The 69,468-nt window shown below is 55.7% G+C and overlaps 1 protein-coding gene and 2 long non-coding RNA genes across 5 annotated transcripts; 1 reads left to right on the top strand and 2 right to left on the bottom strand.

Annotated features, from left to right (window-relative positions):
* Positions 1 to 5,723: 5,723 nt before the first annotated feature.
* On the bottom strand, positions 5,724 to 8,117 carry LOC134808923 (uncharacterized). The gene is made up of 2 exons (XR_010153180.1): positions 7,906 to 8,117; positions 5,724 to 7,153 (listed from the first exon to the last, which is right to left on the bottom strand). It is a non-coding gene; the product is annotated as an uncharacterized LOC134808923 (long non-coding RNA).
* A 32,645-nt stretch (positions 8,118 to 40,762) lies between these two features.
* CBX4 (chromobox 4) lies at positions 40,763 to 47,056 on the top strand. 3 transcript variants are annotated; one of them, XM_001149752.5, is made up of 5 exons: positions 40,763 to 41,021; positions 41,150 to 41,193; positions 42,306 to 42,371; positions 44,497 to 44,563; positions 44,811 to 47,056. In XM_001149752.5, exons 1-5 carry the CDS (start codon positions 40,953 to 40,955, stop codon positions 46,251 to 46,253), a joined length of 1,689 nt encoding a protein of 562 aa, XP_001149752.3. In that variant the 5' UTR covers positions 40,763 to 40,952; the 3' UTR covers positions 46,254 to 47,056. The 3 variants fall into 3 exon arrangements, with proteins under 3 accessions (XP_001149752.3, XP_009431714.2, XP_063656064.1); XM_009433439.5 differs by lacking the exon at positions 42,306 to 42,371 and having other exon boundaries at positions 40,782 to 41,021; XM_063799994.1 differs by lacking the exons at positions 40,763 to 41,021; positions 41,150 to 41,193; positions 42,306 to 42,371 and adding an exon at positions 42,378 to 44,231.
* Positions 47,057 to 52,750: 5,694 nt separating this feature from the next.
* On the bottom strand, positions 52,751 to 57,058 carry LOC129137547 (uncharacterized). Its single transcript, XR_008540198.1, has 3 exons — positions 56,758 to 57,058; positions 56,380 to 56,501; positions 52,751 to 55,577 (listed from the first exon to the last, which is right to left on the bottom strand). It is a non-coding gene; the product is annotated as an uncharacterized LOC129137547 (long non-coding RNA).
* Between the last annotated feature and the right edge of the window lie 12,410 nt (positions 57,059 to 69,468).

The following is a 69,468-nucleotide window of genomic DNA, read 5'->3' as shown; positions in this document are numbered from 1 at the left end:
AGTGGAGAAGGGGTTTCACCATATTGGCCAGGCTAGTCTCGAACTCTTGGCCTCAGGTGATCCACCTGCCTTGGCCTCCCAAACTGCTGGGATTACAGACGTGAGCCACCATGCCTGGCCAATGGCTGGCTAATTTTAAAAATTATTTGTAGAGATGGGATCGCATTATGTTGCCCAAGCTTGTCTTGAACTCCTGGGCTCAAGTAATCATTCTGCCTTGGCCTCCCGAAGTGCTGGGATTACAAGTGTGAGCCACTGTGGCTGGCCTAAATATGCTACAATTATATACTTATAAAGATGTGCATTCAGAAATTACTTCCAATTTCTTAATTTTTTTGTTTTGCTTTGGTTTCACCACCATAGACAGTGCCGAAAAAGCATTCTTTTTTTTTTTTTTTTTTTTTTTTGAGGTGGAGTCTCACTCTGTTGACCAGGCTGGAGTGCAGTGGGGCCATATCAGCTCATTGTAACCTCCGCCTCCTGGGCTCAAGTGATCCTCCTGCCTCAGCCTCCTGAGTAGCTGGGATTACAGGTGTGTGACACCATGCCCAGCTAATTTTGTATTTTTAGTAGAAACAGGGTTTCACCATGTTGGCCTAGCTGGTCTCGAACTCCTGACCTCAGGTGATCCACCTGCCTCAGCCTCCCAAAATGCTGGGATTACAGGCGTGAGCCACCGCACCCAGCTGGAAAAGCAATTCTTTTACATCTATTTTCATACCCCGTTGTTTTTGTTTCTAAAGAAGAGGTTCCCCAGAGTGGAATCACTGGGTCAAAGCTTATGTGTATTATTTTCATTTTAGTAGATATTGCCAGAGTACTTTCCCAGGAAGTAATTGCATTCACATTTCCACCAAGCATGTCCATGTCTATTTCCCCCAGGTTTTTTGCCTCAGTGAATCTTAGAGCTTTTATTAAATTTTAGCAACCTAAAGGGCGAACAATGTATCACTTCATGGCCTTAATTTGCATTTTCCTTTTGATGAGGCTAAACATTGTTTCATGTTTGCTCACTAGAACCAATGTTGGTCATCGTATCTGTATCTTTAAATAATGTTATATTTTACGAGGGTTTGCATATATTTTAAGTACAATTGACTATGTGAATTTCCTTTTCTATGAATTGCTTGTTTATACTTATGCCTATTTTTCTGTTGAGCTGTTTATCTGTTTCTTATCAAATTTGTGGGCTTTTTGAATATTGAGAAAATTAAACATGATACACACATATACATGCCTCACACATCATGTATATACCCAAATATGTGCATCTTTCTCTCACACACACACCCATACAATAGAGAGAACGACATGTTCCCGGGCACAGTCCAGCGGGAAGATCAGGGCCTGGAGGGGTAGGTGTGGAGCAGAGGGCAGGCAGAGGGCTGTGGGTGCACAGCACAGCTGATCCAGACCTTGGAAAGGGTTGGACCCCACTTGGCCTGCTATGACGTTCTCTTCCACTTCTGACATCCATATGAGGAAACGCAGGGGCCCCTGCACCCCATGCCCCGGAATCCCTGGCCAGCACTCCTGGTCTCCACCCTCCCCACCCATGAAACGGCTGTACCAGCAGGGGGCAAATGGAGCCAGGCCTTGCTCCCACGTCCTGCTGCAGTAGCTTCCAGGAGCCTCAGTGCAGGTGCCTCCCACCTGATGTGTCTTTGGGGTGTTTTGAATGAGCAGCTTTTGGCGTGTGGAAGAGAAATTGATTTCTCCTCCTGCTTCTGAGGCTCCACTCCTAAGGCCTTGATTACAGGAGGCCCTGGGGCTGGGGAGCGCTGGTGTCAGCCTGGCAGGTGCAGGTGATGTCAGCTCCCAGGCAATGACGTTGGGGTGGGTATGGGCACCATTCTGTGCCTGGATTCACTCTGTCATTTAACCCCTGTGTTCACAGAGTTCCCCACGCCCAGCACCCCTCACTTTTCATGCCTTTGTCAGCATCAGGATGTGTCAGCCATCAGGAGACCTTCCCCATCCTCCTCCCCACCGACCATCATCAAACCCACTCTCCTTCCCTCTTATGCCCTCACAGGAGGAACCTCTCCCCACAAGCTCAGGGTCAATTCCACTCCGGAACCACGTATGCAGCTCCCGTAGCCACTGTAGGAGGTGCTGGTGATGGAGCAATGAGCCCAGCCCTGGCCCCGGGAGAGCATTATGTCCTCAGTTTCTCTTCTCTGGCTGCATCTTCAGCCTTCCTTCCACCAGGTCCTTCCCACTGGCTTCCAAACTTACTTCCATATGGCCCCTCTTAAAAAATAAAACAGAACTTGCATTCCAGACAAGATGATCTAGGCTCATTTCTTCCTGCTCCTCCCCTCTCAAAGTACAACCATAAGCCCTGGAAATAACACAAGAGACAACCCAAGGAGAACGCAGAGGTGGATGGAAGACAGTCGACAGGTGAGAGCCCCCGGACTGGAGGAGCCCCAGTGAGGCAGAGCGCCACGGCCCTCCACCTCGTGGAGGAAGGGAACTCAGGCCCAGCAAAAACAGACAAGCCAGATAGGGTCCTCTGTGTCCCCAGATTAAACAGGAGTCCCGTCCACAACATGTGGTAAGCTACTGGCACCAGCAAAGGAACAAGCAGGGGCCCCATCACCCCGCTACTGAGACTTGGCCAGAGAAACCTCCCCTCCCCCACCAAGAGATGCCAGGGGCAGGGGTCACCTGCAGGAGGAACCTTTGTCTTCTTTGTCCCTGTGGGCTGCGGCTCCCTTCACCCACCTAGAAGCACCCACAGACACTCCTTCTGCCGCCTTAAGCAGAACCAGCAGGAACCAGTAGCAGCCCCAATGGCACCAGATTAACCACACCGACCAAACTAACACCAAAAAGGTTCTGCTAATTAGGTTGTCATGGAAACCACAGCCCGTAACAGTAGGGCAGGACCGGCATGCTAAACCTAAGCAGAGTGGCTGCCTACTAAAATAAAAGATTTATTTTATTTTATTTTATTTATTATTATTATTTTAGAGACAGTGTCTCGCTCTGTGGCCCAGGCTGGAGTGCAGTGGCACGATCACAGCTCACTACAGCCTCGACCTCCTGGGCTCAAGTGATCCTCCCAGCTCAGACTCCTGAGTAGCTGGGACTACAGATATATGCCACCACGCCTGGCTAATTTTTTAAATTTTTTGTAGAGACGGGAGTCTCACTATGTTGCTCAGACTAGTCTTGAACTCCTGGGCTCAAGCAATCCTTCTGCCTCAGCCTCCCAAAGCGCTCAGATTACAAGTGTGAGCCACCGCGCTGGCCAAAAGATTTGATGAGAGCCCAGAGCCTCCTAATGTAACAGCTTAAATGTCCAGGACACAATAAAAAAAAAACTCACCCATCATACCAAGGCCTGAAAAGGCCACAGGTTGAATGAGAAAAGACAACCAACCAGTGCCAACACCGGGATAAATCAGATGTAGGAAAAATCTGGCCAGGACTTCAGAGCAGCGTAAAAATGCTTTAGCAAGCAATTTTAAGTTATCTTGAAACATGAAAAAATAGAAAATCTCAGCAAATAGTTATCAACAAGAACAGGATATAAATTACAGCACTGAAAAATACAATAACAGAAATGAACAGTCTCCATGGTAGAATGGGATCATAGAGGACAGAATTAGCAAACTTCAGAACAGATGGATAGAATTTACCCAAACTGAACAACAGAAAGTATACTGGTGTGGGGAGAAAAAGAACAGTACCTCAGGCATCTGCGGAACGATAGAACAAAAGATCCAACATACATATTATTGGAGTTACCCAGAAATAGGGGAGAAAAAGAAAGAAGCTGAGCCCGGGCGTGGTGGCTCACGCCTGTAATCCCAGCACTTTGGGAGGCTGAGGCGGGTGGATCACCTGAGGTCAGGAGTTCTAAACCAGCCTGGCCAACATGATGAAACCCCGTCTCTACTAAAAATACAAAAATTAGCCAGGCGAGGTGGCATGTGCCTGTAATCCCAGCTACTCGGACGCTAAGGCAGGAGAATCACTTGAAACCAGGAGGCAGAGCTTGCAGTGAGCTGAGATGGCGCCACTGCACTCCAGCATGGGCGACAGAGCGAGAATCTGACTCAAAAAAAAAAAAAAAAAAAAATGAGGCTGAAAGAGTATTAAAAGAACGAGTGGCTTAAAACTTCTGACATTTGCCAAATGACAAATCTACACATTCAAGAAGCTGAGCAAGTCCCAAATAGTTACCCAAAGAAATCCATGCTGAGACACCTGATAATTAAACTTCTGAAAACTAAAGAAAAAAAAATATGTTGAAAGCTGCCAGAACAAAATGATACATTCCCTGTAGAGGAACACCAACTCAAACCATAGATTCCTCATCAGAAACCACGGAGACCAGGTGAAGGTGAGTGTTTGCAAGTGCTGCAAAGAAAGAATTGCCAACAGCGAATCATGTCTGGCAAAACCATCCTTCAGGAGTGAAGGGGAAATAAAGATATTCTCAGATTTTAAAGTGGCTTAAAAATATTTCAGTGGCAATTACAAGTTCTCTTGAAACAAATGAAAAAATAGAAAATCTATTTTTTTTCTGAACGAATTTGTTGCTAGCAGACCTGCCCTTAAAGAACAGCTAAAGGAAGTTTTTCACACAGAAAGAAAATGATTTTTAAAATAAAATGGGCTGGGCGTGGTGGCTCATGCCTGTAATCCTAGCACTTTGGGATGCTGAGGTGGCTGGATCACCTGAGGTCAGGAGTTCAAGACCAGCCTGGCCAACATGGTGAAACCCTGTCTCTACTAAAAATACAAAAATTAGCCGGGCATGGTGGCACATGCCTGTAATGCCAGCTACTCGGGAAGCTGAGTCAGGAGAAGTGCTGGAACCCGGGAGGCGGAGGCTGCAGCGAGCCGAGATCACGCCACTGCACTCCAGCCTGGGCGACAGAGAGAGACTCTATTTCAAATAATAATAATAATAATAATAAATAAAATAAAATAAAATAAAATGGAATCTTGGAGCATTAAGAAGGAAAAAATAATGGAAAGAACAAGTGTATGGGAATCTACAATAGATGATCCTTCTCATGAGCTTTATAAATCAAATTTAATGATTGAAGCAAAAATTCTAACACTGTCTGATATTCAAGACAATGATATTTAAAAAGGTGTGGCGGGGGGGCGCAGTGGCTCTCGCCTGTAATCCCAGCACTTTGGGAGGCTGAAGCATGAGGATCCTTTGAGCCCAGGTGTTAAAGACCAGCCCAGGCAACATAGTGAGACCCCATCTCTACAATAAATAAATAAATACATAGGCCAGGTGTGATGACATGTGCCTGTAGTCCTGGTTACTCAGGCAGCTGAGGCGGGAAGATCACTTAAGAACAGGAGGTTGAGGCTGCGGTGAGCCGTGATTGTGCCACTGCACTCCAGCCTGGGCAACAAAGTGAGACCCTGTCTCAAAAATAACATAAAATGAAAATAAAAGGGGGACAGGTTAAAGAACCTACATGGAAGTAAGGCTTCCACATTCACTGCAGGTGGTAAAATGTTACCTGTGTACCTTGTAATAACCAGAGCGATCACTAGGGAAGTGATACAAAGAAACGCCCTCTAGATGACTATAAATCAACCAAGATGGAACCTCAATCCTAATGTTCAAGGAATCCACAGAAAAGCAAGAAAATATACACAGAGAAAACAAATCCTTAAATGGCAGACCTAAGTCCTAATATATTGATAATTTACTTTAAAGGTAAATGAAATACACCAAGTAAAAAGCAAGAGGTTGGCAGTCTATTTTTTGAAAAACAACCTAACCATACACTGTTTACAAGAAACTCGCTTCAAATTCAATGGTGACATTTCACCAAAGAGAATATACAGATGGCAAGTGAGCACATGAAAAGCTGTCCAACCCCATGAGCCATGGGGGGAATGCAAATTAGAACCACAGTGAGATACCACCAACACCTATCAGAAATTAAAAATAGTGGCAACGCCAAATGCTGGTGGGGATGCAGAGAAATAGGATCACTCAGAAAATGCTACTGGGGGCCAGGCGTGGTGGCTCACGCCTGTAATCCCAGCACTCTGGGAGGCCAAGGCGGGTGGATCACCTGAGGTCAGGAGTTCGAAACCAGCCTGGCCAACATGGTGAAACCCTATCTCTACAAAAATTAGCTGGGCATGATGGCGGGTGCCTATAATCCCAGCTACTCGGGAGGCTGAGGCAGGAGAGTTGCTTGAACTGAGGAGGTACAAGTTGCAGTGAGCCGAGATCGTGCCATTGCACTCCAGCCTCGGCGACAGAGCAAAACTCCGTCTCGAAAAAAAAAAAAAGAAAAGAACAAGAAAAAGAAACTGCTACTGGTCCTGTCACATGGTGCAGCCCCTCTGGAAAACAATTTGGCAGTTTCTTATAAAACTAAACACACAACTGCCATAAGACCCGGCAACTGTGCTCTTGGCCATTTATCTCAGAGAAATGGAAGCTTTGGTTCGCATCAAAACCTATACACAAGGCTGGGCGTGGTGGATTACGCCTATAGTCCCAACACCCTGGAGGCCGAGGTGGGAGGATTACTTAGTCAGGAGTTTGCGATCAGCCCAGGCAACATAGCAAGACCCTGTCTCTATAAAAAAACTTTAAAAATTAGCAGGGCGTGGTGGTGCACACTTGTAGTCCCAGCTACTCAGAAGGCTGAGTGGGGAGGATCACTTGAGCCTGGGAGTTTGAGGCTACAGTGAGCTGTGATTGTGCCACTGCACTCCAACCTGGGCGACAGAGCAACACCCTGTCTCTAAAAAATAAAAATAAAAAACAAAAGAACCTGTATACAAGTGTTCATAGCAGCTTATGCATAATAGCCAAAAACCAGAAACACCTGGTTGACCTTCAGTGGGTGAATGCTAAAGATGCTGTCGTGCCTCCACGTCACGGATCGGGAAAAGGAACCCCGGACTGGGCCACACAAGACCTTGCAGGAATCTCCAGGGAATGATTTTGAGGGAAAAAGCCACTCCCAGAAGGTTACAAGGTGTATGATTCCGTTCACATAAGATTCTTGAAATAACAGACTTGGAGACTTGGAGGCAGATTAGGAAGAGGAAGGAGGTCGGTCCAGTTGCAAAAGAGTGATCCAGGGCGTCCTTGGGGTGCCGCAGCGTTCAGCGTCGTGACTGCGGTGGTGGATACAGGAAGCTACACAGGTCACAGAAAGGAAATACACACAAATGGGTACAAGCAGAAGGGAAACGTCAGTAAGATGGGTTCACCGGATCAATATCCACGTCTTGGTTGTAACATTGTACTCTAGTCTTACAAGACACCACCATGGGTGGGACTCTGGGTAGGGGACATAGATCCTTCTGTATTATTTCTTACAACAACAACATGTAAATAAACAATTATCTCAACATTAAAATGTTAATTTAAAAAATAAACAAAACCTACTCAGCACTTCGGGAGGGAGGCCGAGGTGAGCAGATTGGTTGAGCCCAAGAGTTTGACACCAGCCGAAGCAACAAAGTGAGACCCAGTCTCGAAAAGAGAGAAGAGAGGAGAGGGAAGGGGATGGGAAAGGAGGGGAAAGCAGGGGAGGGGAGGGAGGGGAGGGGAAAGCAGGGGAGAGGAGGGAGACAAAGAGACGAGAGGGGAGGGGACAGGAGGGGAGGGGAAGGGAGGAGAGGGGAGGGGAGGGATTAGCTGGGTATGGTGGCATGTGCCTGTGGTCCCAGCTACTCGGGAGGCTGAGGTGGGAGGATCGCTTGAGCCTGGGAGGTCAAGCCTGCAGTGAGCCGTGATCATGCCACTGCACTACAGCCTGAGTGACACAGCAAGACTGTCTCAAATAAATAAATAAATAAAATCTAGTTCAAGCTTTCAAGCTGGTGTTTAAAAAAAGAAAAGAAAGAAACCGAACCAAACCAAAACTGCCTCCTGACTGCCCTCACCTCCAGTTCTGCTGCCTGTGTGTGTGTGTGTCCGTCCATCTGTCTGTCCCACCAGCCGCTGCTGCAGAAAGCTCCTGCCCTGTGTTTTCGAAGGCAGCTGTGCTGTGGTGGGGCTGGAATCAAAAGCCAGAGGCAGATGGGCACGTTTTCATCCTCCCTGCATCTTCCAGGGTGTGGACTTCGGCAAAGACTTCACATAGAAGTCCCCAAATCTGAGGAGGTTTTAGAAATATGAATCTGAGATTCCACCCAGGCCTGTTGAAGAACGGCTCCCTGCAAGCAGCATCCCGGTGTTTCTATTCGAACCAGACACCAGGTGTTAAGCCAGCCAGCCACATACCCATTTTGGGGGGTTCCCAACCGTAACCCTCCGAGCGTCTGTTTCTCCCCCTGTGAAATGGGAGAAAATGCAGTAAAGGAAGGCCCGGGTGTGAAAGGGGCTCACAAGGTGAAAAGCGGGGATCACCGAGGCCGGTGGGGTTCCGCCTTGAACCCCACTCCTCCTCCGGGCTCCTGGTCCCCCTGGGCTCTCTCTGCCTCCTCCCCAGTGGCTTCAGTCTCGGTTGGTGTGGGGACTGTCCATGCCCCAACCCCTCTTTCCTTCCAGTGGGCGGCCTTCCCTGGGTACACGTTAGGCCCCGCTCCAGCTGGTGGTGGGACTGGTGAGCTTGGAGGAAGGAGCCCCCTGACTCAGCCCCTCCGTCTGCGAGATGAGGCACCTGCACAGAGCACACAGCTTCTGCGAGTATATGAAACAGGTGCCTGCCCCGGGCTGGCCCAGCAGGCAGAATCTGCGGGGCCTAGTGCAAAAGGAGAGTGTGGGGCCCCTTGTTCAAAATGTGTGGAGGGCGTCAGGACAGCAACAGCAGAGAATGGAACCGAGGCAAGGCCTGCACCAGGCCCGAGGGGTGGAGGCTGCGGGGGCCCAGCTCACCAGCTTGCGGGAAGCCTGACTCCTTCAGGGGTGAGCTACCCACCAAGCCCCTTCCCGAAGACCCCGCGCGTCCTCCAAGCAGGCGTGTCTCCAGACCCAGGCTGCCATCGTAAGCTGCACTTGTCTGAGCCTGCATGTCCCTCCTTCTTCAGCCTGAGTGCGACAAAGGGGAGCTGCTTCTGAGCACACCTTCAACCCCATCAGTCTGCAAGGAGACTTCTAGAAACATGCAGTCCAGGAAGCAAGGCCTCCTCCCGATCCTACCCAGATCCCTCTTGCTGCAGTGGGGCCTCTACTCTGTCCACCGTGGCAGATGGGCACATTCTCTTCCCTCCCGTAGCGCCTTGGGTCTGAGCCCTTCCCGGCCTCCCCAGCTCAGCCTGAATCCACCTCCCACCCACTGCTCAGGCCCAAAGCAACGGGGCTGCCCCCAGAGCCCTCCCGTCCTGGCCTCTCACGCCTGGCTCTGGGCTGCTGCAGTGCTGGCTTGGCTGGTATCCTGCTCCTCACTTACCCCGAGAACCCCTTTCCCAGCAGAGCAGCCAACGAGGTCTGGCTCTGAGCACTTAGCAAACCCGTCCTGGTGGAACACAGCTTAATTCAGGGCCCTGGATTAAAAACCCCAGGCTGCTGCAGCCAGTCCAAGATGTGTGGCCCCAGATGACAGGGCCCAGTCTCCTGTGTCCCAGGTTGGCCCCTGGCTGGAGCTGAACTTTGTGGCTACTCTGTCTCCCAGGGTAATGAAGGCCCTTCCTGCCCTGGGCCCCCAAGGCTGAGACTCCCTGGGGTCCCCAGGCCTGTGCCCAAGGGGAGAGGGTGGGACGGGCAGGGGCTCACGGAGTTGACCCCTCCACCTGCCTCTTCAGGAGTTGCTGGGGAAGGAGGAGGCTTGGCCTCCAGATGCCACCAGGCCCTTGGGAGGGGCCCACCCAGTCAGTGCTTCTCCCGAGACCTCCAACCTCAGGAAAGGGACAGGCACCTCCCTGAAGGAGGGGGGCGAGGGAGGGAAAAAGGAGGGGAAGTGGGAGGAGGAAGGGCAGGTGGAGGAGGTCTAGGGGTCACCTCTCTGCCACCTTTCCCAGGGTGAGCCACGTGATGGGGTCTCAGAAACCAGCGCTTCAGGGGAAGTGTCAGGAGCAGGCTTTCTGCCTTGGAATCTCCAAGTGCCTATTTGAATGCAAAGTCCCAGACCTTTCTGACCCACTCAGTATCTACCTCTCTGCCAGGGATCTGTGGGTACATCTATGTCTAAGAACCTTGCTGAGGCCAGGCGTGGTGGCTCATGCCTGTAAGCTCAGCACTTTGGGAGGCCAAGGCAGGAAGATCACTTGAGGTCAGGAGTTCCAGACCAGCCTGGCCAACATGGTGAAAACCTATCTCTACTAAAAATACAAAGAAATATTACAGGTGTCCTGGTGCACATCTGTAATCCCAGCTACTCCGGAGGCTGAGGCAGGAGAATCGCTTGAACCCAGGAAGCAGAGGTTGTGGTGAGCTGAGATCACGCCACTGCACTCCAGCCTGGGTGACAGAGTGAGACTCCATCTCAAAAAACAAACAAACAAACAAAAAAACCTTGCTGAGGACCAGAGGGAAAAGGATGGCGGGGGGTGGGGTGGTCTGGGAGAGGCAGGAGAGCTGGGAGACTGAGCAACCAATTCCAGAGCCTTCCAAAGGCCCCGAGGCGGGAGAGCTGGGAGACTGAGCAACCAATTCCAGAGCCTTCCAAAGGCCCCGCCCCATTCCCAAGCCAGCACTTAATCCTCCACCCCTGCTACTTAACCTCTCCCACCAGGGACTGGGGCACTTTAACTCCTTTTAAATAAGCCCTGAGGGCTCAGAAGACACCATTGCCAGCAATTCAAAAGCTCAGAACCCCAAGGGCAGTCAGGGGCTTTTCATCAGCTGCGGTGGGGTCCAGAGGCCCAGGCCTGTTATCCTGGGGAGGGGCCTCTAGGGAGGGGGCATCCCAGGGAGGGGGCTCTCTGGGGAGGGTGCGTGGTCACAGCCTCTCGGGCCACACTTGCTGTCCTGGCTTAGCATCCTTCTGATTCTCTTCCATCCAAGCAAAGGGGACCCCAGTGAGGCAGATCTGGAACCCAAACCTCTTCCTGGCTCAGAAATCCTGGACAGTTGTTCAGCCTGAAGCTCCTCTTCCTTTTCTGCAAAATGGGGTCGCAGCTCTCGTGAGAGTGAAACGGACAATGACCACAAAACACCAGGCCTGGTGCCTGACAGGTAGGAGGGACACAGGGCTCAAGCCAGGAGTCACTGGATACCTATCCACGGCTGAGGAAGGAAAGGTGTGAGCCGGGACTCAGCCCTCCAGGTGTGAGCTGGCCGCCCGGATCCAGCGGCCTCCCAGGATCTGAAGCCACTCAGCACCAGAGGGGAGCATCACCAGGCAAAACACAGGCCGGTTACATCTGAATGTCAGACACACAGCAAATCGTCTTTTAGTATAAGTCCGTCCCAGATTTACATGGGAGGGTGTTATCTGAAATTCAGATTTACGTGGGTGTTTTATATTTTTATTTGCAAAATCTAGAAATCTTCACTGAAAGATGCCAAGCAACTGGAGTTTGAGTTGGGGTTTTGGTTTTTCTCTTTTTTCTTTTCTTTTCTCTTTCTTTCTTTCTTTCTTTTTTTTTTTTTTTTGAGACAGAGTCTCACTCTGTTGCCCAGGTTGCAGTGCAATGGCATGAACACAGCTCACTGCAGCCTCAGTCTCCTGGGCTCAAGTGATCCTCCTGCCTCAGCCTCCCATGGAGCTGGGACCACAGGTGCATGCCACCACATCCGGCTAATATTTTTTATTTTTTGTAGAGACGGGGGTCTCACTTTGTTGCCCAGGCTGGTCTTAAACTCCCAGGCTCAAGTCATTCTCCCATCTCATCCTCCCAAAGTGCTGACATTACAGGTGCGAGCCACTGCACCACGGCTTTTGTTTTTTCAAATCTCCTGATGAGAGGAGTCAAAAAATAAAAATACAAAGTTAAGTGAAAAGCAGGATATCATTATTTGTTTTTTGTTTTGTTTTTGAGAAGAAGTCTCCCTCTGTCACCCAGGCTGGAGTACAGTGGCACCATCTCGGCTCACTGCAACCTCCGCCTCCCTGGCTCAAGTGATTCTCCCACCTCAGCCTTCCTAGTAGCTGGGACCACAGACACATGCCACCATGCATGGCTAATTTTTTTGTATTTTTTAGTAGAGACAGGGTTTCACCATGTTGCCCAGGCTGGTCTCGAACTCCTGAGCTCAAGTGATCCATCTGCCTTGGCCTCCCAAAGTGCTAGGATTACAGGTGTGAGCCACTGCGAGTGGCCTAATGATAATGTTTTTAAAATTTAATGTATTTAATGTATTCACATAGAGAGAACGACCCGGATATAGACACCAACCAAGCCTGAGATAGAGACAGAAGAAAGATTGGAAGGAAATCCCCAAAGGTTAACAGTGTCTATCTCTGTGTCATAAGATTATAGGCAGTTGGCCTTTCTCTCTCTTCCTTCTTTTTTCTCTCTCTTTCTTTTCTTTTCTTTCTTTCTTTCTTCTTTCTTTCTCTTTCTTCTTTCTTTCTCTTTTTTCTTTCTCTTTCTTTTTTCCTTCCTTCCTTCCCCTCTCTCTCTCCCTTCCTTTTTGAATTTTCCAGTAAATATGTATTTCTTTATGACAAAAAATATATTTAAAACCAATCACTAGGGGCCTGGTGCAGTGGCTCACGCCTGTAATCCCAGCACTTTGGGAGGCCAAGGTGGGTGAATCAATTGAGCTCAGGACTTTAAGCAGCCTGGGCAACATGGTGAAACCCTGTCTCTACGGAAAAAAATACAAAAATTAGCCAGGCATAGTGACGTGTGTGTGTAGTCACAGCTGCTCAGTGGGAGGATCACTTGAGCCTGGGAGGTGGAGGCTACAGTGAGCCGAGATCATGCCACAGCACTCCAACCCGGGTGACAGAGCAAGAACTTGTCTAAAAATAAAAAAATCAAAAAAAAAAAATCAAAACAATCACTAACGTGGCGAGTCTTGTTAAAATGTGGTTGCACTGTTCAGGAGTGGCCGAGTGAAACGAGGAAAGCCTCAGGCCTCGCCTCCTGTCCTTGCAGGACCCCAGGAGGGCAGCTTCCCCAGCTGCACCCATGGGTTATCCTTTCTCTGGTGCCTCTGAGGCACTGGCTTCAATAGCGCCTCAGGACTGAGCCCAGGTGGTGGTGACTTCAGGATCTTGGGAACAGGCAGGGGGCCCCCACTGTGCTTCCGGACCCAGTCCCACCCAGGTTATGCTTTTGAGTTCCTGCACTTGGTTTTGTTTTTATAGTTTTCAGTTTCCTCCTCACTGTCAACTGTTGCTACTCCCTGCTATCTGCATGCCTGTCCCTAACAGCCATGCTCACTTCTACATCTCCCTTCTCATCCTCCGTGAACCAACAAAAAGGCTGTGTGGTTCTTAAGATTGTGCGTGGGGCCGGGAGAAGGGGCTCACTCCTGTAATCCCAGCACTTTGGGAGGCCGGAGTGGATGAGTCACCTGAGGTCAGGAGTTTGAGACCAGCCTGACCAACATGGAGAAACCCCGTCTGCACTAAAAATACACAAATTAAGCCAGGCACGGTGACTCACACATGTAATCCCAGCACTTTGGGAGGCCGAGGTGGGCGGATCACGAGGTCAGGAGATCGAGACCATCCTGGCTAACACAGTGAAACCCCGTCTCTACTAAAAATACGAAAAATTAGCCGGGTGTGGTGGCGGGCGCCTGTAGTCCCAGCTACTCGGGAGGCTGAGGCAGGAGAATGCCGTGAACCTGGGAGGTGGAGCTTGAAGTGAGCCGAGATCACGCCACTGCACTCCAGCCTGGGTGACAGAGCAAGACTCTGTCTCAAAACAAACAAACAAAACCCGACACACCCCATCATGGAACTGGAGGCCTGGGACTTGAATGAAGGTCACAGGACAAAAGGACTGGAGGTGACCAAGGTTAAAAGACGTATCAGTGAGGGCTCAGGTGCAGAAAACAGAAGGCACTTTGGCTCCTTGTGGCAGAAATGAAATAAGAAGCTCAGAAAAATCACTGGAAAAGCTGGAGAAGCAGGCTGCACCTCGAGCCTCCAAAACGGTTCCCAGGATGCCACCAAACTGGCCCGCCAAAATGCCATGCCTCTGCCACATCAGGACGGTGGAGCATCTGGGGACCATTAGCTCCAGAGCACCCGGTAGACCCACGGGTCAGCAAGCGGCCAGGACCTACCACCCCTGCTGGATTCATCCTGGCCAAAAAATAGACAGCCTTCCCCCTTCCTCTCAGCACCCACGGAGCCAGCAGCTGGCCCCTGGAACATGGCCCAGCACGTCCACCACCAAGCCTGCCGAGGAGACGTTGGGACCCTCTGCATCACTTCCCATTTCCCAGTCAAGGAAGTCTGAGAAATGCACCTTCCAGCCTTCTCCGCGGGGGGTGAGGGGGAAGGAGAGCCGTCAAGTGCCAGCCCATCCATCCCACAGGACAGAGACAGAATCAGACCACTCACCTGTTAGAAAACCTCCTTCAAGAGGCACTCGCACGGGGGACTCACGGTGGGGATGGTCTGAGGCTGGCTCTAGAACCTGCTTGCTGTGTGGTCTTGGCCACGTCACTTTAGACTTGAGTCTTACATGAGATAATTGCAGTGCTTTGTAAAACTGTAAAGTGGGGAAGCCCCTGCTGCTCCAGCAGTCACTCAATGCAAGCATCCTTTCCTTCCCTCTGCAGTGGGCATGGAAGCTGGTTTTCACCCATGGCCTAACCAGGTTCCAGAGGGACAGGTGAGCCAACTCAGAGAGTAGACCCAGGCCCCAGGGAGATGCCACCCACAGATGGAATTGTCCTGGGTTGTAAAATTTGCAGGAATTTTGACAGCCAGTACTCTTCCTGTTGGCAGCTTGAAATTGGCCATGGTGGAAATAGTCAAATCATAGGAACTGCATAATGATACAGATCAGGGCTATTTGTCCCCATGCCCCAGAGCTGACTATTAAACATTTACCAGCTTGCCATTGGTTAAGGCAATAGGATGGGTGAAATTTCTGGAAGGCTGTGACTTGGTGGCTGTCCCCACTAGCTGTACATGAGGATCGCCTGGGGAGCACCAATCACATCCCAAAAGCGCAGACTCCCCCCCCGCCCAGGCGAATTGACGAGAAGCTGGAGGAAGCAGAGGGATCAGGGCAGTAGCTATAGAGGGTGGAGGGATCACAGGAAGAGACCTGCCAGCACATGTTTGCTTGTGAGCGGAAAGTCCTTTGCCTGGGAGTCGCAGAGAGAAGAGGCAAGGGTGACGTCCCTGGGTGAGCCAGGAGAGAGGAGCTCCAGAGGCCACAGCAGGAGGAGGGAGGAGGCAGGGCAGAGCAAGGCAGGCTAGCAGGGAAGGTGCAGGAGTCGTCACCAGGACACGTATCGTTTTCTCTCTCTCTCTTTTTTTTTTTTTCTTGAGACGAGTCTTGCTCTGTTGCCCAGGCTAGAGTCCAACGGCGCAATCTCGGCTCACTGCAACCTCCACCTCCTAGGTTCAAGCGATTCTCCTGGCACAGCCTCCTGAGTAGCTGGGATTACAGGCACCCACCACCATGCCTGGCTAATTTTTGTATTTTTAGTGGAGACGGGGTTTCACCATGTTGGTCAGGATGGTCTCGAACTCCTGACCTCAGGTGATCCACCTGCCTCAGCCTACCAAAGTGCTGGGATTACAGGCGTGAGCCACCATGCCCGGCCGACACCTGTGGTTTTCAAAGAGGGGACAGTTTCAGCTGGAAGGGCTTGGGGGGCTGTTGCATTCAGGTTGGTGTCCGCTGTACCATCCTCTGAGCTCCCTTGCATCAGGATCCTCAAAGAAGAAATTCGTCTAATAGAACTTGTGACAGTTAGCGCCAGGCAGAGAAGCTCCACCCCCAGCTCAAGTCAAACAATGGGGGCGTTGTGCAGGAGGTCTTCCTGACTTTATTATTTTTGGAAAAAAAAAAAAAACTGTACATGGTGATTGTAAACTCAATTTATTTTTTATTTTATTTTATTTTTTGAGATGAAGTTTTCGCTCTTGTTGCCTAGGCTGGAGTGCGGTGGCATAATCTCGGCTCACTGCAACCTCCGCCTCCTGGGTTCAAGGGATTCTCCTGCCTCAGCCTCCCAAGTAGCTGGGATTACAGGGACACGCCACCATGCCTGGCTAATTTTTTTTTTTTTTTTTTTTTTTTTTGCATTTTTAGTAGAGACAGGGTTTCACCATATTGGTCAGGCTCGTCTCAAACTCCTGACCTCAACTGATCCGCCCACCTCGGCCTCCCAAAGTGCTGGAATTACAGGTGTGAGCCACCGCACCCTGACAATAAACTAAATTTAAAATCACAAAAGAGGCCAGGCACAGTGGCTCATGCCTGTAATTCCAGCAATTTGGGAGGCCGAGGCGGGCAGATCACCTGAGGTCGGGAGTTCGAGACCAGCCTGGCCAACATGGTAAAACCTCATTTCTACTAAAAATACAAACATTAGCCAGGCATGGTGGCACGTGCCTGTAATCCAGCTAGTTGGGAGGCTGAGGCACGAGAATCGCTTGAACCTGGGAGGCGGAGTTTGCAGTGAGCCGAGATCACACCGCTGCACTCCAGCCTGGACGATACAGCAAGACTCTGTCTCGAATCAATAAATAAAATAAAATAAACCACAAAAGAGCAAAGGAAGAAAATAAAACTCATCAGACGCCACTGCCCAGAGGTGATGACAATGGAGTGAGCATGCCTCCACGCACCTCTCTGCAAACTCACACCTTACAGAGTGTGATGGACCACCCTCCCCGGCATGCTCAGCTCAGACCTCTCTGTTGGCATCCTGGGACTCCAAACAGGCAGGGAGAGGAGAAGGGGAATTGGGCCACTTCAGCCCAACTGAACAAAAAGCAGGCTCTCAGCCCCTGGACACGGGCCAGGCCAAGCCCTTGTCCTGAGCCACTGCTTTGTGCCCCCGGTGGCCGCTTGCAGGTCTTCACCAGGAACAGGGTTAGGATGGGGCAGCCTCAGTCTCTGCAGGGTCTGCCCTGGCTGGCCGAGCCTCCCTGCTGAGCAGCCATTGCTCCCTAATCTCCAGCTGACCCTGCGTGCAGCCCCAGCCTCCCCTAGGAACACTGCGCAATGACCTTGTCTTTGGCTTTTCTGAAAAGACCACAGCCAGGGTGAGCACCCCCTCAGACCCCCTTCCCCTCCTAGCACTCCAGAGCAAGGCACCTGATCTGCCCTCCTTCCTGCCAGGCTCTGCACCTTTCCAAGGCAGACGCCCCCGCATCCAAACTCCTCGCACCCCCGGTTCCCCGTCATCTTCAATTCTTTTTATTCCAACTCTTGTCTCTTCTGTCCTGAAATACATCCACCTCTGCTTGACCCCTGCCGCCCTCCCGCCCAGCCCCTCACTCACCTCTCCTCTCTGACAGCCTGCGTGACATGGCCAAGCGTCAGTCTTGCTGCCTGTGCATATGTGTGTGCATGTGTGTATTCGTGTGTGTGCCCATGTGCATGCACGTGTGTTTGCTGGTGTGTGTGTATTTATATGGGCATGTGTGTGTGTGTGTGTGTGTGTGTGTGTGCATGAATCCGACCCCAACCCTCCATAACTTCCTGTCTGCTCTTTTCTGTCTATGAAACTTCTCTGTCCAAGTTCCCCTCCTCAGTCCCTGGGGCCCATCTCCGACCCACCCTTGGGTCTCCCTGACCCTCCCCCCGTCTTTAAGCCTGTGATGGCTGTGGCCTCTGGGACCGTCTCCCTGGCCTCCATCCATCTCTTCCATGGCTGCCCTTCCTCAGATATTCCCCCGGGAACTGCCCCTGACCTCCTGCACCTCCTTCCTCTGCTTTTTGCAGAGAGTGACCCAATCTATAGCTCCAGCACATTCCAGACTCCTAACAACAGCACCAAGCAGTAACAGGAAGTCCAAGGGCTTACTGTCCTCCCCAAACTCAGCCTCCTCAGGCTCTGGAGGTGGGCCATGTAAGGCCCCCTATACAGAGAGGAGCCTGAGATCCAAGACCACCCCCCACTGTGGCCAGGACTCCAGTGCAGGTGGCTTCTAACCACCCCGTTCACAGCCTTCCCCTCTGGCCACGGCTGGCTGCCCACAGAGCATCCTCCTGGCTGTCCAGGCCACTGCAACCCCACCTGGTGACCTTTCTGCTCAGCCAGCATCGCCTCCTTCTGCCGGGCACGCTGTGCTCCCTGGCTGGCTCCCAGAGTCTGTGGCCACTCGCCACGCCATCACATCGACTCAGGTGTTGATGCTGCTGCAATCGCCTGCTCCTGTCTGCCTGCTCCTGTGCACCCCAGCCCCTGCTGCTGCCTAATCTCCCGAAAACGCTGGCAAGAGTCGAGCGCTGATTGCATCACTTGTCAAGTGTGGGTTTCAGCTCGGCTGTGGTCCACGTCGGGCGAGCTCCAATAAATCCTTTGGAATTCTGAAGACCATTATCCCCGAAAATGTGGTGTGCTCACCGATCCTGGCTGCACAGCTGGATTTCAGGAACAGCCTGCTGAGGCTTGAAGGTGCCCCAAGAGCAGGGTCAGCTGGGGGGATTCTCTTATTGCTCACAGGGCCGAGCCCAGGGGAGGGGGCTGTATGAGTTCCTGGGGCTGCTGTCACAAATAACCAACACGAGGTGGTTTCAACAATGGAAGTTTATTGTCTTGGGCTCCTGGAGGCCAGAGTCCAAAATCCAGGTGGCAGTAGGGCCAGGCTCGCCTTGAGGATCTGGGGTCAAATCTTTCCTGCCTCTTCGGCTTCCGGTGGCTGCCGGCAACCCGTGGTACACCTTAGCTGTGGCTGCCTCCCTCCCATCTCAGCCTTCATCTTCATTTGGCCTTTTGGCCTTCCTCCTTCTCTGTCCAAGTTTTTCTCTTTTTGTAAGGACACTAGTTTTGGCCAGGCGTGGTGGCTCACATCGGTAATCCCAGCACTTTGGGAGGCCGAGGCAGGTGGATCACCTGAGGTCAGGAGTTCGAGACCAGCCTGGCCAACATGGTGAAACCCTGTCTCTACTTAAAACACAAAAATTAGCTGAGTGTGGTGGCATGTGCCTGTAGTCCCAGCTACTCGGGAGGCTGAGGCACGAGAATTGCTTGAACCTGGGAGATGGGGGTTGCAGTAAGCTGGCATCGCGCCACTGCACTCCAGCCTGGGTGACAGAGTAAGACTCGGTCTCAAAAAAAAAAAAAAAAAAGACATCAGTTTTATTGAATTAAGGGCCCACCCTAATCCCATATGACCTAATCTCAATTTGATTTTACATCTGCAAAGACCCTATTTCTAAACAAGGTCACATTCTGAGGTCCTGGGTGGACATGAATGTGGGGGCAGGGGGCACTCTATTCAACCTCCCGGCGCCATCCCAGCAACAAAATGACAAGGCTTGCAGAAGCAGCCTGGAAAAGCCCCAGCAAAGCCAAGGGATGGGAGGAGCGGGACGCTGAGGCCAGGGAATGGGACTTGCTAAACACGACTGAAGGGAGGAGGAAGAGAAGGAAGAGAGGGACAGAGGGATGCAGACAAGAGGAGGAATGGCTGGGGTGGGTGGACACCCTGGAGCAGAGTCTGTGGCTGGTGGCAGGAGGTCAGAGCCACCAGGACAGCCCTGAAGATGGCATGACCCCCACCAGCCCGTCTCCACTGCAGAGGGATTTCGCATTCCAATCCCAGGCCTCTGCTGCAGCACGGAAGGCCCCACTCGGAGCCCCGGCCCTTCACATCTCACCGAGCAGCTGACGGCACCGAGGCCGCCCCGGCTGGGCCACCAGCCCCGCGAGAAGTACATGCGCAGACCCGTCCTCAAGGACAAAGCCCCGTAATTACCCTCAGCTGCCAGAGCATGGTATCCACTTAAACGATAAACAGGCTCAGGCGGGAGGCCGCCCCGCCCGCTGCTCTGGTGGCAGGCCACAGACACCTCAGAGGGGCAGCCGCGGTCCCGCTGACATCAGCGGCTTCACTGCCTGTAACCAAAGCGTGGACGGGCACAAGGGAAGAAGCAGCCTCCCCCAGAGGAAACCCAAGCCCCAGCCATGCCTGCCAGCCAGCCAGCCTCCAGGCCAGCCAGCCTCCAGGCCAGTGCTAAACTGCCGTCTCCTGGGATGGGAGCCTTTGCAGTGGCCCTGGACAAGCAGAGGACACATTATTGATGTGACCTTCCAGATCCAGGGACCCAAAACCACGGCCCCTCCAGGTGCCTGCAAAGGCCGCCTCCCATCCCGCCTCTGACCTCCTTTTCTAAGTCCACCTGGGGAGGCCTCCCCGGGAGGCAGGCTGGAGACCACGCTGTCTGTACTTTTTTGGGCCCAGATGAAGCCCCCTTGCCAGGTCTGGTGCCAGGCTTGCCACACTGGGCACATAAATGACCACATGACCACTGATACCAGGTCCAGCCACCGATGCTGCCTCAGGCCCCTATGACTGTGAGGGACATACCATAAAGCTCTAACCGGTCAGAGCCCAGAGGAATTTGCTCCACCTGGGATTTGAAAGTCACCCCATCCTGTCCCAGACGCTTACTGTCCACTGTGGGGGCCACGAGCCACGCGTGCCTATGCGGCCCTTGGAATTCAGCGAGTCCCGGCAGAGAGGGGCTGTTAAGTACAAGATCCACACTGGATTTCCAAGACTTAGAACAACAATAATGACAATGTAAATATTTCATTGTATAATTTTTATACTTTTTTTTTTTTTTGAGACCGAGTCTCCCTCTGTTACCCAGGCTGGAGTGCAGTGGCGCGATCTTGGCTCACTGCAACCTCTGCCTCCTAGGTTCGAGCGATTCTCCTGCCTCAGCCTCCTGAGTATCTGGGATTACAGGCACCTGCCCCCATGCCCGGCTAATGCTGAGGTGGGAGGATGACTTGAGCCTAGGCGTCGAAGCTGCAGTGAGCTATCACACTATTGCACTCCAGCCTGGGAGAAAAGAGCAAGACTCTGCCTCAGAAAAGAAACGTGAGGGCTCCTGGGAAGAGCTAGGGTGCAGGTAAAGGGCTTCAAGCCCTACCTGGGATGTAGCTGAGCTCTGTACATGTCCTCCCCTCACTCCCTCCCCTGAAAGGGCAGGGGCACCACCTGAGCAGGCCAGGGCCCATAAGGAGGGTTGCAGGGAGGCTGCTCAGCTGCGATGGAGCTTCTCTGAGGGGAGCAGGGAAACAGGGAACAGACATGAGGCTGAAGAGGAAGTCCCAGGCAGGAGGCGGGTGCCAGGAGAAGGTCTCTGGTGCCCAGACAAGGGAACCGGGCAGCTTGAGAGGGAATGAGTGATAAGATGGGGCAGATTAGTGGAGGAAAGGTAGAGCTGTGGCACCCACCCCAATCCAGACACTCAGAGATGATGGCTGGACCCAGGGCAGGACTAGGAACAGCCACGGAGCTTTGTCCTTCCAGAAATTTCATGTGTGTTTAGCGGGGACTATGAGAGTTTTATTTATTTATTTATTTATTTATTTATTTTGAGGCGGAGTCTTGCTCTGTCACCCAGGCTGGAGTGCAGTGACCCCATCTAGGCTCACTGCAACCTCCATCTCCCAGGTTCAAGCGATTCTCCTGCTTCAGCCTCCCGAGTAGCTGGGATTACAGGTGCCCACCACCACACCTCGCTAATTTTTGTATTTTTAGTAGAGATAGGGTTTCACCAGGCTGGTCTCAAACTTCTGACCTCAAGTGATCCACCTGCCTTGGCCTCCCAAAGTGCCGGGATTACAGGTGTGAGCCACCGTGCCCGTTATGTTATGTTTTATTTTGTTTTAGAAACAGTCTCCTTATGTTGCCCAGGCTGGTCTCAAACTCCTAGGCTCAAGTGATCCTCCCACCTCGGCCTCCCAAAGTGCTGGGATTACAGGCGTAAGCCACTGTGCCCAGTGAACTGCAGGGATTTTAATGGCACCATGCTGGGTCCATTGAGTGATCTGCTTGTTTCCCCATTGTATCTTGCACGTTCAGGGGCATTTTGATGATGAGATGGTTAATTTCATGTGTCAGCTTGACAGGGCTAAAGGGTGCCCGGATCGCGGGGAAGCATTCTTTCTGATGAGTCTGCGAGGGTGTTTCCGAAAGTGGTTCCCACTTGGATTTGTAGACCGCACCTCACCAATGTAGGCAACATTAGCCAAGCCCCGAGGGCCTGAGTAGAACAGGAAGGCTGGGAGCAGGCTACTGCACCGGGTCTGCTTGACCTGGACCACCCACCTCCAGCTGCCCTCAGACACGAGAGCTCCTGCTTCTAGGGCCTTCAGACTCAGACTGAACATCATGGCTGGCTTCCCTGGTTCCCCACCTTGCAGATGGCTGCCCTGCAACCTCTCAGCCTCCATAGTGTGTGAGCGAATTCCCACGGGGGTCCCCTCTTACGAGCCTCCATGTGTCCTATCAGGACTGTTTTTCCGGAGAGCCCTGGGCGAGCCCCGGCAGAGGCCAACAGCAGCTCCTGGGAGAGGAGTCCCCATTCTGTGTGTCCTCCCCACATTCTCAGGGCCAGGTCAGGGCCATGTGAGGTGTTCTTTCTTCTATAGCATGGATAACAGTGACGATTTCACATTGAACGGAGATTAAATGAGGAAACATCACAGCACCTGGCCCATAGTAGGTGCTCAGGAAATAGTAAGAAAAGAATGTGAGGGTGGGCGCAGTGGCTTATGCCTGTAATCCCAGCACTTTGGGAGGCCGAGGCAGACAGATTACCTGAGGTCAGGAGTTCAAGACCAGTCTGGCCAACATGGCGAAACCCTGTCTCTACTAAAAATACAAAAATTAGCCAGGCGTGGTGTTAGGCACCTATAATCCCAGCTACTCAGGAGGCTGAGGCAGGAAAATTGCTTGAACCTGGGAGGTGGAAGTTGCAGTGAGCCAAGATCGAGCCACTGCACACCAGCTTGGGCGACAAACAGAGTGAGACTCTGTCTCAAAAGAAAGAAAAGGATGTGGGACTTTTATACCAGGATCCAGGCTGGGCAGGCAGCCGAGCCGCACAGGGACAGGAAGAAACGAGGCCTCAGGGGCAAGCCCTGGCTCCAACCCAACCTGGAGAGCTTCAAACAGCAGAGATGGATTCTCTCCTGGTTCTGAAGTCCAGAAGTCCTAAATCAAGGTGTCATCAGGGCTGTGCTACCTGCAGAGTCCCCAGGAGGGACTCCTGCCTGGCGTTTCTGGGCCTGTGGCTGCATCGCTCCATCCTCTGCCTCCGTCTTCCCTGGCTTCTGCTTCAGATGCCAGGAGAATGTCCCTGCGTGTCCTCCTGTCTTCAGTCTCTTCTACCATTGGATTCAGGACCCACTCCAATCCAGGGCGATCTCCTCTCAAGATCTGCACCTTAATTACATCTACAAAGACCCTTGTTCCAAATAAGTCACATTCTGACGTTCCAGGTAGACAAATATTTGGGGGAGGCAAGTATTCAATGCATTAGGATTCACCCTGTGGCTCCCCAAAATCCACACCGTCCCACTCTTTACAAATATCCACCCCTCATGCCCTCTTGCTCATTGCTCAACTCTCTGGGCCTCAGTTTCCTCTGCAAAGCTGAGGATAATTAGGACAACCTCATGCAGTGTTTGTGGGGATAAGATAGGAATGTGTTTACCAGGCGCTCAGCTCAGCCCAGTGTTTGGTGAACGAGCCGCCTTCAGGCAGTCCTCAGCCCACACTACCTGCACCAGCTTCCATCTTCTAAAACTGCAAACCCTGAGACTGGGCACAGTGGCTTACATCTGTAATTCCAGACCTTTGAGAGGCAGACGCAGGAGGATCGCTTGAGGCCAGGAGTTTGAGACCAGCCTGGGCAACATGGTGAGACCCGTCTCCAGAAAACATACACACACACACACACACACACACACACACACACACACACAGAGTAAATTCTGAGACAATGGGGACTTGTGTCTGTTTAATTCACTCCAAATCGCACTGCACTTCCCCCACCACCCCCGAGGACTCATCAGGGTCAGGGAATGGAAGAGAAGCCGGGGGAGCTGCTGTCCAGCTCGAAGTGAGAGGGCCCAGGGCACGTGCCCAGGGCTGGCAGCCCTGGGTTTGCGTCCGAGCTCTGCTGCCACTTTGCACAAAAGTCACAGCTTCAGTTTCCCCCTCTGAAGTGGGGGCATAAGACGCTCCTCTCAAAATGAGGTACAGGCTGTGTGATCACAACACGCTGCCATCCTGACCACATGGCCCAGGTGGGTTTCCAGCCGTCGACACACTCCAGCCGGTGGCTCCCCAGGAGCTGGATGGCACCCTGGTTCCTCTCTTGTGGTCCCCTTGACCCCTCACCTTGCTGCCCAGAGCTGCCCAGCCGAGCCTCCCAAGCTGTGTGTCCAAGGCTGGCACGGGGCTGGGCGTTAAAATCTCCTCTTCACATGCAGTGAGCCAAAGGCCCCAAGTACACAGCGCACACCCCCACATCCCGACTCTGCTTCTCAGAGAGGACCCTGCCCCCAGCAGTGTTTGTGCTCAGCTCCAATCCCGGTGCCTCCACCAAGCCCAGCCTTTCTATCTGCACTGAGGACTTCCTGGGAATAAACAGACCCAGCAGAGGGTCAACCCTGAACTAAGGACCAAAGCCTTCCAATGCCTGTACCCCAGGGTCACCATCAAGGCTGGCGGGGAGTGAGGGGCACCAATGGGTTAGCAGTGGCAGCACTGGGGCCCCAAGTCCCGAGGGCCCCAGGGCTCTGTGGCCCCAGATGTCCACCTCCTCCAGCTCTGGAACCTTTGGCTGGACTACACGTAACACCTACTGCCCCAGAGACGCGGCAGGGTGTGCAGCTCAGTCCAGCTGGCGGGGAGCAGAGCCAGGCCTTGGAGAGGATTTACCCCGACAGGCTCCAATCCATGAGCCTTGGTCCAGGATCCCCATCCGCTCTGCCAACAGGGCGGTGTGCTCAGGCATCCTGGCCTGGGCTTGGCTGCCCCGGGTGTTTCTCTGTCCTAATAGCGATAATAACAACAATAAAAATAACAGTAATAGCTTCCATGTGTTGTGCACTCACTCTCGCTGGATGCAGTGCTAAGTGCTTTGCCTATTAATCCAGTTAACCTCCGTGACCACCAACCACTTCATCATGAGCCTCGATTTCAGGATGGCACCCTGGTTCCTCTCTTGTGGTCCCCTTGACCCCTCACCTTGCTGCCCAGAGCTGCCCAGCCGAGCAGCTCTGGATGGAGAAACTGAGGCACAGGGGGGTGAAATCAGTTGCTCGAGGTCAAAGAGTGAATAAATGGCCCAGCCAGAACACAGAGCTATGCAACCTGGCTGCCGGCATCTCCGTCTTCGGCCTTCGAGTCTTTAAATTCACACTCCTTTGAGGGAGACATGTTGCTTCTACATTGCCTCGAAGAAGCTGACCTGTTGCAGGAGAACGCCCGCTGGGGAGGGCAGTGGCATGGTGGCTCTCTACCCCCAGTCCCTGCTGATCCCACAGCTCCTCCTCTAGTCCCAGGAATTGCCCTGTGGCCCCAGGGTCTGGGTCTGACCCCGTTATCTGGTCCCCCCACTTCCTTGCTTAAAACCTCCAAAGCTTTGCCATAACAATGAGACTCAAGTCCAAACTCCGAGTCACAGACACTCAGGCAAACTGCCTTCCTCCTTCTTCAGTCTGCCATCTGACCCCACTCCCCCAGCCCACGCTGCCCACTGCTCCTGCCTTCCTTCTGGTCCTCAAACACACTCAGGAGGTGCCTACCTCAGGGCCTTGGCACCTGCTGTCCCAGCTCCTCCCCAACCTAGAGATGACAAGCCACACACTCCTTCCTCAGTGAGCCTTCCCTGACCACTAAACCTAAAGCGTGCTTTCTGCAAACACACTTAAAAAACAAACTAAAAAAAGGACAATTCTTTCCCAGCAGCAAGAGGAGAGTCAGGGCCAGGGTTAGATCAGCCCCTCCTTGGGTTGAGCAGATATAGATGGTGGCAGCATAGACATGGTCAGTCCCTAAACAGCTGAGAGAATGGAGAGCAGGCAGCAGCATCAGGCAACCCCAAGGATAACGGGGCATGCGTCCTGGGCATGTGGCCCTCAGCCTTTGGACAATGCCTAGGGGCTTGGAGCTCTGGGCATGTGTGCAGCCCACAGGAAGGAACACTTTGTCCCAGGAGTATGAGCTAAAGATACTGTCCCAAAAGGCCAACGTCACCATCCTCAGGACTGGGCTGCACCTTTCGTCATGACCCTGTCGAACACGCTGTGGCCCCTGCCCTACTGACACCTGGTTCTTACCACCTGTGCCCTTGGCCTGGTCAGGCCTCCTGTCTCCTGGCCTTCTTTGGGGTTGGCTATCTATGGAGTTGAATTAATTCCCTCAGCCCTGCCTAATTAAACATCTCTCATTTGTTTACAGTAATCTAAATGCCTCCTCTGGGCTGGTCCTTGTATGAGATGCTAGTAAATGTTTAGCATTAACAATTGGCTCTCTGAAAAAAAGAAATGTATGCATGCATGTATATTTATTTGTTTGTTTATTTATTGTAAATATTACTGATAGGCAGGGCGCGGTGGCTCACACCTGTAATCCCAGCACTTTGGGAGGCCAAGGTGGGAGGATCACTTAAGGTCAGGAGTTTGAGACCAGCCTGGCCAATATGGTGAAACCCTGTCTCTACTAAAAATACAAAAAATTAGCCAGGCACGGTGGTGAGTGCCTGTAATCCCACCTAATGGGAGGCTGAGACAGGAGAATCGCTTGAACCCAGGAGGTGGAGGATGCCCTGAACAAAGATCGCACCACTGCACTCCAGCCTGGGCGACAGAGCGAGACTCCGTCTTTAAAAATTTTTTTTTCATAAATAAATAAATATTACAGATATAAAGGATGCATAGCACGCCATTCACAAATAATAAAATAGGCCAGTCACGGTGACTCACGGCTGTAATCCCATCACTTTGGGAGGCCGAGGCGGGCAGATCACCTGAGGTCAGGAGTTCAAGACCAGCCTGACCAACACGGAGAAACCCCGTCTCTACTAACAATACAAAATTAGCCAGGCATGGTGGCACATGCCGGTATTCCCAGCTACTCAGGAGGCTGAGACGGGAGAATCACTTGAACCTGGCAGGCAGAGGTTGCAGTGAGCTGAGATCACACCGTTGCACTCCAGCCTGGGCAGCAAGAGGGAAACTCCATCTCAAAAAAATAAAATAAAATAAAATAAACAAATAATAAAATAGAAGATACTCTTCATTGTAAGCTCCATATACTGATGGATTCACAGAAGGTTTTTGTTGCTTTTTTGCCAAACTCCGGGATCAGTTGCCAGCCCAGGCTTGCCTTTGATAAATGAGTGTGGTTCTGACTTGAATGGCTGTGGGTATTTTCATTTAAGTTAACCAGTAAAACGAAAGTGAAACAACGAAGGAATAGGTCAAACTTCTCGTTCATAATGATGTCAGGAACTTCTTTCATAAATCAGGGAATAGTTGTTATTACTACTTCCTCCGTTCCTGTGCTCTTAGGAACATAATGGGCTGGGTGTGGCGGCTCATGCCTGTAGTCCCACCACTTTGAGAGACCGAGGCCACCGGATCACTTGAGCCCAGGAGTTTGAGACCAGCCTGGACAACACAGCAAAAACCCGTCTGTACTAAAAAATACAAAAATATTAGCCAGGCATGGAAGTGCACGCCTGTAGTCCCAGCTAATTGGGAGGCTGAGGTGGGAGGATTGCTTGAGCCCGAGAGTTGCAGATCGCAGTGAGCCAAAATTGTGCCGCTGCCCTCCAGCCTGGGTGACACAGTGAGACCCTGTATAAAAAAAAAAAAAAGAAAAAAAGAAGAAGAAGAAGAAAAGAAGGAACAAAAGAACATAATGGCTACAAACAGGACACACTTTTTTGTTTGTTTTGTTTTGTTTTTTGAGATGGAGTCTCGCTCTTGTCACCCAGGCTGGAGTGCAGTGGTGCAATCTGGGCTCACTGCAACCTCCGCCTCCTGGGTTCAAGCAATTCTCCTGCCTCAGCCTCCTGAGTAGCTGGGATTACAGGCGCCCGCTACCACGCTACCACACCTGGCTAATTTTTGTATTTGTAGTAGAGACGGGGTTTCACCATGTTGACCAGGCTGGTCTCGAACTCCTGACCTCAAGTGATCTGCCCGCCTTGGCCTCCCAAAGTGCTGGGATTGCAGGCATGAGCCATCGTGCCCAGCCAACAGGACACACTTTGAAGTTTAATCTGCATGATTAACATTTTTTCATCACTTTCTTTTTTTTTTTCTATCACTTTCTAAAGTATAGACAATCAACAAAAGAAAAAATCAAGTCACGATTTGTCGTGTTTACCAATTTCTGTTGAGTAAAAGCTCCAGCCATAGCTGGCTTCAAGCTACCATTAGGACAGCGCTGAAGGCAGAATTGGGCCAAGATGTGCAGCAGCAGCCGCCCCTGCGTGGCGTTTTCCACCACACACAGGGGACACAAAGAACCCGGGAACATGTGAATCTGAGGAAATCATTAGGAAGGAGTCAGTAGTGAGCATTTATTATCATTGTTCTTTACATAATTTAATTGTAAATGTCAATCATTTAATTTGTAATCATGGCTGGGTTCAACAATGGGTTCACAAAATGTCTGAGAATGTGGCCAACGGCTCTTGCCAGCCCGTATGGGTGGACCAGCTTCATCTGGCTGTGTGAGCTCACTCGGTCCTCACACAAATCCTATTAATTCAACATTCATCTGACAGGTACGTGCTGGGCACTGTGCCAGATGCCAGGGACACGTCGGACAAGGGTGTGGACACGCCCCGACCCTTGCGGCTCTTATGTTCCAACAGGAGATGCAGGCTGGAAACACCATCAACATCCAGAGGATACTGTCTGTTAGGAGGTGAGGGTGCTATGTAAGCAGGAATAAGGAGATTGGGAGTGTTGGTGGGGACAGGGCTGGGACCGTAGTGATCAGGTGGTCAGGGCCAGCTCATTACAAAGATGACATTTGAGTAAAGACTTGAGTGAAAAAGAACCATGCAGTTATTGGAGAAAGAACATTCCAAGTGGTGGCTACAGTCAGTTCAAAGGCCCTGAGGCAACACCAAGTCAGTGTTTGAGGATTAGTGGAGGAGCCCGTGTGCCCAGAACAGAGTGTATAAGGGAGAGAGGGGTGGAAAAGAAAACCAGGAGGTCACGGGGACACATGAGGCAGGGCCTTGGATGTCAGAGGACTTCTTAGGGTGTTGAGCCTAGAAAGTCTCCTCTCCCCTTTGCAGATGAATACACTGGTGCTCGGAGTCACACCGGTGGCCGGCGGGAGAGCGGGGAGAAGCCTGGGTCCGTCTGGCTCTTACCACACCATGCTCCTGCTTCCACATGGCAGAGGGACAGTCAGTAGGTGTGCAGCGCCCCAGCTCCTACTTGTCTCAACAGTCCTAACTGGCCATGGCCAAGAGTTCTGTCAGGTCAGTCCCCGTGGATCTGGACCTCTGCCTGGGTGGCTCACGGGGCAAGCTGGGAGGAACAGAGACTCTACTAGGTATTAGGACCCAAGGCCCATAGAGGCTCCCACACGAAGCTGAAGACAAGGCTGTCTAGGACAAGTAGATGAGTCACATCTAGTCTGACACGCAAGTCACTGGGGTGCACCCCACTTGCAGGGGCATTCCTCCCACGTGAGTAAGTTGCTCAGCTGCTGGTGACCTGGGGAGGTGCAACCTTAATGGGGTGAAGAGGAAAAGGGGCTGGGTGTGGTGGCTCATGCCTATAATCCCAGCACTCTGGGAGGCCGAGGCGGGCAGATCACCTGAGGCCAGGAGTTCGAGACCAGCCCGGGCAACATGGTGAAACCCCTTCTCTACTAAAAATACAAAAAAAAAATTTAGCTGGGCATGTGGTGCACGCTTGTAATCCCAGCTACTCAGAAGGCAGAGGCAGGAGACTTGCTCGAACCTGGGAGGCGGAGGTTGCAGTGAGCCAAGACTATGCCACTGCACTCCAGCCTGAGTGACAGAGGGAGTCTCTGTCTCAAAAAAAGAAAAAAAAAAAAAAGGAAAAGAAAGGGTGCGTGTAGTGTAGCTGGGAGGAGGGTGACCGAGCATGCAAACACCACTACTGGGGCACCCCAGCAGGCTTGGGGACTGATGAGGCCTCAGCTCAGAAAGCCTGCTCCAGGCCCCTCCTCCTCGCCCCTCAGCCACGTGAGCCTGCTCATCCTGACTACAGCTGGACACCTGACCCTGGGGCCACCGCTAGTTTCCCCCAACAGGGATGACGAGGATTAACGGGACAGCTCTCAGCCTGGGAGGACTCTGGTTGCTGGAATGAGCTGGTCTGTTGGGGGAGGGGGCACTGGAAGCCAAAGGACCCAGAGGGAAGCAGAGACGAGACAGGAGCTGAATCACAGCCACGGAAAGCCAGCAGAGACCAGTGAGCTGCCAGAGGAGGGGACAGGGCCGGTCACATGGGACCTGCGCAGACCCATGGGGCCCTGAGATCAGAATGGCCCCAGGTGGGTGGCGTGGTCCAACACCTTGAAATTGTTAATAATTATTAATCAAGGAGCCCCACATTTTCATTTTGCCCTGTGAAGCGAAAGGCCCCACCAGCCTTGTCTGGGGCTCGCAGGGAATTGGGAAACTCTCAAGAGGGGGTCCCTCCAGGCAGAGTCCTCTGGATTAAAAAAGGGACAGGTTCTGGGGAGCTGGGATGTTCTTTGTGTCACCTCGAGTCATAAGCCGGGGTAGAAGTGAGGGAGGAAAGAAACCTTTCTTAGATTTCTTAGGTTTCAGACCCATGTGCCTTCGGGACGGGTGGGGATGCTGCTGGGTTCTGTCTTGGGAGCCCTTGCTCATTCTCCCAGATATCTCTGCCCAGCTAGGGTCCTGCCTGTGGGCCTCTGGGCCGTGCGAGGAGGCCAGAGCCTGGCTGTTTTGAAATAGACAATTATGGCCAGTTGGATCAGCCTGTTCAATACTCTATTGACAAGTTCACCTTGGCAACCTGGAGCCTGCCTCCTCTGTGAGTGATTCTACCTCCTGGTGTCCCTTTGGTCTTAAAGACATATCTCCACCCTCTCCCAGACTGTGCATGACCCCCGACGAAGGGACCAGGCCATGCATGCACCAGCAGAAGGTGCAGGGACTCCTCCCCGCCCAACTCTCAGCCCCACTGCCACTCTGCAGTGAGGGAGTCTCCTCCTCTGTGCCTCACCCTCAGTCCCAGGACCTCAGGACAAAGCTCATTTACCTGGGGCAGGGGTTGCAGAGGTAGATGATGTGTTTCATCCCTAGTCTGCTCTGGAGGGTGGGATATACAAACCCTCAGGTCCAGCGACACCTCTGCAGGATTGGAGGGTCTGAGCTGAGGGGAAATCACGGACGTGCCTCACCCCTAATCAGACTGCTAATGAGCGACATGAAAAATGACAGCAGTACAATCTATGTCGCCCTGGAGCAGCCTGCGCCAGCTCGGCAGGCTGCGTCCATCAACACTGACCTTTCCTTTCTGGAAAACCAGAGCTGCCCCAGAGCTGGGACTTGTCCTCCAGGACACACACAGGTGCCACAGCAGAACACAGTGTTTCTTGGTAATTCCTGCGACGTGCACATCAGAAGGCAGATGTGGCTCCCCTGGGTCAGGCTGAGAAGCAAGTGAGACATTGTCAGGGGCCAAGTTGCCCTTGGTCCAATGGCTTAACGCCTCTAGCATTGCGTCTGCACCCATCTGTCCGTCTGCCTGCCTGCCAGGGCCTATCTGGGGAAAGAAGGCAGAAGTCAGGCTTAGTGCAAATGAGAACGTATCTTTGCCCGTGGGTAACCAAGAAGAAGATGAAAAAGTGACATCAGCAGAGTGTGGGAGTGAGCTATCCTCAGATCGCTCCGTGTACATACAGCTGTGGCTGTTTTTCAAAATTCCAAGAAAGACTTCTCTCCCACATAGGCTTCTGTGGCAGTATTTTCTCTGGTTCTGTGCAGTAGTTATCGGCTTCTATGGTACTAACTCTTGGTCTCCAGGCTAAAAAGATAAACCCCAGTCATCCCCAATAGCTTCAAAAAGAGAAGGGTCCTTTCTCTGTGGCTGTTCATCCATAAGATCCTGCCATTTCGTTAGAATCAAAAGACTAGTTTCAAGCAAGGGGTTGGGGGTGGAGGACATGGGTCTATTTCTGAACCTTCCGATCTGAATGAGTCAAAGAATACAAAATCACCCCATTATCATCATTACTGTCAAATCATAGGGCAATCAACTCCCTGACACAGGCCAGATGGACATCCGGGAGAAATCCATAGTACTGGAGCTGGTTCAGAGCCCCACGGAATTAACTAGGAATAAAACCACGAGAGAAAGGTAGGCTTGTGTGTTTATTCCCCCTTTTCCCTGTTACTTTGACATGCTCTTTGTTTTAGTCAAATAAACAGAAGCCAGCATTCAATAGTGAGGAGAAGTGGCCCAAGGTTGTCCTCGTGTTCCAGGGCACAGGGGCAGGTGGACTCTGGGCCACCACGGCCATCAGTCTAGGGCCAACAGCTGATTTCACTGAAGGCGTCCACAAGGAAGCTGGTGGTCCTGACTTGTGAGGTCTCCTCAGAGGTGCCATTCTTGAAACTTCCCCCAGAAGTGGGACTGCACCCTCACTTTCATGGGCCCCTTCCTCCATAAAAAGTTATTTAAAATTACATTTTATAGGCTGGGCGCGGTGGCTCATGCCTGTAATACCAGCACTTTGGGAGGCTGCAGGAATCACCTGAGGTCAGGAGTTGGAGACCAGCCTGGCCAACATGGCGAAACCCCGTCTCTACTGAAAATACAAAAAAAAAAAATTAGCCAGGTGTGGTGGCGGATGCCTGTAATCCCAGCTACTTGGGAGGCTGAGGCAGGAGAATCACTTGAGCCTGGGAGGCGGAGGTTGCAATGAGCCAAGACTGCACCATTGCACTCCAGCCTGGGTGACAAGAATGAAAGTCCATGCCCAAAAAAATAAAATAAAATAAGTAGAATTACATTTTATAGCTTTGTTGGAATGAACACATTAATATTATATATTAAAATATTCTGGGTTTTGGCTGGGCGCAGTGGCTCACACCTGTAATCCTAGCACTTTGGGAGGCCAAGGTGGGCAGATCACTTGAGGTCAGGAGTTCGAGACCAGGCTGGCCAACATGGCAAAATCCTGTCTTTACTAAAAATACAAAAATCAGCTGGGCAGGGTGGCGCATGCCTGTAGTCCCAGCTACTTGGGGGCCTGAGGCAGGAGAATTGCTTGAACCCAAGAGGGGGAGGTTGCAGAGAGGAGAGATCATGTCACTGCACTCTAGCCTAGGCGACAGAGCGAGACTCCATCTCAAAAATAAATAAATAAAAATTAAAAAAAAATAGTCTGTTTTTTTGAGACAGGGTTTGGTCCTGTCACCAGGCTGGACATGCAGTGGCATGATTTCGGCTCCCTGCAACCTCCACCTCTTGGGCTCAAGAGATCCTTCCACCTCAGCCTCCCAAGCAGCTGGGACTACAGGTGTGCACCACCATGCCCAGCTAATTTTCATATTTTGTTTAGAGATGGGGGTTTCCTCATGTTGCCCAGGCTGGCCTTGAACTCAAGGATGAGTTCAACTCATGGATGAGCTCAAGCAATCAACCGGCTTCGGTGTCCCAAAGTGCTGGGATTAAAGGCATGAGCCACTGCGCCCAGCCAGTTTCTTCTGATTTTAAAATAAATTATATATACACACAATGGAATATTTTTCAGCCTTTAAAAGAATGGAAATTCCCCGGAGATATTGGCTTAAAGAAAAAGGATGGGTGGGCCGGGCATGGTGGCTCACGCGTGTAATCCCAGCACTTTGGGAGGCTGAGGCGGGCGGATCACCTGAGGTTGGGAGTTCGAGATCAGCCTGACCAACATGGAGAAACCCCATCTCTACTAAAAATTCAAAATTAGCTGGGCGTAGTGGCGCATGCCTGTAATCCCAGCTACCCAGGAGGCTGAGGCAGGAGAATCGTTTGAACCCGGGAGGCAGAAGTTTCAGTGAGCTGAGATCGCACCATTGCACTCCAGCCTGGGCAACGAGCAAAACTCCACCTCAAAAAACAAAAAAAGAAAAAAGAGAAAGGATGGAACTTCTGACTCCTGCTACGGCATGGATGAACCTTGATGACATTGTGCTGAGTGAAATAAGCCAGTCACAATGGACAAATTCTGTGTGAGTTCACTCATATGAGGTCCCCAGAGTAGTCAAATTCATAGAGACAGAAGGTAGAATGGAGGCTGCCAGGGTCTAAGAGAGGGAGCTGGTGTTTAATGAAGACAGAGTTTCAGTTTGGGAAGATGAAAAAGTTCTAGCAGTTGTGATGGTCCCGCTACAACATGAATGTGCATATGCCACTGAATTGAGCCTGAAAATTGGTTAAAATGGTTCGTTTCATGTTATATGTATTTTACCACAATTTTTTAAATAAACAATTCTTTTTTACTAGAACATTTTCATGGGCCCTGCACAGAGCCTCCTGGGCCTGATGGAGAGGGGCCCCACCCAGAAGAGCACAGGGCTGGCCCCACCCCTGCACCACACATGCCCTTTATCAACTGAACACTCCCACAGCCACACCGACAGGATTCCTTCCAGTCTGTGTCTGTCTGAGCCCAGAAAAAGAGGAAATACTGAGCTCTAGCTGGAGCTTCATCCAGCGATGATAAATAATCTCGTGCTCCAATTCAGCTCCCATCCTCTCAAGGGCATGGTCGTCACCGGAGGTCTAGGTATTGGGGCCCCTTCCCCCGACGTGGGGTATCTCTTAGGGCTTTAGTGTCCTCAATTAGCAACCCAGGGGAAGCACAGAAGTGTCTGGGCTCTGTTAGGAGGCGGCTTTTATCAGCCAGGCGAACATTTTTTTCAGTGAACCTCAGTTTAGGGGAAGCAGTTCCTGGCGGGGCTTTGGTTCCAGGCTCTCCCCCTCCAGGGACACTCATTCCTAAGGGGAGCAGGCTGGGCTGCCTGGGCACATTTGCCCTGTAATATCAGTTTGCTTCTTATTGGTCCTTTGATAGCAGAACAAGAGGCTCTGTGATCCTCTGGACCTCAGATTTCCTTTTAAACTCTCAAATAAAAAGATATGTGTGTGCTGCTCGTGTGGACTTCCCGCTGGGAGTGGAAGGGCCCCGAGCACGAGGCCCGCGTCGGGGACAATAGCCCGCACCCCTGGGGCCTGTTCCGTGCTCAGGGCGCAGGGGCTCCCAAGGTTCAAAGTCCCCTGGAGCGGGTTGTTTCTGGCTACGAAAGCAGCAGCCCGGCCGCCGTGGGGAGGGGGAGGGGACGGGGTGTGCAGGAGGCGGGGGTGCGGGGCTTTTCAGTCCATCTCTCATTGCAGCGAGACCCCCGCTTTGCCCGCGTCCGGACCTCCTTACCCCCTGCGGGAGAGGCGCGGAGGGGCTGCCGGGCCGGCCAGGGGGAGCCCGCCCCCTAGGGGAGGGCGTGGCGAGTGCACGCTCCTCTGCGCCCCTGCCCGGGCCCTGACTGGGCACCCGGGACTGGCAGGCGAGGAGCCAAGGGGGATCCCTGGGGTTGGGGGACCGGGGGAGCTGGGGGAGGTCCTCAGGGGCCATCCCCAGGGACCACTTCAGTAAACGGCCTTCTGGAAGAAGCTGGGGAAGGGGACTTTTAGGGCACACCTGGGTTATCTTCCCGTAGGTGGGGTCGAGGGGACACCCGAACATTTCTACCAGGATTCAGGAGGGCGGGGCGACCAGATAGACTGGGGTGACCGCGTCCCACGACCTCGTCATCGGGGATGGGGGTGGGGTTGGGGGCTGGACAGGTAGGGATGAAGTTGCACTGCGACCGGACTCGGCTCCGGAAGTGTCCAAAGCCTGGGCCCCATGCAGACAATATGGAATTTTGGGGATGCCCGAGGTGTTACCACCCGCCCCGCAGTGCAGGCCAAGCTGCGGTCCGGCTGGGCCCTGCCGGCCGCCATCCCACGGCCACAGGATCCCTGAGCCCCTCTCCGTTCGCCCCTCAGTCCTGCAGAGGCATCGGGACCCCCCAGGTGTCCGGCGGGGTTCACCGCGCTCCCGCCTTTGGGGATCGATCGGCTGGCGGGCGACGCGCGGCCGCGGCTCCGGAGCCTCCGCCCCCTCCCCCTCTCGGGCTACGCAGGACGCGGCCTCCAAGCAGCGTCCTCGCGGTTCCGGGCCGCGGCCAGGCCAGGCTGCAGGCCAGCCGGGGAGGCGGAGACGCGCCGGGCCCTTCCGATCGGGCCGCCCCTCGGCTCCGGGGTTGGGGAGAGGGAACTAGAGCGAGCCCAGCTTCTCCGCCAGCGGCGCTCGGCGCCCCCTTTTCTCGCCCCCCTCCCAAGCCAAATACCCCCACCTCGCGCGCGCGCTTAACCCTCGGCGCGCCGCGAGGCTGGGAGCTGGGAGAGGAGTAGCCGAGGGGGAGGGGCGCAGGGGAGCGAGTTGGAGGGGGGCAGTTGCGCTTCGGCTGACGACCACTTCGGGGTCCGCCTAGCGATTTTTATTTCATTCCCTGCCTTGCTGCAGCAGCTCTTGGTTGGAAAAAGGAAGAAAGAAATCTGCCCTGTGTGTGGGCCCCGCTGGGTTTGGGGGCGCGACGGGGACACCCGAGAGGAAAACGCAGGGGCTGGCGTGAAGGGGTGAACCTCAGGGGCACGGGAGAGCCGCGGGGCGACCTTGAGCAAACGAAACCCAAATAAAAACACAGTGCGCCGAGGCCGTTGTGAGCGCGGCGGCGGCGGCGGCGGGCGGTGGAAGCGGTTCCAAAGATCATATTTGAAATATGGATCCCGGGGGCGCAGATCTCCGGGCCGGCGGGGCCTCGCGACTGAGTGGGGGCCGGGGGCCGGGTGGGCTTCTCCGGGCGGGCCTGAGGTGGCTGCCCTGACGTTGGGAGGGACGGACGTCGTAGAAAACAGCGCGTCCCGCTTCGGCGCCTGCGACCCCAGCGTGCCGCAATGCGGAGGCGCGGCCCTGCGGGCGGCGGTGTGGCCCCGAGGGGTGCTTGGGCCCTGCCAAAGGACCCTGGCGTCGCGGTGCTCGGGGCCCGCGTCCCCGTCCGCGCACCCTGTCGGGCCAGTCCGCAGGAACCCCCGGCTGCAGTGCCGCGCGGCCCGCTAGGGTGGGACTCGGGGACGTCGGAGGCTTCGCCGACCAAATGAAAGCCGAGCTTTCACGGGCGGTGGGACAAAGAGCAGAAACATTGAAGTGGGGACCCGGAGGTTGGGGGGGCACCCTTAGAAACAAAGCCACTCCTCCAGAAGGGTGGAGGGGCGGAGTGCAGGGCTGCCTCACAGCCTCCCCCTGCACGCACAACCCCACCAGTTCCGCTGCCCCTAAGCTGCCGCTACAAGTACGATATGATCAACGCCAGCGCGAAGTTTTTCTAAGGACAAGGGAGAGAAATGAGCGCTTGTTAAAGCCCGGGTAGATTCTGTAGTGGTTGCTGGTAAATCCCCTCTCGGTGATCTGCAATCCACCTCCGAGGGCCGGGAAAACGATACCAACTTGAGAGCTTTCTGAGTCGGGGGAGCGACCCGGGAAGCCACAGGCGGCCCGCTCAAGGCAGAGCCCAAATCTGGGTTCCGTGGGCTGGCGGTGGCAATCTCCTGGCCCAGAGCACCCGCTCAGCGAGAAGATTCCCTTAAGAAGTCGTTTATTTCCCCGGGATGGTGCGGGTCATGCCTCTTCCCAGACCGAACACTTAGTAGCCACCCTCCAGCCCACGGCTGTTAAAAGGTTCCCGACCTCTCCAGGGTCCACTCCTTCAGCCTGGTCCCCACCAGGAGCGAGACTGTGGCTGAGCTAGATAGCAGCTCTCCTCTCCTGGGGCCCCTGAGGGCCCCGGGGGCCCAAACCGAGGTGGCGTCTGGAAGGCTTCAGTCTGGCAGCAGAACCAGGGGCTCGACCAGCCCCTGTCTGGGAGGGGGCAGTATCAAATAAGCAGGCCAGCGGCCCTTCTCGGGGGCCTGTGGGGCGCTGGTTATCCGAAGTCGGGGGCAGGAGCCCCAGCAGAAGGCTCTGGGAATCCCAGGTGTAGGGCTAGTTTCTCCTGCGGCTCCCTGGGAGGGGCCAAGACAGCCGGGTGGGATGGTATGGGGCACCCCCCGGGAGGTTTCCCAGGAAGGGCTCTCTGGGGCATCAGGGGAGCTTCCAGGGCGTCCGCTGTACCTTCCCAGGATTCTGTCCCACCTCCTGGCGCCCATTCGCCCTCCCGCGGACCTGAGCTCCTCCCCACACCGGCTGGCAGGGGTGCTCTAGGGACCAGCCACCGAGGTTAGGTAGGGGCCTCTCTCCCCATCTGCCCACCATCCACAAAGACAAAATAAATAACCACGGAAGGGAAGTCAATTGCTGGTGCTTGTGCATTTCACTTTCAAAGTCGTTGGCAAAAAGGCCAGGAGCGGGAGTGGCCGGGGGCTCCTTGGGCTTCTGAAGTGCTTGGGCGGCCCCTCAGGTAGTCTTGGGGAGCCTGAAGACGCTTCCTGCCGCCGCACAGGCAGCAACAGAAAAGATCCGCTGCACCGACCCCCGCCCCTTCCTCCCCAGCTCCGCGGCTGGCCCAGCCCGGGTCCTGCGCAAACTCGTCGTCGGGGCACCGGGTCCTGCTGTGTGGCCCCGAAGTCCTGAGCGTGGGCCCCTGAGGGGCCTGGGCGTAGTGAGCGAAGCGGAGTCCGACGCCCCTGGCAGCAGGGAGGCTGCAGCAGCCGCTCGGCCTCCCCCGGCAGCCCAGACCTGGACGCCGCGGAAACACCCATTGCAAACAGATTTTCCAGGGGATTTTCAAGAGGGGGAGGGTAGAGTGTCGGGAAGCTCAGCCCCTTCCCGGACAAGGGGACTGGCCGGGACAAAGTTGCTGCAGACCTCCCGATGGTCCGACGGCGCAGACGGCCTGTGCGGCGTGGACGGATGACTGCCACCTACAGCGCTTCCCGCGCCAGCCTCGCGACCCCTCTCCCTCCGCGGTGGAGCTGCCCCGCGCGACAGTTCTTCGCCCTGGGCAAAAATGCCAGGAAAAAGCCAAACACGGCAGGAGAAAAATATTTTCCTGTACACCCACCCAGCTTCTGGTGGCCCCTGAGAGCCGGCCCCCACCCCCCGCAACTAGTCAGGGAAACCAGGCAGGCGTCGTCCCACCTTGCTTGCCCCCCCGCCGCACCCCAACACTCAGGGAATCCTAGGTTTGCGCCTCAAGCTCGTTAGAGATCAGTCGCAAACCCAACACCTCTGCTGTCACCAGAAGACAACCGTCACCCCTACACCCCTGGGGAGGGGCCACGTGGGTCTCGGTGGGTAGCAGCCGCCGGGCAGCAGCAGCCTCCGTGGCGCAAGAGCTGCAAGGTGGTAATGAAATGGAGTCCACGTGTGCGTTCAACACCAGACCGTCTTCGGGCTTCTCCGGGATTCCTGGGCGAACACGAGCCCCGCGCAGGCTCCTCCCTCCCCTGCTCGCCCGAGCCCCCGTGCGGTCCCCAACAGGCAGCCGGGTCGTGTGTCAGGGCGGTGGTGGAGACCCGGATGGCTCTTTGCCCGCCCCCATCCCTCGCTCCACTCTCGCTCTGCTTTTGCTCTTTTTCTTTCTCCGTGGACGCTCAGCCAAGGGATTGCGCAAGCCTCCTGCTCGCGGTCCTTCAAGAGCCCGGAGCCGGGGCCCAGACACACCCCAGGCCAGGCGCGCCCCTGCCGCTGCCCCTCGGGCCGCGCTGTCCGCTCCCGGGTCCCCCCACCCCGACCCCACGGAGCTCGCGGGCCCTCGGCGGCGCCCTCGGCAGGCCGCATAGGGCGCAGCAGCTCCACCAGCCGGACGCAGGAGCCGCGCGCCAGAACGCGCCGTCTCGCCGCCGGAGGTGCCAAACTTCACACTCGCTGCTGCTCAGGCCGCGTCAGTCCGGAGGGCCTTGGCTTGGTCGCCTGTCGGGAACAAGGGTCCGCGGACACAAGGCGAATGCGTGGCTCCTCGGCCATTCCGTTCATCTCCCCTTTGCGCTGCCCGTTCGTCCCCCGCTCAGCCTCAAGCTCTTCCCGGCCCTCCCAGCTCCCTATTTCTAGGCCATTCCCGGGACCCCACGAAGTCCCCTCAGGCCCCCAAGCGGACCCTGGCCTCCCGCGCCCGCTCTCTCTGCCTCCTACGCCTCTCGCCTAGCTTGGCTCTGGAGGCTGCTAGAAACAGGACATCTCGCCCCGTCAATAAGAGGACCAAGTGTAAATTCGGAGCCATTGAGGATCGGGGTGGGATCGGATTTGGAGCCCTTTCTGCCGAGGTTCTTGGGCGCCAGGGCCCCGGGATTGGCTGCTCCTCGGTCCCCTTCCTCGTGCGTTCTTCAAGCTCTCCTTGGCACCCAGTCCTCGGCCTTCTCTCCGCCCTGTCCCTTTCCCTCCTCGCGCTCCAAAATGCCCGGAGCCTGGAGGCCAGGCGGGGCCCGCAGTGGGGCGCGAGCTGCCCCTGCCCCATTCCGCCCCCTGCCGGCGGGGCCCGCGCGTCCCGGGGCGCTGGTGACGCAATTCGGTGCAACTGGGAGCGGCGGCGGATGCTTCCGTGGCCCCCAGCAGGGGTCCCGGGGCCGTGAACACTGAGAACGTGGCGCGAGGGGGAGGCCCGGGCACCGGGATGTGGGCGAGGGGTCGCCGCCGAGACCCTTCCGGGCTGTCAAGCTCTCCGCCCGCCTCCGCCCCGGCGGACACACCTCTCCTTCCCGGTCCCGCTCCCTCTCTGCAGCCTCCCTCTCCCAGGCTCGCCGATCCCTCCCCCTGCACCTCCCCGGCGCCCTCCCCTCCGCGTCCCCCACCCGCGCCCTTTCCTCCTCCCCCCGCCGCCCAGGCCCGGGGCCTCCGGTAGGCCCGGCTGCGCCAATCCGCGCCGCGGCCCGCCCCCTGACGCCGAGCTGGGCCCGGCGAGGCCCCGCCCGCTGACGTCCGGGATTTGCATGAGTTCTTGTGCAGCCGCGGCCCGGGCTCAGTTGTCTGAGCGAGCGCGAGCCGGGAGCCGGGGCGGGCGCGGGCAGCGGCGGGCCGGCCGGGCTGTGCGGGGCGAGCGGCGGCGGCGGCGGGGGCGCTTCGGCCGGGGCGGCAGCTGGGCGCCGGCGGGAGCTAGCAGCGTCTGCAGCCGCGCCGGCCGCCAGCGCCCCGGCGCGCTCCGGCTCGGCCATGGAGCTGCCAGCTGTTGGCGAGCACGTCTTCGCGGTGGAGAGCATCGAGAAGAAGCGGATCCGCAAGGTAGGGCGGCGCGGGGGCGGCGAGCGGCGGCCGGAGCGGCCCGCGAGGAGGCGGGGAGGGGGTGGGGAGGCTGCGGGCCGGGCCGGGGATCCCGCGGAAGCTGATGGAGTGCTGTCTCTTCCCCCCAGGGCAGAGTGGAGTATCTGGTGAAATGGAGAGGCTGGTCGCCCAAGTAAGTCGCGGCGGAGGGCGGGGGCCCGGGGGCCGAGGCGCGGGGCTCGGGGCCGCGGACCCGCCGAGCTGCTGGGGGGGTGGGGGGAGCGGACGGGAGGCGGGGTGGAGGTGGGGTGGAGGGAGGAGGGGGTGGGGAAGTCGGTGGCAGGCACTGGGGAAGCCGAGCCGCCGAGCCCGAGCCCGGCGCCCTGTGTTGTGCTCCGCTCTCCGGGAAATGCCATCACTAATTTATGCACTAAAAGGAGCCGGAGGAGCTGGAGAGACGCGGGGCCGAGCCGGGGAGGCCGGCGGAGGGAGGGAGGGCGCAGGCACTGACTGATGTGCAGCAGAAAATGGCTCCTTTCCCCTTTCCCTCCACCGAACGGCTCCATATTGCAAAACCAAAAAAAAAAAAAAAATTAAAAAGCGACGAAAATGCAATTGTGTGCCTTCTCCCTCCTAGTGGTGCAGGTAGGGGAAGAAGAAAGGCAGAAAATGTTGGGAACTGTCACTGCGGCGCTTTTGGTGGAGAATTTTTTTTCTTTAATTTGAAATGCGAAGGCACCGGATGGAGATAGACGCGCAGGCACACGCACACTCACACACACACACGGAGGCATATTTTTGTGTTGCTGAGTATTTGGGGTTTGCTCGCCCGTGACAGCGGGCTCCTGGGCCACGAGGGGGTGTAGGGGGGACGCTTGGCTGTTGGTTATCGGATTAGGGGTCAAATGGAGAACGGCTGAAGCCCTCGCGGGGACTCGGGGCTGGGGAGAGGAGGGGGACTGCGACTTTGCATTTCGGCTGCCTTGCACGCAGGGTTCCTGGTGAGCAAAGTGGCTTTGGAACATGTCGCAGTAACATGCTTAAAATTCTTGACAACTGCAAAATAAACTGCTAGTTTCATTTTCCTTACCCCTCCCCTTTCTTCCTGCCCTTGCGTGTTTATTTGAGGGGGGGGCTGTGTATCAGGGACTATGTCAGGCCTGCGGAAATCTACCTTCCACATCCACGGCTAAGTGTTCATAAAGACAGAGTAGGGCCTTATGTCACTCCTCACCTGGAGGCCGCGGCAAAGGTGGCTTTTTTTTTTTTTTTTACACCGTGTCCCCCTCCCTTTTCCCTTGCAAGATATAACACGTGGGAACCGGAGGAGAACATCCTGGACCCCAGGCTGCTGATCGCCTTCCAGAACAGGTGAGCGTCCCCCACGCAGCCACCGCCTGCCACCCGTGACCGTATATGGGAATGGCAAAGTGGGCGACGCAGCAATAGGAAAGGGGCGTGGAGGGGGCTGGTGGGAGCCCCCTCCCCAACCGGCCTGGATGGGCACGCTGCGGCCCCAGCTCCTCTAACCAGCGTCCTTGGCGGTTGCTGCAGCTTGGGGTGGGGGCGGGGCAAGGCCAGGGAAGGCCAGGCTTGGGTTTTGGGGGAAGTTTGGGAAGGGTGTGTGTGGGTGGCCCTGCAGCTGCCCGGAGAACTTGGGGCTGTGCCTGGTTCCCCAGGGGCCCCTCCTGTTGCAACCTGGGAGCCCCACCCCCGGAGCCTAGGTGTTGCTGTCCTGCAGCCACTGGCCACTTGGCACCAGCACCTCGCGGTGCAGCTCTGAGGGAGCTGGCATTGTGAAACCGCCCGGACGTCATGGAACTGAACTTAACCTGTTGGCGGCCGGAGGAAAGTTGACATGGCCTTAAAAGCTGCACCCGCACACCCCAGGGAATTTAAGCTTGGTCAGGAGTAGATTCCATAGGGTGCTGGGTTGCCCCCCGCCCCGGACCCCACTGGGCTGTTTGGCAGGGCAGGGCCACCCACCCTCAAGGCAGGGGGGCTTGGCCCAAGGGCCTGGGGTGGGCGCTGCTTGGTGGTGGAGGGGTGGCTTCTTCTGGGGGACTCATCCTCGTGCGCACGGTTGCTTGTCACGCTGCAGCTGCTGCAGCTGGGTTCGTCGCCGGTGGCTGTGGTTCTCTGTTTCGGAGAGGGTAGAAGGGGGAAGGGCGAGGAGGGGAGGAGCAGCCCGGGCCCTTGGAGCTCGGCCACCCCGCTGCCTTCCATCTCTCCTCCCCCTTTTATTTTGCACTATTTCCTGTGGCGCGTTTGGCGCTAAAACTGTAAACTGTAGACCCTCTGAGCTAGCCACCGGCGGGGCAGGGAAGTTGCCCTCCCGCAATGCAGGGGGGGCACGTAGCTGGGATCCTGCCCCATTCCACCTGGGAGTTCACCACCCTGTAACCATGTCAGCAGCTGATGCCACGTTGCATAATGGGTCCCTGAAGAATTAAAACGCTGGCTGTTGCAATGCCACGCAACTTCAGAGTCAGGCCCCGGCCCCCGCCCTGGGGCATGTCAGAACTCCCCAGGGTTGGTCCAAGGAGGCATGGGGGTGGTGGCTAGGGTCTGTGAAGAACCCGTTTCTGGCCCAGGAATGGGCTGCAACTTTGGCAAACACTAGAGAGGCATCCCACTCTTCCGTGGAGGGCTGGGTAGTGCCTGGGAAGATCCAGCCCCCAGCTGTGGATCACCCTTAGGCTGGCCTGCAGGCAGGAGCCTGGTGGCTGTAGTGACCGGTGCCTCCGCCCATGGGCTTTATTCATTATTTGGAAATTGAGGCAGCCGGGAGCCAGACTCCGAGGAGGAGGCGGTGCTTCTCTAAGCTGCTCTGGCCACGCCCACCTGCTCAGCTGGGAGGAGCCCAGCGTTCACCAGGTGGCTACAAACCTGGCCAGACCCTGGCCTTGGTGGCCCGCCCCCGCCCCCAGCCCCTAATTGGCTCATTTGCCGCTGTGTAAACAAGGGCGCAGCCCCTCCCCCTGTTTAGTGCCTGGCCTTTAAGACAGAGCCCTCCCTTCTGCCGGAGGCACTCGTTATCGGAATCTTAATGAGGTCATTAGCATCCAGCGCTTCTGACGGGAGGGATGAGGTCGGCGCACACCTCGCTTGGGCTGGTTTGTCTTCCCTGGACCCCCGTGTCCACTTTGCTTCGCACAGAACCACAGGCCGAAGGCTGTGGGCAGGAGTGCCAGAGGTGCAGCCCTGAGCTTCTGCCTCCTGAGCACAGAGGTGGGGCTTGGGGGGGTGCTGGTTCGGGTGTGGGCATCAAAGTGGGGGAGCCCTTTGCCCAGGACCTCTTGGGCAGAGGAGGGTTGGTGTGAGGGTTGAGGGCGCAGAGGCCTGACCTGCCCTGAACTCTTGATTCCTGTGTCCGGCCAGCCCTACCTGATGCTCTCTGAAGGGGGGGGGGGGGGCATCACAGAAGATTCCGGAATTAGCGGGTAGGGGGCGACCCTGAGGCTAACAGCACTGCCCTCTGTTCCCTCCCACCCAGGGAACGGCAGGAGCAGCTGATGGGATATCGGAAGAGAGGGCCGAAGCCCAAACCGCTAGTGGTGCAGGTGAATACACACGGCCGCCCCTGGGCACCCCCTTGACATGGCCACCAGAGCTGCCTCCAGGCCTGGGGATGGGGGGGGGGGTGGTTCCTCCCAGCACCCTGACCCTGTTCCCTTTCTACTAGACCTCCCACCTCCTGCCTCCCACGAGGCAGCTGCGGACCTGGTGGGGGCTGGGACGCTCCAGAAACTCCCGGCATGCGGTGGGGCTGTCTCCTCCCTCCTCTCACCCCTGCACCCGTTCCCTCAGGTGCCTACCTTTGCCCGTCGTTCCAATGTCCTGACCGGCCTCCAGGACTCCTCCACTGACAACCGTGCCAAGCTGGATTTGGGCGCGCAGGGGAAGGGCCAGGGGCATCAGTACGAGCTCAACAGCAAGAAGCACCACCAGTACCAGCCGCACAGCAAGGAGCGGGCGGGCAAGCCCCCGCCGCCGGGCAAGAGCGGCAAGTACTACTACCAGCTCAACAGCAAGAAGCACCACCCCTACCAGCCCGACCCCAAAATGTACGACCTGCAGTACCAGGGCGGCCACAAGGAGGCGCCCAGCCCCACCTGCCCGGACCTGGGGGCCAAGAGCCACCCGCCCGACAAGTGGGCGCAAGGTGCGGGGGCCAAAGGCTACCTGGGGGCGGTGAAGCCCCTGGCCGGTGCGGCGGGTGCTCCAGGCAAAGGCTCCGAGAAGGGCCCCCCCAACGGAATGATGCCGGCCCCCAAAGAGGCTGTGACGGGCAACGGGATTGGGGGCAAGATGAAGATAGTCAAGAACAAGAACAAGAACGGACGCATCGTGATCGTGATGAGCAAATACATGGAGAACGGCATGCAGGCGGTGAAGATCAAGTCCGGCGAGGTGGCGGAGGGGGAGGCTCGCTCCCCCAGCCACAAGAAGCGGGCAGCCGACGAGCGCCACCCTCCTGCCGACAGGACTTTTAAAAAGGCGGCGGGCGCAGAGGAGAAGAAGGTGGAGGCGCCGCCCAAGAGGAGGGAGGAGGAGGTGTCCGGGGTTAGCGATCCGCAGCCCCAGGATGCCGGCTCCCGCAAGCTGTCCCCGACCAAGGAGGCCTTTGGAGAGCAGCCCCTGCAGCTCACCACCAAGCCCGACCTGCTTGCCTGGGACCCGGCCCGGAACACGCACCCGCCCTCACACCACCCGCACCCGCACCCCCATCACCACCACCACCACCACCACCACCACCACCACCACCACGCCGTCGGCCTGAATCTCTCCCACGTGCGCAAGCGCTGCCTCTCCGAGACCCACGGCGAGCGCGAGCCCTGCAAGAAGCGGCTGACTGCGCGCAGCATCAGCACCCCCACCTGCCTGGGGGGCAGCCCCGCCGCTGAGCGCCCGGCCGACCTGCCACCAGCAGCCGCCCTCCCGCAGCCCGAGGTCATCCTGCTAGACTCAGACCTGGATGAACCCATAGACTTGCGCTGCGTCAAGACGCGCAGCGAGGCCGGGGAGCCGCCCAGCTCCCTCCAGGTGAAGCCCGAGACACCGGCGTCGGCGGCGGTGGCGGTGGCAGCGGCAGCGGCACCCACCACGACGGCGGAGAAGCCTCCAGCCGAGGCCCAGGACGAACCTGCAGAGTCGCTGAGCGAGTTCAAGCCCTTCTTTGGGAATATAATTATCACCGACGTCACCGCGAACTGCCTCACCGTTACTTTCAAGGAGTACGTGACGGTGTAGCTGGAGGGCGTCGGAAGGGGAAGCGCCATTCCCGCGGGGGGGGGGGGGGCGGGGAGCTGAGCACCTGGGGCCTCGGGGCGGGCTCCCCTCTCGCCAACCCGCCAACCGCGAGAGACCCAGGCTGGCCCCCAGGGTGAGGACGCCCGGAGCGGAGGTAACCATGTTCCCCCTGCGGCGGCTGTCAGACCTGGGCGGAGGCTCCTTCCACGCGGTGCCGGCGGGGCTCGCCCTCTCCTGCCCTTCCCCGCTGGAGATGGACCCCCGGAACGGACAGGGCAGCTCTGCGCCCGGCCTCAGAGTTCTAGTATTATATTTTAACCGTGCTAACTTGTCAAGTGCTGACTCTACTCCCGTTTGTACGTGGTGTTATTATTGAAATGTATTGTTTGAGCTCAAAAGGCCCGACCACCCCCCTTCGGGCTGCTATATATATATTTATTTGTAGGTATTTATATATTGAAATATAAAAACCTAGATTTATGGAGTTTCCTCTAGATCATGTTATATTCTATATCAGACAAACTATTTTCTTTTGACCTTTCTTCCCCTCCATCCAGTATTTCGGTTGATTTCATTTTCTCCCCTCTCTTCCCCTTCCACGAACTGCAATACCAGTAACCTTGGTATATATTTTTTGATACTGTACACATGGATGTCTTGTTTCTATGTGCAAAAAAAAAAAAAGTTTGTTAAAAGGCTACACGAGCTCTCTAGAAACTGCTGCTACTAGAAATGTCTAAACTATAAGCTTCCAACTATTACCTGCTTGAATGTAAATATTAAATGGAGATGTTGAAGGTGCATTTTCGCTGTTTGAGATGAGCGGACCCCTCTCACCACCAACTCCGCCTTCGAGCCCTGTGCTGAACCTTTGCACCAGCGAAGTGGGCTGGTTTTGCGGGCCGCGGCGCCGGCGCAGGAGGGTGACCCCGCTCCCTGGGAAGTCGAGAGGCGCCCGGCTGGGAAGGGGAATTCCTGCGGGGGGGGGGGGTGTGGGAGCCGTCCCCGCCCCCAGGGCTTTCCGGCCGGCGGTGCCCAAGGCACTGGCAAACCCTGGGTTCTGGGTAGGGGAGGAGGGGGTGCAGGGGTGGGCGGCGCGGACACGCGGGTGGGGCTAGTCTCCCTCGCGGCACCCACCGGGCAGCGGCTGACCTTTGCCTCTCCTCCCCCCCAGCCTCCACCCCTGGGGCTCAACACACCCAGGCGCAAGCCCTGGCGGGGCAGGGAGGTTCCTTCTTAATAATCGCGCCCGGTAAGGCAGGTTCCGCGGGGCGGGGACCCCCAGCCTCTCCGGCGTCCCTGGCTGGCATCGCCGGCCCTGCCCCACTGAGGAAGCTGCCGAGGCCCTTGCTCTTCGGGCTCTCTCCCCGGAAACCACCAGGCCAGAGGCTCCCACTAGAGGCGCGGCGAGCGCTGCCGGCGTGGGGGGCGGGGGGCTTCCTGCGAGATGGATGGGGACGGGGAGGAGGGCGGGGGAGCGAGGCCTGCCACCCCCACTTCCTTAGCGAGGAGAGCTGGGACTCCTCACCCTTCTCCCTTAGGGTGGCAAGGCCAAGGCCCTTGGTGTCGCGGGGGAGGAAGGGGTTAAGGTCCCAGAGGGGGCGACGGGACTGGGCCGAACTCCGGGGTGCGGCTCAGCGGGCCAGGAAGCCGCGACCCGGGAACGCGGCGGCGGTGGCCAGCTTTCTGCAGACGCAGCGATCTTCCTCCTGGTTGAGGTGGCCGCACAGGGCCAGGGACCGCGGGGCGGGGGGCCTGGCGGGCGCGGGGCTGCTCCCGGCCTCCGAAGCCCTTCCCCTGCCCGCCTGGGACCAAGGGGCCCGGGTCCGTGCGGGGCGCCAGGGCGGAAGAGGTCAACGTGGTTCAGAGTGGTGGGGGGTGGCGAGGTGGCGAGAGAGCCAGTGTGGGGAAGGCTGGGGAGAGATGAGGGCCAGGAGGGCGGGGAGGCCTGAATGCGGACAGTGTGGCCAGTGTTGGCTGCAGGCCACCAGCGGCTGGACGTGGGGGAGGGGAGCCCAGCATGGGGAGGGGAGGGGGAAGGGAAGTTCTTTAAAAAAAAGCCGTTGGGAGTTTCTAGCCCTGGCTTTTGTGAGTGGTCCCTCCCACTCCCCGGTCACCCCAGCCCCATTTAGAGTGAGTTACACAGTCCCCTCCCCCTCCACGGAATGAATGTCCTTTGCCACCCCGGGGGTGGAAGGAGGGTGATCTTGCTTCTGGCAAACTGCCTGCTGGGCACGAGAATTGGGCCTGTCCTTCACCGGCTGGTACACAAAGGCCCATGCCAGGCGTGGACGTCGTCTCCCTGTTTTTCTAGCTGAGGAGAACTGAAGACTCGGGAGGGGAAGGGAAGCCTCTTGTTCAGGCCCACAGTTGGTGACCAGAGTGACCCTTAGCCCTTGGTGGTGTCCCCCACCCTGTGGGTGGCTTCTGCCTGGCTGGGTCTGGGGGTGGGAGAGGGGAGGTAGAGGGTGGCACTCCCGCAGAACAGGGAAGGAAACCGTTCCACTACCATTCCTGGAAAGGTGTGGCCTGCAGGTGGCCTGAGGCCTTCAAAACCAGGCCTGCTAGCAGAGCCCTCGAGTGGAGAAGGGTGGTCCTGGGCAGAGCCTGAAGCCTGAGGTCAGAAGGCAGACAACGGGCAGAGGCCACGGGTGGGTCAGGAAGAGCTGCTGGGATATCAGCCTGGTGCCAGACCCAACAGAGTGCCCAAGACCCCCTCTGCCCCTAGTGTCCAAGACCCCCTCTGCCCCTAGAGCGTCCGAGACCCCCTCTGCCCCTAGAGCGTCCGAGACCCCCTCTGCCCCTAGAGCGTCCGAGACCCCCCTGCCCCTAGAGCGTCCGAGACCCCCTCTGCCCCTAGAGCGTCCGAGACCCCCTCTGCCCCTAGAGCGTCCGAGACCCCCTCTGCCCCTAGAGCGTCCGAGACCCCCTCTGCCCCTAGAGCGTCCGAGACCCCCTCTGCCCCTAGAGCGTCCGAGACCCCCTCTGCCCCTAGAGCGTCCGAGACCCCCTCTGTCCCTAGAGCGTCCGAGACCCCCTCTGTCCCTAGAGCGTCCGAGACCCCCTCTGTCCCTAGAGTGTCCGAGACCCCCTCTGTCCCTAGACGAAAGGGACATTTGCTGACCCTTCTGAGACATGCCAGGTGCCACTGGGCTTGTGACTCTTGTTCAATTCAGTCCCCACAGGGGTTGGGCTTCCCTGTGGGAGGAGAGTCTGAGGTCCTGATAGGCAGACAGCCTGCCCAGGTTCCATGCTCATTCTAGAGCCCAGCTGGCTGCTCCACCACCTGCAGGGAGACACGCCATGGCCACCTGCCCCAGGGCCTCTTGGACACAGGCTTTCGAAGGTGTTAAGGGTTTGGAAATGCTCCAAGGGGGTCAGGGACAGGAGGGTTTCTCCTCAAAGGGTCTTTGGGGTGGGGAGAGTCCAGGTGCCCCAGTTCTTCTGGGTGTAGACGGCCTCTTCCTAACCCTGGATGTCCCTCAGTGCCCACAAGCAAAGGGTAGTAAAACCTCTCTTTGAGCCCAAGCTCAGGGAAGAGAAGGAAAGCAGGGTGCTAGGTCTTAACCCTGCACACTAGGAAGCCCACGGTCTTTATTTTTCCTCAAAATGAATCTTTCTAATGGGGCTGAACCTCCAGCATTCAGGCTGGAGCTCACCCAGGCAGAGAGAGGAGCACTTGTGTATCCACCCCTGAAAAGCGAGCCCTGCCTACCCCAGCCCCGCCCCAGTCTCTGGTCTCCGTGCAGCCTGCCCCTCCCCCAGCTCATTTGCAGAAGAGCCAAGTTCAGCCCTTTAGCGTTTGCTCCATCCCTGGATCCCACTGGGTCCAGCGGAGAGGAGATCCACAGATCCAGGGTGCTTTGGGTCCAGTGTTGGCAGATTGAGCAAATAAAAATCTAGGGCGCCCAGTGAAATTTGAATTTCAGATGCACAATGCATAATCTTTTAGTGGAAGTATGTCCCATGAAATGCTGGAGACATATTTCTACTTTTTTTAAAAAAGGATGTGTTGTTTATGTAAAATTCAAACTCTAGTTGGCCATCCTGGATTTTATCTGGAAGCCCTATTTCGGTCCTGAGTCATCAACAGGGTCAGTCCCTGCCCACAGGGATGTTCTAGTCCAGTAGGAGAGAGAAGGCACGGGAAGCTGAAAGCCACCTGTCCTGCCACTGTGGTTATGATACTGTATGTTGTCAGGCATAGAACAGTTGCTGGATGACTGCATGATGGTAGGGTCCTCACCTGGTATTTAGTGGGGGCTGGGTGGGAGTTCTCGGGTTCTCGGTGCATGCGATACAACCCAGAGAAGTGGGGGAGACCAGAATGGGTCCCTCTGCCATTTGACCCACATTGGGCTCCTCCCCCACTCCCGCCAGCACCAAACAGCAAACTTCTAGAGCAAACGAGGGAGATGGCTGGTGCACCAACTCCCCTCACCAGAGAACCTTTACCTGTCCACAGCTCCATTTCTTGGTTACCTTAAAGGATGAGCCAAGATGGTGAAGATGAATTGGGTTGGGAGAGAACCTTAAGCACTCCTGGAAAACTCCCTAAGTAAACACACAGGTTATTTTTTCACCAGGGAACATTAAACATCTTGTGTCAGATCTAAATGTCTTCTGATGATTTCTGGCCTGGAGTCTTAGTTTGACTGAGGGATGGACACACAGTCATATTTACCTCTAAAGAACTCTCCTGACCCCTCTCCCCCTCTCTAAAGCTCTCTGCCTTCTTCCCTCAGTTCCTGCTGGGGGGATTATCTGTGGATCTGAAACCTCAGCCTCAGCCTCCCCAACTTTATCCTGGGTCCCTAAGAGTGACATTGGGACAGGAGAGTTAGGACAAGCCGCAAATTGGCAAGCCTGCACTTGGACAAAATCAAATCTTCTTTCTTCTCCAAATAAGCGTATTCTCTGGCTCTGTGTTCTGGTGGCTGCTCCTCTGAGAAGGTGACTGCTGGGCAGAGGAAATCCTACTGAAGGTTGTTATTCTTGGACACAAGTGTCTACTTCCTGCAGCCACCACGCCCCCAACTCCCTCCTCCTGCTCCTCTCTTCCCTTTGCAGTAAATGATAACAGTTGACATTGATTGAGCTTACTATGTGCCAAGCACTTTAGGGGGATTATCTCATTAAATCCTCACATCTGGTGAGGTGGGGAATGTCATTGTCCCTCTCTCACAGGTGGCAATATGGAGGCCTTGAGTAACCTGCCCAAGGTCAAACAGCCAGTCAATGAGGAAAGAAGGAGTTAGAGCTAATATCATCTGCCTCCCAGGGTCCGTCCTGCTCCCAATTTCCAGGGTTCTGTGAGTCCTTCAGAGGCCAGCTCAGGCCCCATCCCCTCCCTGAGGTTGTTCTAGATTATTCCAGCCTTTACCAGGGCCTGCTCTGCTGAATTATTGACGTATTCACTGTTTACTGCCCCCCACCCCCACCCACTACTCATTGTCAATCAATTGCACATTCCAACACCCATATATGCATATGGGCCTGGATTCTCCAACTAGACAGAGCCTGGAGCTCCTGAAAGGAAAACAGTGTGTCTTGGTGTCCTCTGCACTCCCTCAGCTCCTGCACAGTTCTTAAATAGAAACCTCAGAATCCAATGCCTTGTGTCTGTATAGAACTGTGTGTGTGTGTGTGTGTGTGTGAGAGAGAGAGAGAGAGAGAGAGAGAGAGAGACTGGGGCTTTCAGGCAGGGAAGCCAGTTCCTGCTCTGCAAGCCGTTAACATCATCCACAAACCCAGGGCCCAGGGCTGCCCCCAGGAGCCCCAGCATTTAGGAGACTCATCCCTCTCATCCCAGAGGCTGTTCCCTCTCTCCCCACCATGGGCAGAGCAGACATGTGCACGCTCAGCTGCTCTGGGGTCCTGCTGCCCCCTGGCTCTCCACCTGATCCATTGGTGAGAATTTCAGGAGACTCCAGGTAATTATGTAGTAATTGAATTTGGGGAAACAGACCCTAAGGATAATCCTGGAGTAAGTTCCAGAGGCTCATGGTTGAATTTCTGTATTTAGCCTAGTGGTACATGTTATACATTTTTTTCTTTTCTTTTTTTCTTTTTTTTTTTGAGACGGAGTTTCGCTCTTGTTGCCCAGGCTGGAGTGCAATGGCGCAATCTCGGCTCACCACAACCTCCACCTCCCGGGTTCAAGTGATTCTCCTGCCTCAGCCTCCCGAGTAGCTAGGATTACAGGTGCCCACCACCATGCCCTGCTAATTTTTGTATTTTTAGTAGATATGGGGTTTTGCCATGTTGGTCAGACTGGTCTCGAGCTCCTGAGCTCAAGTGATTCACCTGCCTCAGCCCCCCAAATTCGTGGGATTCCAGGCGTGAGCCATCATGCCCAGACACATGTTACACGTTTCTAACAGCATGGCAACCACTTTACCCTTACATAGGCAGCTTTAACACGCAACTCAGGGTGGCAGAGATGTGGGTGTGCATGTGACCCCCCCCCACACACACAGCAACACACAGAGGACAAAGCACACTTTTATTTTTGGATCTGGTCTTCATGTGAACTGTTTGGATAAGGCCTGACACATAAGAGCTTACTAACTGTTGGCTGGGATTATTTCTCTTAACCAGAAAACTTGATTACCTACAAGTTTTCAAATCTAGTTTGGGGCAGAGGGCTGACATTAACAAGAGATATCCAAGATGCACGTGTGTGCATGCATGTGTGTGTGTGCATGCGTGTGCGCGCACGTGTGCGCATGTGTGCATGTGTGCATGCATGTGTGTGCGTGTGCACGTCTGTGTGTGCATGCATGTGTGTGCACGTGTGTGTACACGTGTGTATGCACGTAGGGCTGGAGATCTGCAGCGATGCAACCTATCCTGGCAGGAACGCCTCTCTTTGGCTGCCCGAGTGAAGGACCCTTTCAAACACAGCCTGGAGTTTAATATTGCCAACAACTGGCCCTGAATCCTTTCAACCTGAGCCAGGTGTAATGTAAACCCCTCTGGATTTCCTCCCTTTCCTGTTTCATCTGAGAAATTCTTTGCTAATTCCATGGTATCTGGTTTCTCATTGTTTCCCCCTGCATTAGACAGCCTCTTGGGGTGGGCTTTGGGAAGATGTGTGGAACGCACTCAGCCCTCCGAAATGACACAGCTCTACGCTCATTCCCACTGCCACCCTCCGGAACCTCCTAAGAGACTGTGCTGGCTGTCAGGGCCACGTGAGTCTTGGTACCCTGGGGAAAGGGGCGAATACCTGTTACACTGTCAGAGAACAGTCTCCAGTGGTCACCACACTTTCGTAAACCAGTGTCCACATTAGGAACAGGACAATTATGTCAAGCTCCTTTGGAATATGACACTGAGATGAATGTCACAAAAATAATAGTGTGCTATCCATTCTTTGTTAGGACACTTGCTGTTTGGGGTTGAGGACAAGGAAAAAGACAAGCCAGGTAGAGGAAGGCTGGGCCAGTGCAGCAGGACCATCTCCTCCTCTGAGCCTCCAGAGGAGCTGGGAGTACAAAATCCTGTGCATGGCAGGGGGTGGGGAGTGGAGAGATTGGCGAGCAGAATCCCTTCTAGGAAGAGCGGAAGTGAGCATCATGATAGCCGTTTCCTGCCTTGTTTATGGCGCACTCCGACTCTCCCACCAGCGCCGAGGTGGGAAGAGGAAGTGCCCAGCAGGGTGAGGGAGACTTGGGGCTGACTGTGTTCCTCTCAACCTTCCATGCATCTTCCCACCGTCTCCTCTCCTGGCATCGAAAATTATTTATGTTTGCAAATTGCTTTTGACTCACATGAGTTATTCCTCTTGCCTGCCAACAAGTCTGGGGAGAGAAGAGAGTTATCGAGCCTGCGAGCTGAGAAATCCAGGGAAGACGAATGCTGGAGCACCGAAGTCAAAGTCATCAGCCTTGGGATTCAGTCCCTGCTCTGCTGCTGCTATGGCCATTGCGTCCCCTTTCTGGACCTTGGGTTTTTCATCTGCAAAAGGAGAGGGTTGGGTGGAGTGTGAGCTCTCCAGGCCTTTGGTTCTGACATCCGCTGAGCTGTGTCACCTGAAGAAGCAAAGAAAAGGTAGGCCAACCTCTGAGCTGCTCCCTAACCTGCACCTGGCAAGCCCTGAGACTGCTGAGGGCCTGAGGCTGGAGACGGTGCTAACCAGCCCCTGGCCCAGCAGGAAGAACTAGACAGGGTGGCCAGGAATGTTTCTCCCCTTTGTCTTTTGCATCACTCTGGTCCTTAGTGATGTCTTGTTCCATAGACTAGGATGAAAACAAATGTTTGCAGAGGAACCAGAAGGGTGGAAAGTCCCGGGGGTTGGTCCAGGAGGGAAACACACACAAACATACCAAATCATCATCATAACCAAGACCAGGGACGGCGCAGGGTCAGCTCCACGGGGAGTGTAAGTCATCTGCCCCTCCCAGAGGAAAGGGTTGGCCCATTGATGGTGGAGTGATAGCTCCTGGAAGCTCAGAACAGAGAGGGACCAGGGGGTTTCTATTCCAAGCCCTTTGTTCTACAATGGGGAAAGTGAGGCCCCAAAGACAAAAGTCAACATCAAGGTGAATGATTGACATCATCACCTTGGCAATGATGATGTCATTGCCAAGACATCATTGTTGGGCAAGAGAGACCATTCTTTGCCCACAAGTGGATATCTGAGTTCCAGTCAGGAACAGTGTTTACCTATCTACCAGCTATAAAATTAGGTATAGTAATAGGAATGATGATAACATAATTCAAAGTTCAATGCCAAAGCAGTGAGTGAGTGGTCAAGTGTGGCTGTTAGAGGGCCGTGGTCTGGCTTCCATTCTCCAGACTGTGGTTTGGGGCCTAACCCAGAAAGATGTGAGGGTCTGGTCTTCCTCCAATCCGGTGACCACCAAGTGGAGAGGAAGGCTGCTGTGGGCCCCGTCCTTCAAAGGGTGAGAAACCTGCTAACCTCAGAGCTGGGAGTTGACTCTGCCTTGGCAGACAGACAGTATTTGCTCAGCCGTAGCCAAACCACAGCGAACCTCAGCCCTAGGTCCACAGGGGAGTAGGGGTCTGTGTGCCCTCCTGTGCAAGAGGACCTATGGGTGGGCAGAAGGCAGTCAGATGGCAGGGAGAGGAGCTTTCCTATGGAATGCTTGGTCCTGAAGCCAGCCCTTTCTCCTGGGCCTGGAGATGAGTTCCTGGATGAGTCTCTCCTAGGGTAGAGTATGAGGCCTCCAAGGTCCAGCTCCGCAGAGGGAACTCTCCTCACTTCCATTTTAATCCTCTTAGGAAAGAAGTGTGAACCAGAGGGTGCACCTTGCAGTCTTCAGCTGTAGGTTAACCTGGTGGTTGATCCATGTGGCACTTTGCAGTCATGGACATTTCAGTGTTTTGGAGAGAGAATAAGAAAGGGATGAGACAGGGATAAAATCAAGGGAGAAGGTGGCAGCAGGGAGAGAGGAAACCAAGAGAAGGCAGAGATAAAGACAGAGACAGAAACAGAGGTCAGGAAGCCAAAGGGTCGGGGACCAAACACCAGAGAAACATCATAACAGAAACAGACAGAAGCAGGTGAGGAGCACCCAGGATGACCGGGGTGCCCAGGACAACGACGAGGAAGACACAAAGGCCCAGAGGAGGCTGGGAAATGGTGTGAATCAAAAACACCGCACTGGGCAGCCATAAAAAAGAACGACGTTGGCCAGGTGTGGTGGCTCACGCCTGTAATCCCAATACTTTGGGAGGCTGAGGCGGGAGGATCACCTGAGACCAGGAGTTCGAGATCAGCCTGGCCAACATGATGAAACCCCACCTCTACTAAAATTACAAAATTAGGCCAGGCGCGGTGGCTCATGCCTGTAATCCCAGCACTCTGGGAGGCCGAGGTGGGCGATCACGAGGTCAGGAGATCGAGACCATCCTGGCTAACACGGTGAAACCCCATCTCTACTAAAAATACAAAAAATGAGCCTGGTGTGGTGGCGGGTGCCTGTAGTCCCAGCTACTTGGGAGGCTGGGGCAGGACAATGGTGTGAACCCGGGAGGCGGAGCTTGCAGTGAGCCGAGATGGCGCCACTGAACTCCAGCCTGGGTGACACAGCGAGACTCCATCTCACACACACACACACAAAAATTACAAAAATTAGCCAGGCGTGTTGGTGTGCACCTGTAGTCACAGCTTTTCAGGAGGCCGAGGCAAGAGAATCGCCTGAATCCTGGAGACAGAGGTTGCGGTGAGCCAAGATTGCGCCACTGTGCTCTAGCCTGGGTGACAGATTGAGACTCCATCTAAAAAAAAAGAAAGAAAGAAAGAGATCATGTCCTTTGCAGGGACATGGATGGAGCTGGAGGCCATTGTCCTCAGCAAACTAACACAGGAACAGAAAACCAAACACCACATGTTCTTACTTATAAGTGGGAGTTAAATGATGAGAACACATGGACACATAGAAAGGAACAACACACACGGAAGTCTTTTGGAGGGTGGAGGGTGGGAGGAGGGAGAGGATCAAGAAAAACAGCTAATGGGTACTAGGTTTAATACCTGGGTGAGGCTGGGCACGGTGGCTGAAGCCTGTAATCCCAGCACTCTGGAAGGCCGAGGCAGGCGGATCACGAGGTCAGGAGATCGAGACCATCCTGGCTAACACGATGAAACCCCGTCTCTACTAAAAATACAAAAAATTAGCCGGGCATGGTGGCAGGTGCCTGTAGTCCCAGCTACTCAGGAGGCTGAGGCAGGAGAATGGTGTGAACCCGGGAGGCAGAACTTGCAGTGAGTGGAGATCGGGCCACTGCACTCCAGCCTGGGCAACAGAGCGAGACTCCATCTCAAAAAAGAAAAAAAAAATACCTGGGTGATGAAATAATTTATACCACAAACCTCCACGCCGCAAGTTTACCTATGTAACAAACCTGCACTTGTACCCCTGAACTTAAAATAAAAGTTAAAAAAAAATCACATTGGAAGGATCAAAGCCAGCGTTACCAATGATGGGCCAAACTGCCATCGTGGGCCTCCCAACACTGACAAGCCGCACCCAGAAGTCCGTAGTGTCATTCCAGCGGTTTTCCCGCCAGAACGCAGCGCCCGAATCCAACCACGAAGAAATCCCAAATGCGTACTCTTCAGAAGCCAAGGTGAAAGAACACAGAGAGAGGCCGAGGTCCTGCCCAGCGCAAAGGAGACCAGAGGGAGAGGGCGCAGAATGAGCGCAGGATCCTTTGCTCTTGGAACAGAAAAGAGAAGTGAGTTATAAAGAGCATTATTGAGGAGACTGAGAAAACGGCATCTGGACTGTGGGTTAGACAACAGTATTGGATTGATGTTAAACATCCTGATTCTGGCCATTGCACTGTGGTTGTTGTGTAAGATCTTGTCCTTGATCTCAGGGAAAACACACTACCCCAAATTATGCAGGCAGAAAGGGCACAAGGTCTCCAATGGACTCTCAAATGGTTCAGAAAAAAATATGTGGGAAGGCCGGACGCGGTGGCTCACACCTGTCATCCCAGCATATTGGGAGGCTGAGGCAGGCGGATCACCTGAGGTCAGGAGCTTGAGACCAGCCTGGCCAACATGGTGAAACCTCGTCTCTACTAAAAATACAAAAAATTAGCCGGGCGTGGTGGCCGGTGCCTATAATCCCAGCTACTGGGGAGGCTGAGGCAGGAGAATTGCTTGAACCCGGGAGGTGGTGGTTGCAATGAGCCGAGATCGCGCCTGGGTAACAAGAGGGAGACTCCATCTCAAAACAAACACAAACACACACACACACACACACACACACACACGAGAAATACACACACACACAGAATAGAGAGAGCACCAATGACAAAGCAGACGGGCAAATGTCAACAACTGGTAAATCTAGATAAAAAATATAGGCAAGTTCCTTTACTCATCTTGTAGCTTCTCTGTAAGTTGGCCAAAAATGCTGAGCTGAGATTTAAAATAGGTTCTTCGGAGTGCCTCCTTGGGGCTGGGGATAGGCGCTGGCCCTGGAGCCTCACGGCAGGCCTGGGAAGGACCGCAAGTGCCTCCCTACCTGGGCCAAGCGGAGAGTCCCAAGCTGCTGCGGCTGTGAATGGCCTGGGTGGGTCGTCTGCCTGCGCGTGCATTTTCAGATCCTTCACCCCATGTCCTCAACACAAATGAACAGGATTCTGGGAGGGTGAGGACACTGGCACCAGGGCCCTGTACCAGGAGGCTCCTGGCCACCTCCAGCTCAGCCTGGCCCCTCCCACTGCACAGCTTAGCCCCACCTTTGGCCAACCACGATTCTTTGGCCAAGTGGGAAAGCAGGATGTGGCAGAAAGAGCAAGGATTAGGGGTTCAGGCAAGACCAGTCGTGGGTACCAGCTGCTCTGCATTTCCTAGCTCTGTGCCCTGGCGCTGGTGGCTCTGCCCCCAGACCTGCCCAAGGCCAGCTCATTGTTACCATTTAGTGCCCTAAATGCCACCTCTCAAGAGAAGCCATCCCCAACCACCGGCCTAAAGTGGACTGCATCTCACTCCCCAGTTTTTCTTCTTAGAGCAGCTGTTCTTATCTGAAATTATTGATCTGTTGACTTGTCCCCTGCCCCCGCTAGAATGTAAACACCGTGAGAGCAAGCCCTTGTCCCTCTTACCCATCACCCTGTTCTCAGCTCCTAGAACCGGTCAGCTGCTCCAGGGCTATTTGCTAAAGGAAGGGAGGAAGAAAGGAAAGGAAAAAAGGATGTAGGAGGGAAGGAGAAGGAAGTGGAGAGAAGGGGAAGGGAGGAAAGAAGGAAGGGAGGTCCCTGAGCCTCTCACCAGTAAAATGGAGGTGATCATTCCTGGGGCAGAAAGTTCACCCAGAGATGGTCTAAAGAGAGCCCTGGGTAGCGTGAGCCCAGAAGAAGCAGTAATCAAAAGCCAGCGTCCACATGATTGTCAAGTTCACCTCTGCCCTGGCCCAGGGCTGCTCACAGCCAGTACGTTCCTGCATGTGATCCAGTCATTAATCTGGATGCCCAGTCATTTTTATTTCATCTGGGGAAGGGTAGATTGGAAGGGGTGAATTATTTTGTCATGATGGGGCCAGCTCCTGGAGACAGCTTGGGTCCCAGAAATATTCAACCACACCTATAATGAGAAGATTCTAAAACTAAAGCACCCTCGGGGCCAGGTGAGGTGGCTCATGCCTATAATCCTCGCACTTCGGGAGGTCGAGGCGGGCAGATCACCTGAGGTCAGGAGTTCGAGACCAGCCTGGACAACATGGTGAAACCCCATCTCTACTGAAATACAAAAATTATCCAGGCGTGGTGGTGCACAACTGTGGTCCCAGCTACTCGGGAGGCTGAGGCACAAGAATCACTTGAACTCGGGAGGCGGAGGTTGCAGTGGGCTGAGATCATGCCACTGCATTCCAGCCTAGGCAACAGTGAAACTCTGTCTCAAAAAGAAAGAAAGAAAGAAAAAAATCACCCTTGGCCCCCAGGTCACTCTCCTCATGCTGGGCTGGTGTTCCCCTCCTGACAGTGGACCATGCTAGAGAAGAACAATGCCTTCCTACTCTCTCACTTGCCTCCCTGTGATGGGAGAGAGGCAAAGTCAGTAGAAAATAGTCCACGTGGCCCAGCTGGCTGAGTAATGACTGAGCAAGTGAAGCCCTCTGGTAGTCTAGGTGAGTGTAGCTCACAATTTAAGTTGTCCCCTGGCACATATGACACTGTGGGAATGACAGACCCGCCCTAGGCCTTGCTAGAAGGCTGGCATTAGGCAGGACCGCAGCACCCAAGAAGTTTGCCAAGGGTGCTGAAGGCACTGTGGTCTCCCAAATGGGACTGGTCTCTTCCCCAATCCAATTAGGGCCCAAGGGTCCAATGAGGGCCTTTATGGAAACTGAAGCCCCAAAGAGACAGGAAGTAGCTCTCAAGATGGAGGTGGAAGCCTTCAGAACAGCATCCCTGGGAGTTTGCATGCTGCTGTTGACGGCTGTCCAGCCTCCCTTACAGCATTGATGAAAGATCTAAATTCGTACCGTGCACTGCAGGGAACACACCACACGGGCCAATTTAGCTGGTCAAATCTTGGCAAGCCAGCAAGAAGGGACCATATTGACATTTAAAACATTTGAGGCGATCTCCTGGTTTGCTCCAGCCGCCTGCCGAGCTGGGCAGAGAAATGAAATGTGCCTCCAACTCCAGACCAGCTGGGTCTCTTGCAGGCAAGCCATCTCTTTGTGTCATCCATGCCTTGTGCGGTGGGTGTGGGCATTGCCATGTTGAATGGACTGCTGACAAAGGAAGAGACCAACTTGTGACCTAGTGTCCCAAATTCCTGTCTTCAAGATAAGAGTGGGCAAACAGTCAGATCTATAAATAATGCTTTCCAGAGTGGCCCTTCCCGAAGCACCTCGCAGGCTCAGCAGGCTTGGGCCGCTTACCTCTCTCTGCTCCAAATGCAGAGCTGGCTAGCTCTCTCCCGGAACCTTGGAAGCTCCCGATGGAAGAGCCCTCCTTTTCTTCTCTACCTCGCAGAGATGAGGGTCACAAAGCAAGGAACAAGGTGCCTTTCCTCTGGAAGGCTCTCTTCCTTCTGCATGCCCTGCAGTGGCACAGCTGCCCAGAAATTAGCTTGGGTGGGAAAGATCCCTGGCTCTTGGGGGTTTTAAATCCCCAATGCACCCCCAGTTAAGGTGAAGAATGTGTCCAGAATTCCAGACCGAGGCTGTGTGCTCAGTAATGCCACGAAGGGATCCTGGTCTTGTTGCCCTACTCTGTTGGCTTGTCTTACTCATCAGCTGGACCCAATGTCTCTCGCTGGTAGGGACTGTGTCTTTTTTACCATCACTCTCCAGCAGAGCTTAGCACTGTTTCTGGAAGTCCTAGATAAATACTGATTGAATGAATGAGTTTTGTGTACAAGGTCTCAGTCACTGCTGCTGCCTAGAAAAGAGTAGAACTCCCAGGGGACCATGACCACTCTTGGCTCTCTGGCCAGGCTCCTGGCACACGGCCCACTCAGGGACCATCCCAGGGTCCCCAGGGTCGGTGGTATTTCCCACCTGCCCATGGTAGTGGAAGGCAGAGGAAACATCTCTCTCTCTGTCTATCTTTCTCTTTCTTTCTCTCTCTCTGCATGTTTAAACACTAGTTATTGGCTTTGGTCTCTGTCCTTTACTCTTCTCTGATTTATGAAATACAGGTTCCTTTTGTCACAGCTTGTGGGGTATTTTGTTCTCTCTCTCTGATGACTTTCATCATCAGCTTGAATTTAGGAGAGATGCCAGAAGCAACACCCACCCCCGGATATACACACCACCGACTAGTGTTCCCACGGCCTCTTAATGACAACAGCTCACAATTACAGATTGCTCACTGAGCCAGGTGCCGCGGAGGAACCCTTACATGCATTGTCTTTTCATCCGTGTGGTAAACTGAGGTTATAGATACTATTATTACCTCCATGAGGAAATGGGTGCCTTGGGAGGTCAAACACCTGGCCCAGGGTCACACAGCTACTGAGTGGCAGGGCCGGGGCTGAAATCCACGTGGCCTGGGCTTCTAACCGCAGTGCTGTGCAGCTGCCATAGGGAGTCATCAGGTGCAAAGAGCGTGCTGGCCAGGATGCCTCCCCCATAGGAGCGGCAGCACAGCCACAGCCACCCCTGCATCAGAGGCATCAGCTGTGCACTGAGATAGGCCTATAAAGTGAACGGTTTCTTAGGACCATAGAGTCACCACAAGGAGCTTTGGAGAGACTCTGGGACACCACTTTCATTTTACAGGTGGACACCAGGAGACTGAGCCCCACGCTTTAGCTGATGAAGCATCTAAGACCACCAGGGAACAGCACTTCTTCCTGTGGCCTCCACTTGGGACCGATACTCAATGCAGACTGGGTGAGACAGTTCAGCTGGATATGGGATGGGATCTGCTCAGGCCCTGGTTCAGACCCAAACACCTTGGTTTGTTCCAGAACTGGGTCAACCCTGCAGGAGGCCTCCCAAGCTGAATATGGCTTCAGAGTAGCCTCCAAAACAGAGGCTGCTGGTAACCACATCTGCACTCCAGAACTGGCAACTCACCCGTCTTCACACCTGAGTGTCCTTGCAGCCTCCTCTGTCATGCAATCGCAAGCTGATGAGAGGATCTTCATTCACCATCTTCACTTCATGGTTGTTCTGTTTCTATAGCTATTCCATCAATACCCAAGTTCAAGACACAACCTCATGGGCTGAGCTGCTAGCCCTACACATCCTAAGCCAGAAGCCCAGGGTGGTTAGACAGCTTCCATCTGACCTTTCCTCCACCTCAGCCCCAGGTTAACCTCTGTGAATGTTCTCAGTGGCACCCAACACTTCCCCTTCTTGGCACTTCCCAAGGTTGTAAATTACACGTGTGTGGCATTTTGATCAGTCTCCTTTCGCCCCACGCTGTGAGCTCCACGAGGGCAGAAGCTATGTCTGTTTTATTCATAAAAATATCCTAACCCTGAGCACTGGGCTGGACCAGCACAGAGAAGTAGTTAGGAGGCTAGATGGCTGGATGGCTGGATACTGAGAGACAGTGGAAAATTGTCTAGGATGCCAGATGGCCAGAATGGCATGGTTCTCTGAAGATGAGCAATGTCTCATTGGGCAGAACCGTGAGGCCAAAAGTGGCCAGGGTCACTGCTCTAATTCTTCCCCACCTTCCTGCTCCACCTGCAGTCTCTCCAGGCTCTGGAAAGCTCCCACTAAAACTGTCCCAGAGGGCTTTCCATCCCTTCAGTTAATATCAGCTCCCAGTGGCTGGTGACTGAAGCTAAGTTCTTTCTTCTTTCTGGTCATTGGTATTTTGTCCCCTTCTTTCTTCCGTTGCTGCCCCTAGGAAGGTGTCTGGGCTATCCCAGTAACTGGGGGAAGCTTTGTGAGCTGCTCCTAGTAAGGGATCTCGGCTATCCCAGTACTGGGGGAAGCTGCGTGCACAGGCAGAAGGAGCTCACTTTTACTCTCTGCCCAGAAACCCAATCCCAGGTTGACGTCTCTTGTCTTATCCTGAGATCTCCAAGAAGAAGAGGAGGTGGATGGGGCACAGTTGCCCACTCTCAGAGGCACTGGTTTCCCTTCTGCTGCTACCTCCATGCTGGTGATGCATGGGACCTTCTGGGCACCTTTTTCATACCAGCCTGGGTGCAGGACCTAGAACAGTGCCAGGAATTGAGGAACATTTGGAGCATGAAATGAAGTTTTCCATAATCAGGATGGCAACGGGGACTGTGGGACATGACCACTGACATGGAAACCAAAGGCCCTCCTTCCCACCGCTTTTGTAATGTGGCACCTACCAAGCACCAGGCAGTTGGTGTTATTTCAGAGTTCTCACCATGGCCCCATAGTGCAGACAAGGAAATGGAGGCCTGGAGGAATGAAGGCCAGAACTGGGATTCAAACCCAGGCGTGGGCCATACATCCATTTGGTTCATTACCTGAAAATTTGGAATCTCGGAGGTAGAGGACCTAGATGTCATTCAAGTCAACCTCCCACCTAAGCAGGAATTCCCTCCCAGAAGGGCTCCCCTGCCTATGGGGTGACCCCCAGCCCTCACTCTGCGGGGGCACGTTAAACGGGGCCTGTACCAGCTCTGGGCTCCTACTCAACACCTGCAGAAAGGAGATCAGCTCTGCCTCGCATGGGGTAAAAAAGCAGTGTCTTTTCTTGTTTTTCCCACTACCCTGGCACCCCCACCTGCTTTTAAAAACCTTTCAACCTGGCCTAGAAGGAATAAGCAAGCCATTAGGCCCTTTGTGCGTAGGCAGATGCGCCTCCCCCCTGCCTCCCTACCGCAGTACCTCCTCCGCAAGGTTCCTCCACAAGGTACCTCCGCAGTACCGTGTGCGGAGACAGTACCTCCTCCCCTCCGCAGGTTAACTACGGGGAAGAAGAACCGTAAAGGAGTAGGGATGGATCGGAAGCTCAAACCAGGAGGAGTGGGCTGGTCTGGGAGGACTCCCAGCACAGCACCGACACTGCCAGTGGGTGCTGACGGCTCCACTCTCCTCTCCCAAAAAAGCGAGATGGGGTGAGAAGGGGCGGGGTTCCGGGGGGGAGCGCACCCCGTGCACCTTGGCCCTGCTGACTCCGCAAAGCCGGCCCCACGTGTCCCAGCCGGGCACCAGGAGTCGCAGGGGCCGCCTGACCGAGCCCTGAGAGCGGCGCCCCTCCAGCGGCCGCGCCTGCCAGCCCTCCCGCGACCCTCGGCCGGGCCCCGCGCCACCGGCCATTTTCTCCCCTCGGCTCGGCGGCCGCCAAAGCGCAGACCCGCACAGGGGCCGAGACGGCAGCCCGGCGGCCACGCACGAGCCTGTGCCATCCCAGAGCCGTCACCACGTGGCGGGTGGCACCCGGGCACTGGACCCTGCCCTCCAGGTGGTTCTCATGGACAAGGCGGCTGGCTGGACGTGGGGGCGCAGTCGCTTTCTTGCAGCGACCAGGTGAATTGCTCTTGACGCCTTGGAAACCCGTGCGCGGGTGGCTGCGGGGGAACATGCCTACCCTCCCACCGCAGTCGGACAGCTGAAGCTGGGCGCCGATGCCAGCTGTTCCCCTCCTGTCCCGCCCGCGGTCCCCTCGAGGCCGGCCTGGGGCTCCCCGGGCGCTGTTCTGGGACCTCGAGCAGTCGCCCCTGCGGGCCTGGCCGCCTTTTCCGCGGCCCGCCATTCGATTCCGGGCTCAGCTCGGTGGCACAGCCCGGCTGTAAGCAACCCCAGGGCGGCACGGGGCCGGGTGCAGAAGGCGGCTCTGCGCCAGGTCGGCAGGGGACAGGCGACCCCGGCCCTGGAGCGGAGCATCCGACCGTCCGTTTCGCAATGTGGGGACACGGGGCGGGGAGCGGCCTGGAGGCCCCGGGCGCGCGGGCGGGAGCGTCGCTTTGACGCCGGCCTTCTGGGCAGAGCCATTCATCGCAGGGCGGCCGAGGCGGCGGCCGAGCCTGGCTCACCGCACCCTGGAAGCTGGCCGGCCGCCGCCCGGGGAGGCTTGGGAAATGGGCGAAGTGGTCAGACTGGTTTCCGGAGCCGGGCTCGGAATCCACGCGGACTGGCAGACGTTGGTGGGGGAGGACCGAACCCCGAGGGCGGCGGTGGAGGGTCCTTTCCCGACCCTAGCAGGCGACCCCGCAGAGTGGAGGCGGGGGGACGGCAGGCATTCGGTCGGGGAAACCCCGTTTTCAGGTGTGGACCAGCAGACGGGCTGCTCCCCACCCCCATCCCCCAGGTGCCCGCGCCCCTCCCGCCGCCGCCGGCCTCCCCGAGTTTGGCCAAGTGTACTTGGAGGAGTGAGCTCCCGACTCACCAGTGAGCCTGGGCTTTGATCTCCGCATCTGAAAGAAATGGGGGTGGGGTGAAGAGGCAGCTCTGCCACAAGCCTTAGGAATGGCCTTACCCCATCATGTCCCCCTCCCAACCTCAGTTTCCTCATCTACCACTGTCTCTTCCGGCTCCTGGGAGTCTAGGTAGACTGGGGCACGAGGACTCCTAGGGTCGGTCTCAGGAGGAGGAAGGCGGCAGAGCTGGTGGCCACGTGCTCCCCTGGGGGTTGAGCTGTCCCCAGGAAATACAATCGGTTGTTGTGGACAGGACCTTGGGTGCTCCCATCCCAACGCCAGGCCTGAGGACTTGGAGACAGGAAAATGGAATCATTGGGGAGCAAATTTCCTATCAAGGAATGGCATGCTTGATAACATAGGCTGCTAGGCACCGGGTTCTCGGTGTTTCTGGGCTGAGGAAGAGGTGCCTCACTCCCCACACAGCAGCCCAGGGCCTAGGTCCCGAGTTCCTGTGTAGGAGCGTCGAGGGAAAGGGCCGAGAGGGCTGGGGGATTGAGGCGATAGTGCTCCCATCTGAGAGAATGGAGTGCCCAATTTTCCCGGTTTCAGCAGCTGCTGGGCGGGGGGGCGGGGGGGGGTCTCGAGAGCCGCCCACGCTGCCGTCTTTCTTGCGGTTCTTCCGTGGGAAAATTGGCGCGTGGGGCTGGCCCTAGGAGGGGGCGATGGGGGCTCTAGGGCTAGTGACCCCCCCAACCCCATCAGAAGAGAGAAGGAACCCAGAGCTAGAAAAAGTCCCCAGCCCTCATCTGTGCCGCGCCTGTGGGAACCCCTACTCATTCCAGCAACCAGGGTGGGCTGGTGCTGGGGCTTGGGCGCGGGTCCAGTCTGGCGATCGGGAGTGGAAGGGGGAGTCCCGGCCGGCCCTCTGGGGCTGGGTGAGTGGTCGCCGCATGCAGAGCCCCCCTTGGGGCGAGGGGGGGCGCGCCGGCCCCCGGGAGAGGCGGGGCGAGGGTGCGGGCCTCGGGGGCCCCCAGGCCGCGCAGCCCGGGTGGGCTGCAGGGGCCCCCGCCGGCCCGGGGCGGGCTTTGTCTGCGGCAGCTCCGCTTTGGGAAGGCGCCAGCCGGGGTACAAGATGGCGGGGAAAGGGTGGGATCGCAGGCGCTCGCCACGCGGAGCGGCCCCGCTCTGCCTGCAATGCAGCAGGGGGAGGGGCGGGGGCACCGGCGACAGCGCCCGCCCCGCCCCCCTCCGGCCGCCGGGCGCCCCCCCGCCGGTGACCCCGCGCCCGCCGCCCCCGCCGCCTCTGTCTGGCGGCTGCAGCCTCCGCCTCACTCCGCAGAGCCCCGGCCGCGGCAGCTGCAGAAAATGGCTGCCAAAGCGGCGCCAGTCGCCACGCTGCCCCGGCGGGGGCGGGCGCCGCAGCCCCCAGCCCCGCTCTCGGTGCCCGCCCGGGGACGCTCGGCCGGGCGCAGGGACCCTCCCGGGGGAGCGGGCGGGGGCGGCCGCGGGGCGAGCGGGGGAGGGGCGGTTACCTGCGGGCAGAGGGGGCACGGGGTGGGGGCGGCCGGGGACTGCGCAGGAAGGGCGCGCTCGGTCTGTCCCCACCCCCACCCCGGTGCCCGGTGCCCTCGCGAGGTCGCGGCGCTCCGGTGGGGAAATGTTAATGGGGTGTTGACCTCGGTGACCGTGTGTCGCTCCCACCCATTTAGAAATCAGTCTCCCCCAAACCCTCTGGCGTTGGAGCTGGGCCGGCTAGCCCCGATGCTCCCCGCAGAAAAATAAAAAAAATAACAAATAACAAAGCTGTGTGCGTGCTGACTACAGACGAGCCAAGCCCGGAACTCCGCGGAGAAGATCCGGGTGGATCCTCGGGCGCCATAAACCGCAGCCACCACCGTAGCTCAGCAGGTGCCGAGCGCCCACCCTCCTCTCGGCGGGGAGCCGCTTTCCGACCCCCTCCTCGGCCCCGCCGAGAGCCACCCGCGCCGAAGAGGCGCCGGCGGCCACCCCGCCGCTCCCCAGCACCCGGGCCCGAGCACCCTTCTCCGGGCGCCAAGGGGAGCTCAGGGTGAACTGGACACCCGGCCTGGGGCATGGGCTCAGGGCAGGGCCCGGGGGCGCACCAGGGCAGGGGACGAAATCGCCCCAGGAGCTCCAGGACTGAGATTGCTGAGAAATAAACGAAAAGTGCGCACAGAGGACTGGTGGGTGGGGTTAGACTCCGGAGTTGGGACCCCTTGGCACAGCCGCGTGGGTTCGTACCCCCACTTCCCCAACCCAAAGGAACCCAGGCCCCAGCGGGCCGGGCCGGCCGGGGAGAGGTGTGCCTGTAGACTTGGTGCTTTATTTTTCCCTTTCTGCAAGTTTCTCTCTCATCCCTCTCCGCCAGCTGCGTTCTCGACTCTTCTGATTTCACCACCAGTGCCTGGAAAATTCAAATTCAGTGTATAAGAGGGCAGGGGCCAGGGACCAGGAGCCAACAGGTCAGGAAAAGGGGTTTCCAGATTCGGGAGCGCTTCTGCTCCTGGGGTTTAAGAACAGAGAAGAAAAGGCGCATTTGAGACACGTCCCTGTGCGGAGAGAAGTCGGGGGACATCTGGGGGTCCGCATTCCCCCTCCCCCACCTGGGCGGAGGAATCCATGTAACTAAGCACGCAGAAACTTGAAGATGGGGATTTATTATAAATGACCTGGCTAAAGGGGCGTGGGGAGAGCGGGTCAGGGATGGTGTACTTCGGGAGCACCAAGAGGCAGCACCCGGGTATCCATGGATTTTCCAGGACCTGAAGAGGTCTCAATGGCAGAGGTCCGGCGCTGGGCGAAAACCCAGGCAAACTCTCCGCCCCAAGGGCACTCCCCAGTCCCTACTCTGGAGGGAAACAGCTTTCTTCTGGGCAAAACACCGCGGCAGCGAATCTCAGCTAAGGTCAGGGAGGGATACATGCTGGCACCAAGGGCTGCCGCCGCCGCAGCGCTTCCTTCCGCAGAAACAGCAAGGAGGAGGCGGCCGAAGCTAACTCGATCCAGCAGGCAGCGCCCTCCCCAATCTAGCACCCTCGTTCCCTGGCAGTGCCCGCTTCCACCACCTTCCTCTAGTAGGGACCAGGTTAGGGAATTTGAGATTTTGAAGGGAAGGAGGGCGAGGGTAAGGGAGGATGCCCAAGACGGGCGGAGGTCGCGCTGGTCATCGCGCCCTGGTCCCCATCCCCCACTCTAGCTGGCCCTCCCACGCGACCCCCACCTGCGCGGTGTTCCAGGCGCAGGCTGCCCAGCAGGGGGCATCGCCGGGCGCCTCCCGCAGGCGGCAGCCCTAGAGGCGAGCTCGGTCACAGGCACAGTCCCTAAGGGCACTAGGGTGTCCATTGTCTTAGCGGTTCCCTTTGGGTGAACTCAGGACAGGAGTGGGTCCCCGAGAGGATGGCTCTGGCCCCCACGGCGTCGCCAGAACACGCGCGCCGGAACCGTGACAGCCCCAGAGGGGTCAGCCGGACACCTGTGCATGCGTGCGCGTGCGCGCGCCTCGGCGGGTTGGGGAGGGGGCGAGGGGCGCCCCCGAATCCGCAGTGCCCTTTCTGCCTGAGTTTGAGGCGATCGAGAGCCTTATCCCCAGAGGAATAGCTACGCCTTCTCTCTTCGCCCGCTCCCATCCCGCGGGTGGGCCCGGCGCTGGGCACCTGACCAACAACCCGCAGCCACCGCTCCACTGCATTCTGCCTGGAAACCCCAGAGTGCTTCTTCTAGTGCATTTTTCTCCCCGCACGCAGGGTTTTTTTTTTCCTCAACAATTGGCAGGTTTTTAAAGTAACCTTTAAATGAGACATCGATTTACCATTATTATGATTGCATTCAGAAATCCAGCCCGAAGGGACACCCTGGGAGATGCTAATTTGGAGGTACCTAGGGCTGTTTATGATTTAGCACTTCCCTAGCCTCGGAAGCACATTTCTTTTGCAGCTAATTGCTCTGATTATCTAG

The sequence above is a fragment of the Pan troglodytes genome, chromosome 19 (assembly GCF_028858775.2).
Source record: "Pan troglodytes isolate AG18354 chromosome 19, NHGRI_mPanTro3-v2.0_pri, whole genome shotgun sequence".
Lineage (NCBI taxonomy): Eukaryota > Metazoa > Chordata > Mammalia > Primates > Hominidae > Pan > Pan troglodytes.
This window is presented reverse-complemented; position numbering and strand designations above follow the sequence as displayed.

Bases quoted from the DNA above. Each gene is read 5' to 3' on its own strand.
- CBX4 (XM_001149752.5), top strand. From the start codon at position 40,953: ATGGAGCTGCCAGCTGTTGGCGAGCACGTCTTCGCGGTGGAGAGCATC. The intron at 41,022-41,149 runs GTAGGGCGGCGC...TCTTCCCCCCAG, and splicing joins AGAAGAAGCGGATCCGCAAG to GGCAGAGTGGAGTATCTGGT. The intron at 44,564-44,810 runs GTGAATACACAC...CCGTTCCCTCAG, and splicing joins CCAAACCGCTAGTGGTGCAG to GTGCCTACCTTTGCCCGTCG.